We start from the raw sequence: 71943 nt of genomic DNA on the forward strand, positions 1-71943 counted from the left end.
AGCTCAAAGAACAACACAGACACAGCTGGACAAGATGGTAAAACCCTAAGCAGACTGTCAGGTACCCAGTCGCACTGAACAAAAATGCTTTAAAATTCCTTTTTATTGCATGTTCTCGGCAAAATATTGTAGTCCAGTGCGATGTATACTAGCTTTTACTTGTACCAATAATAAACTAGCCTGTAATAAGCATCACCTACATGCAGCTCTCTTGCTACTATAAAAACAGAGTCCTCTGATCTGGGATATTAACTAGAATAAGTGTTTTTACTACACAGCATTTTTACAACAGTAAGAGCATTACTTTTACTGTAGACTACAGCCAAACTGGACTACAGCCAAACTGGACTACAGCCAAACTGGAAATCATACACTTCTCCAACTGCACCCATTTAAGAAAATGTATCCCTATGAGAAAACACTGCTTATAACCATTAGGGTATTTAAAATCCAAGTGAAAGAATAACTGAAAGACCATTAAGACAAGCAGAAAGGACTTCATCATATATATTTCAATGAACACTAAACTAGCTTCAAACAGCTGACAAGCACCTATGTACAGCTGTGCTGTATTGTTAACATTCAGCAAATAAGTCATCAGCTGTCTGTAAGTTTGTCTGAAGAGTCAGAGATTGCAATATATAATAATGCAAAATAACAATTAAATGCCCAACCATACAGGTACCAAATAATAAGCCATTTTCCAGCATACAAGTCTAAAAAGAAGACCAAGGCTTTCACCACATGGAACCATTGTCTGTACCCATGCAGGTCTCCTCGGTCCCACGATTCAAGCGCTTCCCTCAGGTCCTGGGACTTCAACTCCCCAATGGCAGTCAGTACAGAGAACAGCTGGGTTAATCAGTAGAGATTACAGTTGGGTTAAGACCAGCTAAAGTGGAGTTGGTAAGAGAGTACACTTGGTTTTGTCAGAGCAGACTACAGCTGGAATAGTTCAAACTATGACTGGGTTAGTCAGGACATCATTTTACTGGGGCTATAACAACCATGCCATGCAATGACAGCAAGTGTACAGATGAATTTGGCTGTGCCAAAACTTTCCAGCCTACAGATTTTAAACACATTTGTAAGGTGTCTAACCAATCAAAAAATTCTCACTGAGCCAACTAAGTCTTGGCTCTGGCTCTCATGCCGTCTCCCCTTTGTTACTGAGGTACAGGAGGATTCGCTAAGCACTCAGATACTCACACAGTCAGTCTTCGGTCCTCACACTTTTATGAAACAGGTTTTAAAGGCACAAATGTCAGTTCCTGAGAGACACCACAACAATAGAAATACAGTGTTTCGTCTCGATGTCTTTAATTTCTGCAAAATAAAGAGCCAGTCGCATAACAGCAGTATTGACAAAGAGTTGATGTGGTTTCACTTTCAGACACGGTAGGGACATTTTCACTGTCAGTCGAGAGGTCATCATCCAGAAAAGAATGGTTGCTTACCAATCACCATTTCTTGTATTTGCTGTATTGGAGATCATTTTCGAAGGCCCTTGTAAACTGAAGTGAGGAAAAAGCCAGCCAAAAACTTAAATTCACCATCTGGTACACTTATGACACCCCCCCTATTGCTATCCACGTTTAGAAAGCCTTTTATTCCAAATGAGAAAATGAAAAGAAAAGTATATGCTTAAAAGACTGAACTCCAGTTCAGTTCACGATAAACATGAATGTCGGAATTTGACTGCTCCTGCCTACTTTTAGCGCTTATGGGTTTTTTTTTCCAGTGAAGACATTTTGAACAGATGGATATGATAAATACCACAAAACAAGCAGCAGAGAATGGAAGATGCAATAATGGATTTTTTTTTTCATTTACTGTAAGGTTGTCTGTCACTGAATCTGGCCCACTTGCAATGTGTCTGTAGAATGTTTACGGTGACGTTCAAATGGTTTCCTTATGCATATCTGTAATATTACAGTTTCCTCTGTGAATAACCTGTGCTCCTCTGTAAGTTTCAGATGTAACCCCAAACTTAGTGAAAGCTTTGGATTGGTGTCCTAACTTTGCCTAAACTAAAGCTTGGGCAGTTGAAGTACATTTAGCTGAGGAAACATTGCTCCAATCGCTGAACTGAATGACACAGGGAATGAGTTGGCAGGAAAATTCATTCTTTCATATATACACATTGAGACTACTTCATAAAAATTGATAATTCTTTGTTTTACGCTAATGATCAGGTATTAACTAGGAAATGAGATGGTAAAAAAATACAGTTATTAGGAAAGGAAGTACTAACTAATTTCCTGGTAAGGACATATTAAACCTACTAGGAAACTCGATGGCAACAACCCTAACCCTAACCATCTAATTTCTTAGTAGGTTTCTATGTACTTCCTTGATAATAATTTAGTACTTATTATACATTTTTAATGGGTACTTCCCAAATAACTATATTTTGTTGGCATTTGGGTTTCCTAAGAGGTTTCTATGGACTTACAAGGAAATTATTTAGTACTTCCTATCTGTTTTTTCTCTTTATTTGACACTTTCCTAATAACTGTATCTTATTACCATCTAATTCCATAGTTAATACCAGGTAATTAGTGGACTGTAAAATAAAGCTAAATATAATAAACCAGAAATGAGTAGAGACTGTCATTGGTCTCTGTATTCACTACAGCAACTGCGTCAGAACACAGAGTCAATTACAGAGAGTCAGCATGAGCATGGGCAGCTAAAGCACAGTACAGACCACACAGCTAAGGCACATTCAGTGATGAGGACAAACTCAGTAAAACACAGCTAGTAATCAGAACAGCTCATTGAGATTATACATGTTTTAGTCAGATACAGTCACTTTGTCTTCTGTCATGAAACTGTTGAATTACCACTGAAACATGGTTTGGTTCAATTAATGAATAATTTCGCAAATTCCAATTCCAGTGAAAGTCAAAAGGCTAGAAGAGGATGAATTAAAAAAAAAAAAAAAAAAAACAGTTCAAAAGCAGGGTTATATCTGTCATTTTATACCGAGTTTATACCGATTTCTCCAGATGTTTTATAAAATGAAATGTTCACTACAAAAGTAAGCACTGTACACAGAGATGTCACATTTTAATCTTTTACAAGGTTCCCATCTCAGATTCAGCAAACGCTCCTAACGCTACAAAACCATCATAAATAGCATGTGTAAAGATGATGTTCATGAGACTTAGCCTAATTGATGCCCCAGGTATACCATGTAGGGGTAAGCGTCCTGTTCCCATTTATCCAGAAGTTCTCAATCATCATCATCATCATTATCATTAATTTATTCGTATGTGTTCTTGTCAAAAACTGGAGGTGAGACTGGATGAAATCGGGGATAATCTTAAAGTTTGTTGTTCATGTCAGTATATTTGTATAATACAAGAGTGTTTTACATTTACATTTATCCATTCAGCAGATGATTTTATCCAAATTCCAAGACATGAAATATGAATATGTCTTGAAAACAGCTCACTGGATTTCATGCTGTCGACACATGTTCTTAAGTACCAGCATACATAGAACAACTTTCGCACGTCACCGTCGTTTTTCAAACTCGCCTCTGATAATCGTCAATACGGAAGTCGGCTGGAGCGTTAAATGTTCTAGCTTCATTTTCGAGTTTTCCAGTCTTCAAATATGTCTCCTACAATTTATTCTACCATATTTATCAGAAGGTTATACAAGGAGAATGTGTGCTTCAGAGGACTATTGAGCGAACTTACGCGGAACACTGAATAGCATGCGATGATAAAAATGGAGCCGCGCGAGTGTAAGTGTTGACTTAAAAGCATAATATTATAAAAGATCAGTGACGTCCGTAAACTCACGATGTATTTAAAGAACGACCTGCTCATTTAGTTAGAAGACTGCTAGTTTCAGTTGTAGTCAGTGTGGCCTTATTTGAATTATTAGGACGCCTAGCAACAAATTTCAGTTATTAACTTTCAGTTATTTTGAATATGTGTCAAATTACATCTCAAAGCCTGATAATGAGCCTTAAGGATCTGAATGTGCATGCTCAGGGTCCTGAGGTGGGTGCTTAGCTCAGAGGTTCCAGGTTCAAGACTGAGAACCACAACTGGCTGTAAACTCTACAACTACTCGTCATTCATAAGCTCTGATACAGCTATTTGACCTTATTGCATGAGAGACATGGTTAAAGAGAAAAAGGCTTTTCTGATCTCGGGGAGTTATATTCGCATGCTGTGACTTGGTGCCATGACACCAGTGAACTCCTTAAAATCATCACAGCATTATTGTCAGCATACATTAAAATAACATATTGTCAGAATCAAACCCTGGGGACTAGCTGATCAAACAGGAAGATAACTCACTTCCCTTCCTACCACTTCCTCCTCAGTTGCTCGCTTTGTGGATAAATACCGAGCAGAGCTTATCCAGAGGGTTACCGTGGTGATGCCCCTGGCAGATGAGCTGCTGTCACTGGGCATGCTCCATGAGGAGACGTACTCACAGATCAGTGCAGCCAGGACCAGTCAGGAGAAAATGAGGGAGCTCTTTACTGCACTGCACTCTGGAGGAGACAGAGTCAAATCTGCCTTTTACTGTACACTGAGAGACAACCAGCCACACCTGCTCCAAGACCTGGGTAAGAGAATAGAGGAACTCCAGTAGAGGGTTGACATTAGAGGCTCTGTTAAATGTAATTAAGGATTAAGGGTGAGTTTAAATCTTGTGATGTGGTTCCTATGAAGAGAAGTACTCTTTAGTCACAAGGACAAGTTTAATTACTGTTACCAGAATTGGAAATTTTCAAAATACCTGGTTATGAAATACCGACAGATTGATAATGTGATGACGTCTCTCATTACATATCTGTGAACTCTTGTTAGAGACGTGTAAAACCCTTTGAGACTACAAATAGTGATATTTGGCTCTAAATAAACTTGTACTAACTTGTATTATTGTTCAAATGCTTTTCAAGTTCTTTCATAAGCTGTTCTGTCTGTTAGTTACAAACCCAGAGAGTGTGGAGTGTCTCAGTATGTCCTGGTTTTGCTGAGCTGTCATGAGGGAAACGCTTTTTTTGTGTTTTGTCCGTTTGTTCATGTGTGTTTTTGTGTCCTGTTCCTCTCTTCTCCTCTAGAAGAGCAGAGAATTGGTGATCTGAGTATCAAGTCATCAGCTCTGACTGGAGGTCCTGTTGTAGCACCAGGGCATAAACACACATCAGGTACCAGCTGTGGTTCTTTTCTTCATCAATCCTTCACAGTCTGGTGAGAAAAAAAAAGCATTGAGCGACTCAATGTGTAGCAGAAAACACAGAAAAGAATAAAGCTTTTGGTCATCGATTTTGTAGTCTAGGCGAGCTTTTGTGTGCCTGTCTTGGAGAAGTGGACTCCTCCTTGGTTGGCGTCCATGGAGACCAGTCTTGTGCAGTGTCCACTGGAGTATCTGCCTTGAGATGTTGGTACCAGAATTGCTCAGATTGATCAGAATGGCGTTGGTGGTGATCCTTGGATTCTTCTTGGTCTTTTGCACTGTCACTCTGTCGCTTTTGGCTTCCCTTCCTCTGGGACTTGAAAACACTTGGATGTGGCTTTATAACATTGCATTTTCTCAAAATTTTGTGACAATTTCAAGGGTTATGCATACATTTGGGCATGGCATTTGTAGTAAAAAGGTAAAAAAAACATAAAAATAGTTAAAATTTATCATTAACATCTCTGACACAATGTCTTTTGTCACTTGTTTTTGTCATTTTGGAATAATTTTGGGCTTAACTATATAAATACTGTATTAGATAGATAGATAGATAGATAGATAGATAGATAGATAGATAGATTCGTGAAAACATTGATGGATAGATTATGTATTTATTTATTTATTTTCCATTTATATTTCTAGACCTGATCTTGGTCAGTCTGAAACAGAAGGAGATGATCTGCTCTGAATATGCATATGTGACAGAGTATAACTCCCTCCCTGGTGAACATGTGCTGCTGACTGACCGTTACACTGAGCTGCTGATCATTCAGAGACACAGAGAACAGAGTGAGAGAGAGAAAGAGATTCGCTCCAGAGGAGAGAAGTTCTTTCATATCAGAGACAATGAGGTATACACAAATGTCACTGTGGAGAAGTTCTTCAGTCCAGATGATCATGGACTCATTCCAAAAGCAGTTGTTCTCCAGGGAAATTCTGGAAATGGTAAATCCTTCACTGCTCTGAAGATTATGTTGGATTGGGCATCTGGAACAGTCTATAAAGATAACTTTGATTTTATTTTTCATCTGAGGTGTAAAGAATTTAGCCAAATTTTTTGGGAGAAGAGTCTGGTGGAGCTCCTGAGATACAGTCAGACTTTAACACCAGCACAGATCTCACAGATATTACAGCACTCACCAGAGAGAGTTCTCTTCCTCATAGACGGCTTTGATGAGCTCAAACTCTCACAAGACAACATGTCCAACCTGTCACTGCCCACTGATATCCAAACTCCAGCCTCACCTGTGTCCACTCTGAAAGCCCTGCTGAGTGGACGCCTGCTGTCTGAGTCCTTCCTGCTGGTCACCACCAGGTCTACAGCTACAGACACACTGAGCAAGCTGCTCAAAAAACAACCCCAGCGTTTCACAGAGATTATGGGCTTCTCGGAGAGGGGGGTGAAGGAGTACTTCCAGAGGTTCTTTAAAGATGATCAGCTCTTACAGACACAGGCATATGAGCATGTGAAGGCAAATGAAACCCTCTTCACTGCCTGCTTCATCCCTGTGATCTGCTGGATCATCTGCACAGTTTTCAGGGAGAGATACAAAGATGGTATAGAATTAACCAATGGTTTGGATACAACCACCTCCATATATGTTGACTTTGTGTCCACTCTGCTGGAGCACCACTGCCAGGGTTTGAGTCAGTCTGTCCCCAGCCTGCTGAGGAGTCTGGGCCAGCTGGCAGAGAGAGGGATGCTGGAACAGCAAGTCCTGTTTGATAAGAAGAGTGTGTCTGAGACAGTCTCAGATCCTGCTAACATTCCATTCCTGTGTAAATTTCTCTTTAGGAGGAAAATCCGCCAAGAGACAATGTTCAGTTTCATGCATCTCAGCTTTCAGGAGTTCTTCACTGCTCTTTACTATGTCCTAATGAGTGACGGAGAGTCTCAAATGAAAGTGACAGATTTGCTTCAACTTTTAAGGACATCAGGGTACGAAAACATTGAGAAACTGTCCCTCCTGCCAGTGATCCAGTTTATCTGTGGTCTTTCTAATAAAGACGTGAGCAGCTCTCTCATGGAGTCACAGAGTTTGTCTGTTTCTGTCACCATCCAAGACCAAATAAAGGAATGGATCCTTACCTTCCTTGAGGAAAGGGGCATGTCTTGGGTTTCGTCTATGAGGACATTCATCCTTCATTGTCTCTATGAGCTCCATGAAGAGGACTTTGTGAGGAAAGCTATGGAGAGCTGGGAAAATATTTATTTTTCCGGTACTCCCCTGAGGAGGACAGACTGTTGGGTGCTGCAGTACTGTCTACAGTTTTGTCCACACATCAGAAAACTCACTATGAAGCGCTGCAGTATCACACCAGAGAAACTGAAGATTCTTCAGTCTGCAGTGTGCAGGAGTGAGGCGTTAGTGTGAGTTCCTTTGTATAGCGTGAAGTGACCTTTCTTTAACACACCTGTTGAGAATTCACCTGTGGCTAGACTTAGAAGTTTACCAAACATAATTACATTGGACATTTTTTTACTTTGACAAAATGTGACCAATAATAGCATTCATCCTTACACTCTTTATGCGAACTTAATTGAGAATTCATAAATTGAAATTTTGTTTTCATTAGTTCAGGCAGTGATTGTTAAAGTTTTTCAAGGTTGGGGATAGAGAACCTGTCAGATGATGATGTAGGTGTTCTGGTCTCAGCTCTGGAAGAAGGAAAGGACCTCATATACCTGGGGTAACAACTATTTATATCATATAACATCACTAATATCAAACTTTACAACAGCGTTCAGTTATTTCATTTTAATTTCAGTTTTATCATGTTACTTTTGTGGTAGGCCAATCTCTTTGGCACTGATGATACAGTGTAAAATTAGTATATTTGACCCTGATTTGATGTTCAAAATGATCTGTATTAATGCATAAAGTTTACAGACATGACACTACAGCCCTGAGTGTCAGAGTTAGTGCAGTACTCTCAGAACTCTCTCTCTGTCTCTCTCTCTCTCTCTCTCTCTCTCTCTCTCTGTCCCTCCAGAACATAAATGTCTTGAACTGCTGATGGATATGTAGATCATGACATACGGTCATATTCACTACACTGAGTTCTGTCTGAAACACAACATAGTTCTGTGTGAGTGAGTGTGTGTTTAATGAGACTTTTTATTTGTTTATCTTCCACAGACTGTGGAACAGTGATCTGTCAGATCAGGGTGTGCAACGGATCCTGAACTCTCTCAACAAACAGAAGTCTGTGCAGGAACTTTACCTCAAAGTGAAAACCATCACTATTAACACTGCTGTTATGATCACAGAATTTATCCAGAATAAACTGAATATGGGGAAAATAAGGTAATGTCACAACCTGCACCGCCATTTTGGACTTTTAGTTTGCCATGTCTTTGTGCTCTTGTTCTGTGCCTGTCTCCGCCCCTCACCTGTTCCCGTTTGTCTGATTATTACCTTGTTAATTTCGCCCAATCCTGTTTTGCCCTGATTAGTTTTCCTTCTATTTAAGTCCTAGTGTTTGCCTTGTCTTTGTCTATCGTTGTTTGTGTATTTTGCACACTGTTACGCTGTACCTTTTTGTTATCGGTTTTTTGTTACTGTTTGCACTGTATTTTGGTCCTCATTTTAAGTAAAGCCTTCTGTTTTATCACCGTCAACCATCGTGCCTTGCACTTGGGTCCTGCACCACACCGCCAGCGTGACTGAACGATAGACCCAACAAGGACCCAGCAGACACTTCTGTCTCCCAGGCAGAGACGGCTCCAGCTCCTGACCTGGGTGCGGAGGGGCTCCCTCTCTCGGTAGGTTCTCCAGCCCCTAACCCGGGGGGGGGGGGGAATTTTTTGGGGGGGGGGCTCCCAGCCCTAGACCCAGGCACCACATGGACTGTGGTGCTGGGCCCAACCATCTCTAGGGCTGTGTCCGCTCCTGGGTCTCCTGTCTCTGCCACCCTGAATCCCCTTCAAGCAGTGACTCCGAAGGCTCCATGGAGGGTGCGCTGCCCAGCGCGAGGAATGCGCTGCCCGGCGCACCATGGAGGATGCGCTGCCCAGCGCGAGGAATGCGCTGCCCGGCGCACCATGGAGAGTGCGCTGCCCAGCGCGAGGAATGCGCTGCCCGGCGCACCATGGAGAGTGCGCTGCCCAGCGCGAGGAATGCGCTGCCCGGCGCACCATGGAGAGTGCGCTGCCCAGCGCGAGGAATGCGCTGCCCGGCGCACCATGGAGAGTGCGCTGCCCAGCGCGAGGAATGCGCTGCCCGGCGCACCATGGAGAGTGCGCTGCCCAGCGCGAGGAATGCGCTGCCCGGCGCACCATGGAGAGTGCGCTGCCCAGCGCGAGGAATGCGCTGCCCGGCGCACCCTGGAGGATGCGCTGTCCTGCCCTGTTCCCGAGGCCGCTTTCCCGGCCCAGGTCAGCTCCCATGCTGACGCCCTGTCCAGGTCAGCTCCCATGCTGACGCCCTGTCCAGGTCAGCTCCCATGCTGACGCCCTGTCCAGGTCAGCTCCCATGCTGACGCCCTGTCCTGGTCAGCTCCCATGCTGACGCCCTGTCCTGGTCAGCTCCCATGCTGACGCCCTGTCCTGGTCAGCTCCCATGCTGACGCCCTGTCCTGGTCAGCTCCCATGCTGACGCCCTGTCCTGTTCCCGAGGCCCTTTCCCTGAACCAGCTCAGCCCTCTAGCCGACGTCGAGGCTGTTTTGAAGAGTTTGCTCCGTTCCTGTTCCTCTGCCGGTTTGGAAAATTTGTTCCAGCCAACCCCTCACCTGCTCGGCCGCAGAGGGGGCCCGTCGGCTGCAGCACCTTCGGTCATCCCTCTGTGCGCCCCCCCACCCACCCGGTCTGTTCTGGACTTTTGTTTTTCTTTTGGGCCGTCTGGAGCCGCCCCTTAAGGGGGGGGCTCTGTCACAACCTGCACCGCCATTTTGGACTTTTAGTTTGCCATGTCTTTGTGATCTTGTTCTGTGCCTGTCTCCGCCCCTCACCTGTTCCCGTTTGTCTGATTATTACCTTGTTAATTTCGCCCAATCCTGTTTTGCCCTGATTAGTTTTCCTTCTATTTAAGTCCTAGTGTTTGCCTTGTCTTTGTCTATCGTTGTTTGTGTATTTTGCACACTGTTACGCTGTACCTTTTTGTTATCGGTTTTTTGTTACTGTTTGCACTGTATTTTGGTCCTCATTTTAAGTAAAGCCTTCTGTTTTATCACCGTCAACCATCGTGTCTTGCACTTGGGTCCTGCACCACACCACCAGCGTGACAGGTAAAAGTAATTTCAACCCAATAAAGGAAAACAAAATACACCTGAGTGTTTCGTCCTATAGTTCTGCCTGTTTTCTCAAAACTACAAAAAATGTAATTATGTCTCTTTACTGTTCTCCATTGCTTTGGTAGACAATGCTCATCTTTCTGAATCATATTTAGATGATTTAGTTCATTCCTCTGTATCAGTACATGATGTGTGTGTGTTCTCTGAGTGAATGCTGTTTCTGGTATGTCTGTGTAACTCTCTAAAAGCAGCACTATGATGGTCAATCAGATCTTTGGTCACATCATTCAGAAAACACATTTACAGTATCTGACTAACAACAGGGTTTATTACTGGCTGTATATGACATAGAGAAGAGCCTGGATATGGAGAGAGCTGTGTTTATTACTCATTACTGTTTATTTGACTCTGTGTTCATTTAATGACTGTGTTTAGTTGTCTCTGTGTTCATTACTGACTGTTTAATTAACTCTGTGTTCATTACTGACTGTGTTTGGTTGACTCTGTGTTCCTTACTGACTGTTTAATTAACTCCGTATTCATTACTGACTGTTTAATTAACTCTGTGTTCATTACTGACTGTTTAATTAACTCTGTGTTCATTACTGACTGTGTTTGGTTGTCTCTGTGTTCATTACTGACTGTTTAATTAACTCTGTGTTTATTACTGACTCTGTTTGGTTGTCTCTGTGTTCATTACTGACTGTTTAATTAACTCTGTGTTCAGTACTGACTCTGGTTGTCTCTGTGTTCATTACTGACTGTTTAATTAACTCTGTGTTCAGTACTGACTCTGGTTGTCTCTGTGTTCATTACTGACTGTTTAATTAACTCTGTGTTCAGTACTGACTGTGTTTCTTTGTCTCTGTGCTGACTGACAGTGTTGAGACGGAGGAGGACAGTGTTTTGAGTCTCTGCTCATCTCTCAGCGTGTCAGACAGGAACTTCAGAGCCAAAGTCCTCAGGTAAGAAACTATTTATGAACCACTCTTTCAGTGTCATTGTGGATTATAAGCATGTCTATATTTCAGTCATACCTGTATAACAACAGCACCACCAACAATATTATTATTGCTATTAATACTACACCACCAAACATTACACTAATATAATATAAAACATATTATAGCTATACATTGCATATAAGTTCTCTAATGCATACAGAAACATGCTAAGGATGATGTGATGCAAATACTGTATGATTTCATGTAGTAACGTAGCAGATGTGTAAATGTAACTGTGTCCCTGACTGGGTTTAGTAGCTGTGTAAATGTAACTGTGTCTCTCACTGGGTTTAGTAGCTGTGTAAATGTAACTGTGTCTCTGACTGGGTTTAGTAGATGTGTAAATGTAACTGTGTCTCTGACTGGGTTTAGTAGATGTGTAAATGTAACTGTGTCTCTGACTGGGTTTAGTAGATGTGTAAATGTAACTGTGACTCTGACTGGGTTTAGTAGATGTGTAAATGTAACTGTGACTCTGACTGGGTTTAGTAGATGTGTAAATGTAACTGTGTCCCTGACTGGGTTTAGCAGATGTGTAAATGTAACTGTGTCTCTGACTGGGTTTAGCAGATGTGTAAATGTAACTGTGTCCCTGACTGGGTTTAGTAGATGTGTAAATGTAACTGTGTCTCTGACTGGGTTTAGTAGATGTGTAAATGTAACTGTGTCTCTGACTGGGTTTAGTAGATGTGTAAATGTAACTGTGTCTCTGACTGGGTTTAGTAGATGTGTAAATGTAACTGTGTCTCTGACTGGGTTTAGTAGATGTGTAAATGTAACTGTGTCTCTGACTGGGTTTAGCAGATGTGTAAATGTAACTGTGTCTCTGACTGGGTTTAGTAGCTGTGTAAATGTAACTGTGTCTCTGACTGGGTTTAGTAGCTGTGTAAATGTAACTGTGTCTCTGACTGGGTTTAGTAGCTGTGTAAATGTAACTGTGTCTCTGACTGGGTTTAGTAGATGTGTAAATGTAACTGTGTCTCTGACTGGGTTTAGTAGATGTGTAAATGTAACTGTGTCTCTGACTGGGTTTAGTAGATGTGTAAATGTAACTGTGTCCCTGACTGGGTTTAGTAGATGTGTAAATGTAACTGTGTCTCTGACTGGGTTTAGTAGATGTGTAAATGTAACTGTGTCCCTGACTGGGTTTAGTAGATGTGTAAATGTAACTGTGTCTCTGACTGGGTTTAGTAGATGTGTAAATGTAACTGTGTCTCTGACTGGGTTTAGTAGATGTGTAAATGTAACTGTGTCTCTGACTGGGTTTAGTAGATGTGTAAATGTAACTGTGTCTCTGACTGGGTTTAGTAGATGTGTAAATGTAACTGTGTCTCTGACTGGGTTTAGTAGATGTGTAAATGTAACTGTGTCCCTGACTGGGTTTAGCAGATGTGTAAATGTAACTGTGTCTCTGACTGGGTTTAGTAGATGTGTAAATGTAACTGTGTCTCTGACTGGGTTTAGTAGATGTGTAAATGTAACTGTGTCTCTGACTGGGTTTAGCAGATGTGTAAATGTAACTGTGTCTCTGACTGGGTTTAGTAGATGTGTAAATGTAACTGTGTCTCTGACTGGGTTTAGTAGATGTGTAAATGTAACTGTGTCTCTGAATGGGTTTCAGGTTGGTTGTACGATATGAAAAATGGATATTTAGATCCTTCAGCCCACAGACAGAACAATCACTCCTGGGAATCAGTCTCCCCTGCCCACACACAGAGACATCCAACATCAACTGGAAAAGACTCTTCCAGATCATTTACAGAATAGAAGTATTGAGAAAATAGTATGTTCTCTGACATTCCACCGTTTTTACACACACACACACACACACACACACAATAGTGATAAATATTCTGTGTCTCTATCCACCCATACCTTTAACTTAGTCTGTGTTTGACTATTGTTCTCTGTATGTGTTTTTAAGTGTTTAAGTTATTTGTCTCAGTGAATGAATAATGTTTCCTACAGTTGTCAAGTCGTGGATGAGCAGTTGCATGATCTGCTGTGTTTTCTGAACTCTATGCCTGGTCTGAGGGAGGTGGATCTGAATGTGAACAGTCTGACTGAGAGCTGGGCTGTCAGGATCCTCTCTCTCATCCAGACCTGCGCCAGTCTACAGGACATCAGGTAAGAGAAACACCTGTCCATGACAGCAATTCCATACATTCATCTCTGCTCTGCTATAACTGCTCTTTGTCTTGTGAGTGTGTGTATGTAAGGGAGAAAGCCAATGTGTATAACCACCTTGAGTAATTTTTTGCTCATTATTTACTACTGACTGTGTTTAGTTGACTCTGTGCTCATTACTGACCGTGTTTAGTTGACTCTGTGGTCATTATTGACTGTGCACATTACTGACTGTGCTTCAGTTGACGCTGTGCTCATTACTGACTGTGTTTAGTTGACTCTGTGTTCATTACTGATTGTGTTTAGTTGACTCTGTGTACTTTACTGACTGTGTTTAGTTGACTGTGTACATTACTGACTGTGTTTAGCTGACTCTGTGTGCATTACTGACTGTGTTTAGTTGACTGTGTACATTACTGACTGTGTTTAGTTGACTCTGTGTTTATTTCTGACTGTGTTTAGTTGACTCTGTGTTTATTACTGACTGTGTTTAGTTGACTCTGTGTTCATTAGTGACTGTGTTTAGTTGACTGTGTTTATTACTGACTGTGTTTAGTTGACTCTGTGTACATTACTGACTGTGTTTAGTTGACTCTGTTTTCATTAGTGACTGTGTTTAGTTGACTGTCTGTTTATTACTGACTGTGTTTAGTTGACTCTGTGTTCATTAGTGACTGTGTTTAGTTGACTGTGTGTTTATTACTGACTGTGTTTAGTTGACTCTGTGTACATTACTGTGTTTAGTTGACTCTGTTTTCATTAGTGACTGTGTTTAGTTGACTGTGTGTTTATTACTGACTGTGTTTAGTTGACTCTGTGTACATTACTGTGTTTAGTTGACTCTGTGTTCATTATTGACTGTGTATAGTTGACTGTGTACATTACTGACTGTGTTTAGTTGACTCTGTGTTGATTACTGACTGTGTTTAGTTGACTGTGCGTTCATCACTGACTGTGTTTAGTTGACTGTGTGTTCATTACTGACTGTGTTTAGTTGACTCTGTGCTGTGATTGACAGTGTTACAGTAAAGGGGCAAAATGATGAGAATCTCTGCTCATTGCTCAGAGTGTCAGTCACAGATGGAGACTTCAGGTAACAGTCTCTTTAAGATCCACTCTCTCAGTGTCATTTAGGGTTAGAAATATGTTTTTGTTTTCAGTCTGTCTGTACAATTGATAATATAACCTCAATGAAATATAAGACACATGATAACTAGTGTGTATACATTGTTTTATGCACACAGGAACATGATGTAATGTCTATGTAGTGAAATTTGAAGTACCTCTGTAGATGTGTAAATGTAAATTCATGTCTTAGACTGGGTTTCAGGTTGTCTGTTAAAAATTACAGATGGAGGTTTGGATTCTTTGGGAGATCCAGACCACAGACTGAACCATCAGTCTCAGAAATCAGTCTCACCTGTCCACACTCAGAGACATCCAACATCAACTTGACAACATTCACCCAGATCATTTACGGAGTAAATATCTCCAGAGAAAAGTATGATCTCTGACATTGCACTGTTTATGGACACACGCACACACACACACAGACACACACACACACACATGCACTCACTTTTTCTAACAATAGTGTAATTGACAGAGTTAGTAAGTTAGAATTTGTACCCTGAGTTAATTACAAATTCTCTCTCTCTTCTCTTGTCTGTGTATCCCCTACTTTTCTGTATTTCTGTCTGAGTGTTTGTTTCAGTGATTAAATAATGTTTCATACAGGTCTCCAGAGTTGGGGTTGAATGACCGGCTGGATGCTCTACTGTCTTTCCTGAACTCTGTGTCTGGTCTGAAGAAAGTGGATCTGAGTGTGAACAGTCTGACTGAGAGCTGGGCTGCCAGGATCCTTTCCTTCATGCAGACTCAATCTCAATGCCCCAGTCTACAGGACATAAGGTAAGAGAAACACCTGTCCATGAAACCACATCTGTCTGGTTATTCATTTGAGTGTATCTTTTATGATCTTTGTTTAACATTTGGTCATGTAGGCAGAGTTTATTGCCTGGCTGTATTTGTGTCAGTGTGTCTGTTTGTTTTTTTATTTTAGTTTTAATGCTGGTAAAGTTTGTAAAGGTTTCTTTCTGGGGGAGGGAATCAGGTTACTGCAGCACTTTCAGATACGTCCAGACTGCACTCTGACTGTTGAGGGGTTTGTATCTGTAATTGTTTATCATTCTCTATATAAGGAATGGCCACTGAAACTATTTTATTTTTGTTTATTTTATTCTATTTTTTTTTTTCAAATATGGTCTGGTTATCTGCTCCACATGAAATGCAAAACAGATTTGTTAAACAGATTCAGTTTGTCCCAAAACCATTTAGTAAACAAATTAACAACTACACATCATAACAATCAATTTCTAAATTTCTTATATTGTATTTGGAAAAATTATTAACACAATTTAGGATTATTAAATAGTTTAAAAATCTTACTTGTTGTCCTCAATTACGTGCTACAGCAGAGCACAATAACAATTACAAACAGCTTTAAAAAAACAGCTTTCCCTTCACAACGTTTGGAAATATCTAAAATTAGTCTAATATTCAAATACTGATACTGCTGCTGACTGAGTTAGCTGAGTTGTGACAGACTAATGGAACCAGGCCTCTGTCTGTTTACCTGAAAACCAAATATCAGTTTTATGCAAATAGGAGATTGAGTACTGACTGCAAGTCAGATCTTATGAAGAGAATTAGGCCGAGTTTAATGTCTGGCTATAGAGACATGTACATAGAGATAGTAGTGATGACACTGACATTAATAAGGAGACATATACATAGAGATAGTAGTGATGACACTGACATATAATGTTAATGTCATATTACAGACATTAAAGCATAGAGGATTATAGTAATAGTATTGTATATAATATATACAGTGATATTTATTATTAAGTAAGTGAGATCTGTGTAGAGCAGAATGGTGATGTGTTCTGTGTCTCTGGTTCTTTATGTAGGTGGACATGCACTAAAACCTCAGACCAGTGCACTGAACTGTGGCATCCCAAAGACAGCTGCAACCTGGTAGTGAATCTTCAGTCGTGTGGAGAGAATTTTAAGTAAGAGAGAAGAGACTTAAATTCTTAAACGTGTGTATGTTGTGATTTCATTCAGTTTTGTAAACATGGGATCAGACAACCCCTGTCTGTTTTATTTTTATCATGTCAGCTCTTCCACAAATTCAGTCTTAAATCATTTACCATAACTGTTTTACCATCACATACCAGCTTCTTTCTAATTTTATTTCTTAAAATTTGAACATTACTTTTGTGTAATGCATTGAGGTTCTTTTGAACTGTGATGCCAAAGTGTGTTTTGATGACATCCTCATTTATATTGATCTCAGAGCAAAACACTCTTCTATTCTTATGAAACTTGTGGAGATGCACTTTCAGGGCGAGGCTTTATTTCTATTGTATCAGTTTGGCACATGGGAACAGAAAAGCAAACCAAGGGCAGGACAACTAACTTATAACAGATAATTAGATCAGATTCAACTTATTGTCATTGCACATAGTACAAGTACAAGCACAATAAAATGCAGTTTTACATCTGACCAGAAAGTACAAATAACAGAATAAGATGCTGATGAGGTAATATTTACAGGTGGGAGTATATGGGACATATGGTTAAAATAAACATGAAATATATACAGATAATAAAAAGTGGGTGCTGAGAAGGCAATATTTACAGGTAAGGTGTAAGGGATAAGGCACATATGAGATATATACAGATGGAGTGAAATGAATATTATATAAGAGAATAAGTACAGACAATTGTTTTGTTGTTGTTTGATAAATACATAAATAAATAATTAAAAAAAAAACAGGTGTGTGTGTTGAGGGGGGCAGTGAGACTCAGAGGTAGATAGTTAGATATTGAAATTAGGTGTGATGACTGTAATAAATTAGTACTAAAAGCAGTGTAAGGTCCCTGAGTGTGAGGGGGGAGTGGGCTAGCACTGTGGATAAAAGCCCATGAGCGTGAGGGGGGAGTGGGGGAGTGGGCCAGTGTTGGGTTTGAGAGTTCAGAGAGGTCAGCAAGGTGATGGTGTCATTGAAGAAACTGTTCCTGAGCCTGCTGGTGCAGGAGCTAAGGCACCTGTACCGCCTCCCTGATGGGAGGAGGGCAAACAGTCCATGGGCGAGGTGTGAGTGGTCCCCCCAGGGGGCGCTATACCACACCGTGATGCAGTTGGTCAGGATGCTCTTGATAGTACAGTGGTAGAAGTTCACTAGGATCTTAGGAGACAGGCAGAAAGTAAAGAAGTCACCTTTTTAACCAGTCTGGATGTCACTGCACCTTTTTAACCAGTCTGGATGTCACTGCACCTTTTTAACCAGTCTGGATGTCACTGCACCTTTTGTCAGTCTGGATTTCACTGCACTTTTTTAACCAGTCTGGATGTCACTGCACCTTTTTAACCAGTCTGGATGTCACTGCACCTTTTTAACCGGTCTGGATGTATTGAGGGACCAACAGAGACCCTCAGAGATGTGGACAGCGAGGAATTTGAAGCTGGAGACATGCTCCACCTCGCTCCTATTTATGTGAATGGGGGTGTGTCTGCCACCTTTGGTCTTCCGTAATCCACAATGAGCTCTTTGGTCTGCTGGGTGTTTAGGGCAAGGTTGTTGTCAGCGCACCATGCTGACATGTGCTGGACCTCCTCCCTGTAGGCTGATTCATCGTTGTCACTGATCAAGCCTACCACTGTGGTGTTGGAGCCATGTACAGGAATGCAGTCATGGTTGAAGAGGGAGTAGAGGAGTGGTCTGAGCACACAGCCCTGTGGAACGCCGGTGTTCACAGTCAGAGTGGAGGAGGTGAGGTTGTTTAACCTAACAGACTGGGGTCTGTTGGTCAGGAAGTCTAGTGTCCAGTCACAGAGGGAGGTGCTGATGCCAAGGTCACTAAGTTTAGTGATCAGATTGGAGGGGATGGCTGCGTTAAATGTGGAGCTGAAATCAATGAACAACATCCTAATGTAGGAATTGTTATTGTCCAGGTTGGTCAGGGCGGAGTGAAGAGCAGTGGATGTGGCATCCCCAACAGGTAAACTGGTGGGGATCTAGTGTGAGAGGTAGGCTGGACTTGAGGTGTGCCAGAACCAGTCTCTTGAAGCACTTGGTGATGATGGGGGGTGAGTGATACGTGGCAGAAATCGTTCAGGCTCACTGGAGCGGATTGTTTATGCACCGGCTCCGTGGTCGTGGTCTTGAGGTATGTCGGGACAACAGCCTGGGGATGCCATCGGGGTCAGCAACCTTGCATGCACTGACCCTGCTCAGTTCAGTTTGTATGGCAGAGGTGGAGAGACTAAGGGTCTGGTCGACTGGGGGGGGGGGTCTTTGATGGCTTGTTTTTTTATTGTCCCGGTCAAAACAAACATAGAAGGTGTTGAGCTCATCGGGAAGGGCGGCAGCATCGACCAGGGGGGTTGTGTTCACTCTTCTGTCATCGGTGATGGTCTTGATGCCTAGCCACATGCATCTGGGGTCGCAGTTGTGCTTGAAATGCTTCTGGATCGGCAGGTTGTGTTTTAGGTTGGTGCTCCTGATGCCCTTTTCAGGTTCGTCCTGGAGGAGCTGGGGGGCAGGACAAAACTCCCTTGGTGAGGGTAGATGTTGTATGACATCACTAACACCAGCCTAAAGTGATAACATTTAACATTCTTGATGTATGGTTAAAGCTTTCTCTCTCTTTGGATTTCAGGTTGTATTACGAAGGTGCCAGCAGGATTTTAATACCCTCAGTGTACTCTAGTCTACAGACTAAACCATCACTCTCAAAAATCACTCTGATCTGTCTACACTCAGAGATATCCAACATCGACTGGGCCAGATTCTCCCAGATCATTTACGGAATACTGCCTTACAGACAAGAGTATGTTCTTTGAAATTTGTCCTGAGCATGAATGCATAAGCGCACACACACAAACACACACGCTTTCTCTCTCAACCTAAATGTTTAACTCTCTGTAGGTGAGATTGATGAGGTGGCAGTAGTTAGTTCATTGTTCACTGTTTAGAATTTCAGGGCACCCATCCTGACAGTCAACTCAAACGAGACAATACTGAGGTTGTAAGTTCTTAGGAGTTTGTAGAGTTGATATGAGAGAAACAATATAACAAGTCAAAGGTTTTGAATGAATTCTAATTGTATATTCAGAAACAGTAAATGACAAGCATGGAAATAACAGATGAAAGAAAAACAGATAAAATTGGATTCTCCGAAACAGAGTAAATGTAACAGCACAACTAAGACAGAAGAATCACAACATAAAATGATGACAGTAAACTGCAGAATGTTGAAGGAGGCTGATGCTTTGTTTGCACTTTAATGTTGGAATGATTCTGTTTTTGATCCTTTTTTAACCAGAGTGTAACATCTGCTACAGTGTCTGTTTCTTTGTTATTATGGGCCCAGTGATAACCTGTGGGTTCTGCTCTAAGAATCACGTGTGTGAAGCAAGTCCAAGCGATAAGATCATTTTTTGCACTCCTAACATTTGTTGTTTTCTTGGGTCTTTGTAATTCTCTGTGGAGCTTCCTTGGTGCTTGGATAGGTTGCTGTAATTTGTTAATACATCTTTAGAATGGCACGCTTATGCAGTGGTAGCAGTCCCTTTTCATTCACTGGCTGTTTAAATCTTCTCCCAGTCACTGAAGTTGGAGCTGACATCTCTATCACAACTGAAAGTGTTTACAGAGATGTGTGGTTCTACTTGATGAGCTCATTTTGGGTCTTGCACTTTAGATTCCTGCACCATGACTGGCTGTAAGGTTTGCATCATCATGATTCGAGGTGCGACTCTTTACGGTATACAGCAAAATTCTCTGAGTTGATTTTTCGGTGTTAAACAAAAGTGTTAAATATAGAGTTGAATTGACACTGTAAAAACATGATTTAACACTAAAGGAATCAATCGCTAAAGAGAGTTGGTGTCATTGAGAAGTGTTGGAGATTCAACTCATACTACAGAGTTGCGAAACCAGTGTAGCAAGTAGATAACACTTTCTGGTGTTAAGTATAGTTTGAGGTGGCTTGTGGGATGTGTAGTTTGAGGTGTCTTGTGGGATGTGTAGTTTGAGGTGGCTTGTGGGATGTATAGTTTGAGGTGGCTTGTGTGATTTATAGTTTGAGGTGTCTTGTGGGATGTGTAGTTTGAGGTGTCTTGTGGGATATGTAGTTTGAGGTGGCTTGTGGGATGTATAGTTTGAGGTGGCTCGTGAGACGTATAGTTTAAGGTGCCTTGTGGGATGTGTAGTTTGAGGTAACCATAATTCTAAACTGTGTTTTAGATTGGCATGTGCAATCTTTAAGTGAGCTATTGAGAAGCATGGAGAATTCTCTCTATATTACTATTCCCATAGTTGGCATGGCTGAGTTCAGGGCTCGAACCCTCGTCATGTTATTCTGGGACAAGTGCTCTAACTGTTCAGCCACTGCACAGACATGATCATTATTCTTGTAGTAGTAGTAGTAGTAGTAGTAGTAGCAGTAGTAGTAGTAGTTTGTTGGATTTTGTGGTTTGTCGTGGGTTTTGTTGTGATGTATTCACAGAGTTCCACTTTGTGAATTATGTTGCAGTCATATTTGGAGACTTGTGCCTAGCCCCAACAGGGTGCTGTCTGTATGCATGTACCTACAAACAGGGCTCTCCTACCCTTAAAGGCAATGACACATTCAAACTGCAGGTCACTTATTGGATAGTTAGGGTCACACTATTTTTTCTGAATTTAGTTTTAAATGTTTGTTTCAGTTATCAAAAAGTTTTTCCCCACAGTTCCACAGAGTTTGATGAGCAGTTGGATGGTCTGCTGTCTTTCCTGCACTCTGTGCCTGGTCTGAAGGAGGTCCATATGACTGTGTGGAGACTGACTGAAAGCTACGCTGCCAGAATCCTCTCCCTCATCCAGACCTGCCCCAGTCTACAAGACATCAGGTAAGAGAAACACCTGTCCATGAAACCACTTCTCTCCGGTTATTTGTGTGAGTCTGTTTTTGGTAATCAAACACTTGGTCATACTGAATGAGTGTATTTTCTGGATGTACTCATGTCTAGAGTGCTCATTAACAGTTTGTCTGTTTTCTGTATTTTAGTTTTAAAGCTGTTGAATATGAGGAAGGTTTATTGCTGGAGGAGGGAATCAGGTTACTGCAGCACTCTCAGATACGTCCAGACTGCACTCTGACTGTTGAGGGGTTTGTATCTGTACATTTTTATAACTGTCCATGTCATGTGAAATGACTTTCCTTTTTGAGTATTCTCTCTCTCTTTCTCTCTTTTTTTATCCAGTTTTCCAAACACTTCACATGAAAAACAATACACAAAGGCTGAACATTTACTGTTGGTCCCAAAACTATCCAGTGCATACATTAAGTATTTCATATTTTAACCCTCATTATCTCAGTTCCTTACGTTTTAATCGGTATAAATAAAAAATGAAATTTAGGATCCATTACTAAACAAGAACAGAAAAAAGTCTTGTTTTTGTGTCCTAAAGAGAACCACAGTAAAGCCCTATAACAAGTAGAATGTGTCTTTAAAAAAACCCCCCTCACAACATTTGACTGAACCAGTTGGTTTGTGATTGTGACTACTTTAACAAAGCACAGTTAACACTGGACATTAGTGTCTTCAGCTTTGTCAACTTCATCACCATTAAACCACATGTGACATCATCAGTACCAGCAGCCTCCCCTCATTAAAGACCCTCAACAATCCATCATCACATGGCCAGAGTCTGAGTCATAAAATCTTACAAAACAACCCTACTTTAAATGGACATGAACATTTACTTTTTTGGTGGGTGTAATTCATATTTTAAGGTATAAATTCTGCTTTGCCAAAAAATCGCCAATCATATACTGACCTCATGTCAGATAGCCAGTTATCCAAATACCTGTGTACATTCCCATGTCTTTATGGAGAGCTGTAAAATGGAGTTTTATGAAGAGCAGAGAGATAATGTGTTCTGTGTGTCTGGTTCTTTATGAAGGTTGAGATGCACTAAACCCACTGACCAGTGCACTAAACTGAAGCACAGGAAACTCACCTGTAACCAGAGAGTGAAGCTACAGTTCTGTAGGGACCAGTATCAAGCACTGGATGTAAACCAAGACCAGAGGCCTCACCCTTTTTATCCAGTCTAAGACTATTTATGACCAGATGACTACTGAAGACCAGTCTGTCTGAGATCTGGACCAGACAAAACTCCTTAAACCCCAGACCAGCAAGAGGTTACAGTTTATCTAAAACTCAAATACAACATGCTCTGGTCTTATGTGATCAAGTGTGGTGTAAATACAATGAATAAATTGTTAAATGTAATTACAATTAAATTAACCGAAATATTTTGTTAATTCAAATTAACTGACGATTTCAATTACAATTAAATTGTTACAGTTCATTTTATGTAATCTCCTTAATGAAGTTTGTTGCATTATCCTCTTTAGTTGGATTGTTGTCTGGAGTTAAAGTTTTATTAAAGTTTTGGAACTTTATCCACAGCAGCCCTGTTTGGGCAGGTCTCAGTGGAACTAACCTGGTTACAACAGAGACATTAATCAATTAATAAACATGACACGGTCATGCTGAACTCAGGCCAGATCTCCCAGTGATCCGCTGTATTCTATGTGTGTGTGTGTGTGTGCTGAGTTACATCATTTCCACGTTAATCGTGTATAATCTGTCATACTGTCCCACTGAATCTTCATCTAACTCATATACACATTGTATATTGATGTATACATTGTGTAAAGCACTTGGCCAGATTACCACACTGGGCTCTTGGAAAGTATTCCAACCCCTTCACTTTTTCACGCGTTTTTGTTTTAAAGATTTATTAAGACTCCAAATGTGACTATGCTGGATGTCTGTGTCTATAGAACATAAGCAGTTTGTTTAAGATGAGAGATCAGATAGAGACCAAGTGACAACAGTAACTATCTTGTGGTGTTTACTGTGAGAATGTGCAGCAGGGTCAACAACACACCTGCAGATAAAGAGTGATAATTTCTCTGACAGGTAAAGGTGTAGTGAAAGACAGAGAGTGGTAATTTCTCTGACAGGTAAAGATATAGTGAAAGACAGAGAGTGGTAATTTCTCTGACAGGTAAAGGTGTAGTGAAAGACAGAGAGTGGTAATTTCTCTGACAGGTAAAGGTGTAGTGAAAGTGAATGAGTGGTAATTTCTCTGACAGGTAAAGGTGTAGTGAAAGTGAATGAGTGGTAATTTCTCTGACAGGTAAAGCTGTAGTGAAAGTGAATGAGTGGTAATTTCTCTGACAGGTAAAGGTGTAGTGAAAGTGAATGAGTGGTAATTTCTCTGACAGGTAAATGTGTAGTGAAAGTGAATGAAGACCGGAGCTCTGGCTAGGGAATGTCATTTTGTTTATTGTTCTCTCCTAGGTTCACAGGGTGGATTTAGTTAACAGGGTGGATTTAGTTAACAGGGTGGATTTACAGTTCTCTATAAACAGTACTGACTCTGAAGCAGGTAAAGTGGGGAGACAGAGGAGAGTGTGATGGTGTCATGGAGAGAGTGAATAATGGAGAGATTTAAGAGCAGAGATTAAAGGCAGTAAATCCCTTAGAATCAAGAGCCTTTACCAGAACACTAATACAAAGTCAAACTAATACAAACCAGTCTCTGGATCAGTCCACTCCACAAACACATCTCTACTGAGACACAGGTTCAGATCCAGTTTCATACTGAATCATTAAGTGTTTCTCAGATTTGATCTGTGGATAACATTAAACCTCCATTTTACAGACAGCTCAACTTTTCTGTCATTTCACTTTGTCTATTAAATGACATTTATTTGGCGTGTAAGATGTGACATAAAACTGAATGAATCATAGAGTAAACATATAGATGTAATAGAACAACCTCAGTGTGTTGTCATGGTAATGTAAGACCACACTGGACAGATTCTTGTGTTTGTAAACACTGACACAGGAGCAGTGGCTGAAGAAAGTCTCTACTGGGGAACATTGTAGTGCATCTGAGGATTAAGATCCCAGGACAACTGGAACACTGTGTCACACTTTATTATGCTCTGAATATTAAACAAGACAAAATATTACTATTGTTGGTGTTGTTATGATGATAATAATAATAATAATAATAATAATAATAATAACGTAACTCTGATTAATGTATTTTATCATGTCATGAGTCTGAACTGCAATAAGTAATTTCACGCTGCTGACACATCTGTGCCACGTGATTCAGGTGTGCCAAGCTACTTTTGCGCTATACCTCAACAAGGCTGTTGTACATACGGAAGTCGACGAGATTCGATTGTGTCAATATTCTTGGGGTTTAATCTTAAAATGTATACTGTAAAACGTAATAAAGTAATACGTGAGTTGTAAGATTGCATTTTTGTACATTATAGCCACTTGACCGTCGAATGGATTTGTGAGAGAAATGGAACGTAACCGTAAGTTTGAATTTAAAAACACAAATACAAATTCAATAAGTGACACATACGAATCATGAAGTAGTATTAAAATGAGTTTGTTTGGGTTTTTTTCAGTTTTGGTCAGTATTATTTTACAACAGATCTTTGAGCCCTAGAAAGGCTCTGGCTCTGAGGAGGCTGCTATTTCAATTATTAAGAAAAATTTAACTGACCTCGGTCAAGCAGCGTTGCATTTGTTCGTAAAGTTTGTTACTTAAAATCAAAGCTGCAGGCGAAATAACTTGCTATGCTGAGTAGTTATACAGACGGAATTGTGGTGAAGCTCAGAGAGTCAGTATCTTCGCTATAGTATATTAAACATTCAATAAATCTATGTGATCGTATGTATATGATACACTGCGTCCTTTGCCACCGTTAACACTGTAATATTACTCACCTTTTACATTCTAACATTACTCACCTTGACCTGCTCCACTCAGTGAGATGAATGGTTTAAGTTATTGCTGGTCCTGTGGGGGTTTTTTCAATAAGTGGTTATAAGGGACTGAACGAAAACACCATATATAGAGGTGTCTGTTGACCGAAATGGAGCTGTGCTGTCTTTGCCTTCAAGGGAGCTCCAGTCCCTCTTACAGTATTGTCATATGTGTTCTGAACTGTGTCGAGTCGGTCCCGGCCGTGTGTACGTTCAAAACAGAACGCGACTACGGACCTCTGCAGTGTTACAGTCAGAATACATAGATTTGACAGGTTATCTCACTGAGGCCACACTCATCTAATTACTGGTAAATTAATGACCAAACAGGATGATAACTTGTGTGCCCTGTGAAGGAGCTTGCGGAGCTCTCTCACCTCAGGGGTACTTTCTAAATGAATAAAATCATGATGTTTCATTCCAAATTAAAGTAACACAAAATCAACCCAACCCAAACTTGTAAATAATTCTGTAAGAGAGCCTTTGCGGAAAGATGAATCTACACATCAGTTCTCATGTTTCTGTGTTCTGCTGCAGGGGCTTCATCTAATGTAACTCAGTCATAAAGCACAAGCCAGACTAAACACAGCAGATAGGAAATAAACCCTTAACATCATTGTACTTATGCAGATGACTGCTACAAGGGGAAAAAAACCTCAACAGATACCTAATATTTTCCATCCTGATATTTTCCATCCTGATCATATTCATTTATATTTATGACATTTATGAGGCCCTGTGGTACATGTTTCAGTCTGACAGATTTAGCTCACAGCTTTATGTGAGATTCAGTGGTATCACAGCCTCAACCCTCAGTCCTGGCTCTTTAACCTATGCATACACTGTCAGAATAATATGTTTATTCATAGTGCCAGTAAATGTTATTATTTCTATCACAGCAAAGGTTTAATTATAGATGAGATAGACCGATTTGGTTCTCTGGATGAGGAGAGAATATGACAGACTGATGGGTCACTCTCTTATGTCACCAGCGATGGCCTGAATATTCTATCTAACAAACCACATAACGAGGGAAAGATCATCACAGGCCCACTCGGCTTTGATCTCTGGGACACACTTTGGGCAGCCCTGAAATAGCCACTCATCTGTTCTTCAGTTACATCAAAAATCACATCTCATCAGTTTAATTAAAGTTGGTTAGCAGTATGAACTGATCTTAGAACAGCTGAATAAATTCTCTTTACAGCGTCAGTTTGAAATTGATGAGAAAACTGTTTGGTCTTTTATTCCTCCATTTCTGGATCTAGTTGAGATTGAATAAGTTGTAATAAAAGTTTCAGTGGCACTTTGTTCAAAGTTGTAACTTATTCAAAAATCAAACACCATCATGTTATTTGGGAAAGAACAACTCACTCCTCAGTAGGGCTGTCTCTTTAAACAAAATTTCCCACTCAACGTTCATATTCAAAAATGAATATTCATTCAGATATATCTGAATATTTGCTATGATTATGGTAATTTGCTTTAACCCTTACTTTATTCTGGTATTCACTGTACGTTTGAAATGCTTAGTGATTTAACATTAATTAACTTTGTCATTCTATTCAAACAGAATGTGTAGATTTGATTATGAGATTAACTCAAAACGCCTGTCAGTCTCAACATATACCCTCTTTACTATTAAACAATATTCTTATTAGTAGCTCTGATGGTGATGTGTGTCAGATATAAGGAGCTGATGTCCTGTGAGTGAATGCATATGACAGAGTGTAACTCTGTCACGGTGAAGACCTGCTCCTGCAGTCCACACCCTTATGACCACTCTAATCTGTTCCCTCAGGTCTGCTTTGGCACCATTATTCATAAAACAGCAATAATCATCAATGGTTATATTAACAAAAGAGGCCAATTCTGTGTCCTTTTGGAACAAATACAGTGCATGCTAATATTTTAACAGGTGTAATCAGTATTTCATAATTTGACTTAATGTGTCTCACAATGCCTTGTGATGGACTGGCAACCTGTCCAGGGTGTTTCCCCGCCTTTCGCCCCTTGAACGCTGGGATAGGCCCCAGCACCCCCCTCCCCACCCCCCACCCCAAGCCTAATTAGGTTAAGTGGCTTTGAAAATGAGTGATAGAATGAATGTATGTCTAGCAATGTCTTTGCGAACTCCTGTTCAAATCCTTATAATGTTTCTTTAATTACAGAGTGAGTGTATGTGAGCTGGATCTTAGGTGAGAGTATTAGACTATCTCACAATGTCCTGGCTTTGCTGACCCATTAGAAAATGCTTTGTGAGTATATCATCTGTTCATTCATCTTTCTTTCTGTCTTCTCTTTCTTTTCTCTCCTCCAGAGGAGCAGAGTGTTGGTTGTCACTCTGCTGAGGGTTTGAGTGTCAGTGCGTCAGCTCAGACTGGAGGTCACATCACAGCACCAGTTCTCTCACACACAACAGTTACTGGAAATATTACAGTTATAACTAATGTTTCTGGTGAGGATGGTGTTTTTTCTCTCTCCTTTTCTCATAGCAGGAAAATCATGACAGATTTGAAATTAAATTTTACCTTCTTTGAAAATTAATGATCTGCTAATTGATATAGTGTCATTATTTTAGACCATGACAATAACCTCAGAAGTAGATGTTATATTAAACAAGTATTACTGCATTTCTACAGGAAGCAGTAACCCCCCAGACACCCACACACAGAGCCCAGGTAAGGCCCACACTCAGTTCAAGGTGACAAACTAACAGTGCGTCTTTGTGAATGAACAGTTATAAAACTAAATGGCTCTGGTTGAGAGGAGAAACTGTTATGAGTGTGACTGGTGGGTTTATAAGCACTGACTGTGATGGTCTGTGAACCTGTAGCCAGGTGTCAGTTAAAGGCCATGGTGCAGGTAAGACTCTCTCCCTCAGCCTCAAAGCACCTGCTGCAGATTGTGCTAGAATTTCATCCCTTTAGCCAACTTGCTACTGCTCCATATGACACATACACACATTCAAAGTTTTGACAAAACGTTTGCTACCAACTCTTAAATAACAGTTACTCTTCGGTAAAATGAGAGATGCTCAATTAACAAACTAAGGGTCGCCTGATACGGTTCTTTGAGAGGCGATAAAGATGCTGACTGTTAAGTAATCAAGAAGACCGATACTTAGGGCCGATATTTATTGATGGCACACATAACACTTTTATTGTCAAAATGTACATGTGGAGTAATACAAACTACGACACAAAGCTTCCTTATAATATAGTATAATATTCCTTCCTTATAATATAGTATAATATTCCTATTCTGATTAGCGGCCAGAATGATAAATGCTCAACTGCTATAATATATTGAATGTCTGAATTACATTTACAGTTAAATCAGCGATGCTGACAGTATGCAATTTAACGCTAGTGTATTCTCAATTATTTATTTTATATATATATATATATATATATATGTGTGTGTGTGTGTGTGTGTGTGTGCATTTCAGTGTTAAATGGAAATGAATGGTCAGATTTTATTGAGCAGAACAGAATATATTTGTACCAGGTATATGTTGTTGATAACTGCAAAACCAACTTATTTTTTGTAGACCTGACCTCAGTGAGCATCAAGTATAAGGAGTTGGTCAGATGTGTGTATGCGTATGTGACAGAGTATAACTCCCTCCCTGGTGAAAATGTGCTGCTGGCTGACCGCTACACTGAGCTGCTGATCATTCAGAGACACAGAGAACAGAGTGAAAGAGAGACAGAGATTCGCTCCAGAGGAGAGCAGTTCTTCAGTGCAAGAGACAGTGAAAAGTACAGCAGCATCACTGTGGACCAGTTTTTCTGTCCAGATGATCATGGACTCATTCCAAAAGCAGTTGTTCTCCAGGGAAACTCTGGAAATGGCAAATCCTTCACTGCTCTGAAGATTATGTTAGACTGGGCATCTGGTAAATTCTATGCAGACAATTTTGATTTTATTTTTCACCTGAAGTGTAAAGAGATGAACCAAATTTCTGGAGAGAAGAGTCTGGTGGAGCTCCTGAGATACAGTCAGAGTTTAACACCAGCACAGATCTCACAGATATTACAGCACTCACCAGAGAGAGTTCTCTTCCTCATAGACGGCTTTGATGAACTCAAACTCTCACAAGACAACATGTCCAACCTGTCACTGCCCACTGATATCCAAACTCCAGCCTCACCTGTGTCCACTCTGAAAGCCCTGATGAGTGGACACCTGCTGTCTGAGTCCTTCCTGCTGGTCACCACCAGGTCTACAGCCACAGACACACTGAGCAAGCTGCTCAAAAAACAACCCCAGCGTTTCACAGAGATTATGGGCTTCTCTGAGAGGGGGGTGGAGGAGTTCTTCCAGAGGTTCTTTAAAGATGATCAGCTCTTACAGACACAGGCATATGAGCATGTGAAGGCAAATGAAACCCTCTTCACTGCCTGCTTCATTCCTGTGATCTGCTGGATCATCTGCACAGTTTTCAGGGAGAGACACAAAGATGGTATAGTATTAAAAAATGAATCAGAATCAACCACCTCCATATATGTTGACTTTGTGTCCACTCTGCTGGATCACCACTGCCAGGGTTTGAGTCAGTCTGTCCCCAGCCTGCTGAGGAGTCTGGGCCAGCTGGCAGAGAGAGGGATGGTGGAACAGCAAGTCCTGTTTGATAAGAAAAGTGTATCTGAAATCGTCTCAGATCCTGTTAACATTCCATTCCTGTGCAAATTTCTCTTTAAGAGAAAAATCCGCCAAGAGACAATGTTCAGTTTCATGCATCTCAGCTTTCAGGAGTTCTTCACTGCTCTTTACTATGTACTAATGAGTGAAGAGGAGTCCCAGAAGGCAGTCAGAAATCTTCTTCAATCTTTAGACGGAGCACAGCATGAACTGAAGAAAAATGCTAAACTGCACCTCCTGCCAGTGATCCAGTTTCTCTGTGGTCTGTCTAATAAGGAAGTGAGCAACTCTCTCACAGAGGCAAACAACCTCCCTGTTTCTCCAACTATAAAAGCACTGTTGAAGAAATGGATCCTGCCTTTCGATAGAAGTAGGAACCAGCCTGCTTGGTTGAATTGTGCCCAACCGTGTCCCGGACCCAACTTCAGTGAGCACAGGGGGATTTTCATTCTCCACTGTCTCTATGAGCTCCATGATGAGGACTTTGTGAGGAAAGCTATGGAGAGCTGGGGAAACATTAATCTTTCTTGTATTCCCCTGAAGAGGACAGACTGTTGGGTGCTGCAGTACTGTCTACAATTCTGTCCTCACATCAGGAGACTCTTTCTCAAACGCTGTGGTCTGACACCAGAGAAACTGAAGATTCTTCAGCCTGCAGTGTGCAGGAGTGAGATGTTAGAGTGAGTACCTCTGTACAGAGCGACATGTCTTTCATACACCTCTAGAGAGCTCCCACCTGACAAGACTGAGTACTTCACCACACATAATTATATTTTTCACATGGACAACCATCTTTACGCTCTGTACATAAACAATTTTTAGTTTTTAGGGATTTGGAATTTAATGAAGAATTCATGAATTGAGATTTTGAATCTATGGGTTCTTGCAGTGATCCCTGACATTTTGATTCTGAAGGTTAGAGGTGGAGGACCTGTCAGATGATGATGTTGGTGTTTTGGTCTCAGCTCTAGGACATGGAAAGGACCTAAGGCAACTGAAGTAATCATTTTTTATATAGTCCTAACATATCAGAAATATCAACCCATCACGCTACAACCATTAGCCCCACAGCTATCTATCTATCTATCTATCTATCTATCTATCTATCTATCTATCTATCTAGCTAGCTAGCTAGCTAGCTAGCTAGCTAGCAATACTTACTCTGTGTGTGTGTGTGTGTGTGTGTGTGTGGATGGATGGGTGTGTGTGTGTGTGTGTGTGTATTGAGTCCTTTTATTTGTTTAATTCCCGTAGACTCGTAAACAGCGTCCTGTCAGATCACAGTGTGCAGCAGGTCCTCAGTTCTCTCAACAAACAAAGGTCATTAGGTTTTGTTTCTCTCACGGTGAAGATCATCACTACCAGCACTGCTGTCATGATCACAGAGTTTTTCCGGGATAAAACAATAATGAAGAAAATGAGGTAACAGTCATTTCACCCCATAAAGGACAAGGAATGACACCTGAGTGTTTCCTCCTGTAGTTCTGTTCTTCTACTCAAAATGTGTCTCTTAATTGCTCTTCACTGCTTTGGTAGATGATACTAATCTTTCTGAATCATATTAAGATGATTTAGTTCATTCCTCTGTATAAGCATGTGCTGTGTGTGTTCTCTGAATGAATGTTGTGTCTGGTATGTCTGTCTAACTCTCTAAAAGCAGCACTATGATGGTCAATCAGCTGCTTGGTCAGATCATTCAGAAAACACATTTACAGTATCTGACTAACAACAGGATTTATTAATGACTGTATATGACATAGAGAAGAGCCTGGATATGGAGAGAGATGTGTTCATTACTGACTGTGTTTGGTTGACTCTGTGTTCATTCGTGACTGTGTTTAGCTGACTCTGTGTTCATTATTGACTGTGTTTAGTTGACTCTGTGTTCACTACTGACTGTGTTTAGTTGACTCTGTGTTCATTACTGACTGTGTTTAGTTGACTCTGTGGTCATTCGTGACTGTGTTTAGTTGACACTGTGTTCATTATTAACTGTGTTTAGTTGACTCTGTGTTCATTACTGACTGTGTTTAGTTGACTCTGTGCTGATTACTGACTGTGTTTAGTTAACTCTGTGTTCATTACTGACTGTGTTTAGCTGACTCTGTGCTGATTACTGACTGTGTTTAGCTGACTCTGTGCTGATTACTGACTGTGTTTGGTTGACTCTGTGCTCTGATTGACAGTGTTAAGGGGTGTGTGTGTGTGTTGTTAGTTGTGGTTAGTTGACTCTGTGCTGATTACTGACTGTGTTTGGTCGACTCTGTGCTCTGATTGACTGTGTTTAGTTGACTCTGTGTACATTACTGACTGTGTTTAAATTACTCTGTGTTCATTCATGACTGTGTTTAGTTGACTCTATGTTCATTACTGACTGTGTTTAAATGACTCTGTGTTCATTCATGACTGTGTTTAGTTGACACTGTGTTCATTATTAACTGTGTTTAGTTGACTCTGTGTTCATTACTGACTGTGTTTAGTTAACTCTGTGTTCATTACTGACTGTGTTTAGCTGACTCTGTGCTGATTACTGACTGTGTTTGGTTGACTCTGTGCTCTGATTGACAGTGTTATGGTGAAGAACAGTATTGAGAGTCTCTGCTCGTCTCTCAGAGTGTCAGTCACACAAGGAGACTTTTGGTAAGAAAATCTTTATGAACCACTCTCTCAGTGTCATTCTAGGTTATAAACAGTATAAATTATATATGACACTCTGGGTTATAAACATCAACTATCCATCCATCCATCCATCCATCCATTTTCTGCCACTTATCCGGGACCGGGTCGCGGTGGCTGCAGGCTGAGGAGGGTAGCCCAGACATCCCTTTCCCCGGCTACATCCACCAGCTCCTCCTGGGGGATCCCAAGGCGTTCGCAGGCCAGCCGAGATATATAATTCTCCCAACGTGTCCTGGGTCTGCCTCGGGGTCTCCTCCCAGTTGATTGTGCCCAGAACACCTCCACAGGGAGGCGCCCAGGAGGCATCCTGACTAGGTGCCCAAACCACCTCAACTGGCCCCTTTCAATGTGGAGGAGCAGTGGCTCTACTCCAAGCTCCTCCCGGGTGTCTGAGCTCCTCACCTTATCCCTAAGGCTGCGCCCAGCCACCCTGCGGAGGAAGATCATTTCCCCCGCTTGAATCCGTGATCTCATTCTTTCGGTCACTACCCAGGGCTCATGACCATAGGTGAGGGTTGGAACAAAGATCGACTGGTAAATTGAGAGCCTTGCCTTCTGACTCAGCTCCTTCTTCACCACGACGGTCCGGTACAATGACCGCCGCTGCCCCGATCCGCCTGTCGATCTCCCGCTCCATTTTAGCCTCACTCGTGAACAAGACCCTGAGATACTTGAACTCTTCCACTTGAGGCAGAGACTCAGTCCCAAATCAGAGGGGGCAAGCCACCTTTTTCCGGCATAGGACTATGGCCACGGACTTGGAGGTGTTGATCCTCATCCCAACCGCTTCACACTTGGCTGCAAACCGCCCCAGTGCATGCTGGAGGTCACAATTTGATGAGGCCAACAGAACCATATCATCTGCAAAAAGCAGAGATGCAATCCTGAGGCCACCATACTGGACACCTTCCTCACCCTGACTGCGCCTTGAAATCCTGTCCATGAAAATCAAGAACAAGATTGGAGACAGGGTACAGCCCTGACGGAGTCCAACACTCACTGGGAACGAGTTTGACTTCGTGCCAAGAATACAGACACAGCTCTCACTACGGTTATACAGGGACCGAATGGCGCACAGCAGCAAACCTGGCACCCCATACTCCCGCAGTACCCCCCACAGGACACCCCGGGGGACACGATCGTAAGCCTTCTTCAGGTCCACAAAACACATGTAGACTGGATTGGCAAACTCCCATGATCCCTCCAGTATCTGTGCAAGGGTGAACAGCTGGTCCGCTGTTCCACGGCCAGGATGGAATCCACATTGTTCCTCCCGGATCCGAGGTTCGACAATCGGCCGCAGTCTCCTTTCCAGTACCCTGCAGTAGGCTTTCCCAGGGAGGCTGAGCAGTGTGATACCCCAATAATAGGAGCACACTCTCTGGTCCCCCTGGGGACCACCACCCCCGTCTGCCACTCCACAGGCACTGTCCCTGACTCCCACGCAACATTGAAGAGGCTTGTCAGCCATGACAACCCAACAACATCCAAAGCCTTCAGCATTTCAGGGCAGATCTCATCCACTCCTTGCGCCTTGCCACTGCGGAGTTTTAAACATTAAACATTAATTAACTAATTATTCTCTAATATACTATAAAACACATGATAACTGTATAGTGTATATAAATTCTCTAATGCACACAAGAACATGCTGAGGATGATGTAGTGTCTATGTTGTGAGATTTCATTAAGTAATTCTGTAGATGTGTAAATGTAACTGTGTGTGTCTGACTGGGTTTCAGCTTGTCTTTAGGAGAAGCCGCATGGAATTCCTCAGAGATCTCCAGCCCACAGACTGAGCCATCACTCTCAGGAATCAGTCTCACCTGTCCGCACTCCCAGATATCCAACATCAACTGGAACAGATTCATCCAGATCATTTACAAAATAAAATTATCCAATGAAAAGTATGCTCCATATAACACCATTTTTGTCTCTTCAGCACCGACTCTTTCTAAGCTTTACCTACTGAGTCTGACTTTTATTAATATTTTTCATTTGAGTGTATGTTTCAGGTATTAAATAGTGCCCCCCCCCCTCCTATATACAGTTGTCCAGAGTTTGACGTGCAGTTCAATGCTCTGCTGTCTTTCCTGAACTCTGTGCCTGGTCTGAAGGAGGTGGATCTGACTGTGAACAGACTGACTGAGAGCTGGGCTGCCAGGATCCTCTCCCTCATCCAGACCTGCCCCAGTCTACAGGACATCAGGTTAGAGAAACACCTGCCCATACATGTATCTTTGTCCTTTTAAAATTTCTGTTTCTTTCTCTCTGTTTGTGTGTGTGTGTTTGTGTGTGTTGTGAGTTGTGGTTAGTTGACTTTGTGTATATTAATGATTCGGTGCTCTGATTTACAGTGTTAAGGTGTGTGTGTGTGTGTGTGTGTGTGTGTGTGTGTTGTTATTTGGCTTTGTGTTCATTACTTATTCTGTGCTCTGATTGACAGTGTTAAGGGGTGTGTGTGTGTGTAAGTGTGTTGTTAGTTGTGGTTAGTTGACTCTGTGATCATTACTGACTGTGTTTGGTTGACTCTGTGCTCTGATTGACAGTGTTGAGGTGAATAAGAACAGTGTTGAGAATCTCTGCTCGTCTCTCAGAGTGTCAGTCACAAATGGAGACTTCAGGTAACAAACTCTTTATGAACCACTCTCTGTGTCATTTCAATTATAAAACTTTCAGTCACACCTGTATTATTATTACCATTATAACCGCCAGAAAAGGCTCTACCTAAACTAGGGAGATACGGAAATATAAGGGGTCTTTGATGTTGATACCACCATATACACAACAGGATCGGGGTGTAAGATGATCTTGTATTTCCCAGATGTGAGTGGAAGACAAATAAAACTAAAAACAAAAAACAAGAAATAATACAATTTACAAAATATGCAGCATACAATAAAACAATGTCCGAATGATTCATGAAATGTCCATCGCGAGACCCAGGTAGTGAAAGTCAGCGAGATTAGCCTGTTATTCAGAGATCTCCAACACATGAAGCAGAAAGACATGGCCTCACCAAACTGGAGGAGGAATCAGTCGATGGGATGATGAAGATGGATGGATGACTAGTAGAACAGAGGATGTCTGTAGTTATGATTCCAATCAGACAAAGGGAGGTAGGCCTCTCGGCTGAGCCCAAGCAGGCAATTCATCCATTATTTTAAAAAGTCCTCTATGTGTTGAACAGTAAACACAAGTTTATCAACACAGCTCTTATCCTCCGGGTCATTCAGGTTTTCTTCTCACAAACAGCCCCTTTCAGCCACACCCAAGCTCACCTGTCCCCCTTATCTGTCTTCTTCTTTTGTGCCTTATTGCACTAGATGGAAGGCTACTCCCACCTAGTGGCCGAAAGAAGTACTACTCTCCCCACGTGCAACACACACATACACACATACATCTCACACATTTTTATAGCACACATGTGCATGTAGTACAAGATAACCAATCATACCCTAATACAATAGAAAATACATGATAACTACATAGTGTATATCAATTCTCTAATGTACACAGGAACTTGCTTAGGATGATGTAATGTCTATGCTGTGAGATTTCATGAAGTAATTTAGTAGATAGCAAAACTGTGTGTCTCTGACTGGGTTTCAGGTTGGATATGAAATATGACAGATGGCAAGATGGATTCTCAGAGAGCTCCAGCCCACAGGCTTTGCTGTCACCATTAAGAATCAGTTTCACCTGCCCACACTCAGAGATATCCAACATCAGCTGGGCAAGATTCACCCAGATATTTTATGAAATGAAATGGTCACTGCAAATGTAATCACTCTGGACAGAGTTGTCACCTTTTTTGTCATTTTAACTGTTAGATATTTTACCAAAAGAGTACTCTCCACTACACTGCTCTTTACTGCACTGCATATATATTATAAGTGTGTCTGTGTGTTAATGACTGTTTCTTGCAGTTGTCCAGAGTTTGATGAGCAGTTCGATGCTCTGCTGTCTTTCCTGAACTCTGTGTCTGGTCTGAAGGAGGTGGATCTGTATGTGAACGGACTGACTGAGAGCTGGGCTGCCAGGATCCTCTCTCTCATCCAGACCTGCCCCAGTCTACAGGACATCAGGTTAGAGAAACACCTGTCCACAAAAGTACTTCTCTCTTGTTATTTGTGAGTCGATGATTGGTAATGTTAATCAAACATTTGGTCATGTGGATTAACTTTATTGTCTGGGTGTATTTGAGTGCTAACTATCAGTTTGCCTGTTTTTTACATTTTAGCATTAAAGTGGGTCTTCTTGGAGATGCTTTATTACTGGAGGAGAGAATCAGGTTACTGCAGCACTCTCAGAAACGTCCAGACTGCACTCTGACTGTTGAGGGGTATGCAAATGTAAATGTTTATAGTTCTCTGAATTGGGAATGGCCTTTCCAGTTACTCCACATGAACAATAAAATACAAGTGTTGTACATGCACAGTTGGTCCCAAAACCATCGAGTGCACAGATGAGCCATTATACATTATAACACTCATTATCTCAGTTATTTATATTTTAGTCAGTAATTTACAATTTACAATTTAGTTATTTGGCAGACGCTTTTTTCCAAAGCGACTTACAATTGGTGCATCAGTCGGATTTCTAATACCTTCAACAGAGATCATAATAAGACTGAGCGTCAAATTGCCCTTTCGCATTGCGCCCCTGGAATACTTTTACAAACAGAAATACAAGACAAAGGTTTTTTTTTGTTTTTTTTTTTTTTCTCTAGGGAAGGGAGGTTAGGCATTGGGGGAAGGGAGGTTAGGCATTGGGGGACAGGTGTGTTCTAAAGAGGTGGGTTTTCAGTTTCCTGCGGAAGATGGTAAGAGACTCCGCAGTCTTGACTGCATGGGGGAGGTCGTTCCACCACCTCGGGGCAATGGCAGAGAAGAGGCGTGGTCGGGAGGAGCGGCTGCCGGGTTCCCGGAGTGAGGGGACCGTCAGTTGTCCGGAGGACGTGGAGCGGAGGGTCCTAGTTGGGGTGTAAGGCGTTATAAGAGACTGAAGGTATGATGGGGCAGAGCCTCTTGTGGCCTGGTAGGCCAGCACCAGTGTCTTGAACTGGATGCGGGCTGCTACCGGAAGCCAGTGGAGTGCAGTAAGCAGCGGAGTGACATGAGAGTGCTTAGGGAGGTTGAATACCAGGCGTGCAGCGGCGTTCTGCACGAGCTGGAGCGGCCTGATGGCGCAGGCCGGCAAGCCAGCCAGTAGAACGTTGCAGTAGTCCAGGCGGGAGATGACAAGCGCTTGGACTAGGAGCTGGGTTGCCTGTTGCGTGAGGAAAGGGCGGAATGGTAAAAGTAATAATGGTAAATGCAATTTAGGATCCTTTACTAAAAAAAGAGAAAAACAAAACAAAACAAAACAAAATCTTAACAGAGCACAATAACAATTACAATGTGTCTTTAAATATTTGCTCCTTCACAAAGTTTACAAATATCTAAACTAAGTCTGACATTGAAATGTGGACATGGTGGTTGAGTCAGCTCGTTGATTTGTGATAGACCAATTAAACAAGGCACAGTTAACACTGGACCTGAGTATCTTCAGCTTTGTCAACTTGACCACCATCAAACCACGTTGCATCACACATTACATTTCCACGTTACAGCTCTCCTCACTTTCCTTCATTGGCTCCCAATCCATGCAAGGGCAGATTTTAAGGTCCTCCTATTAACATCTAAAATTCTGCATGGGCTTGTGCCGGCCTACCTATCTTAATTAATTACAACCTATAACTTAAACAACATGTATATTTTATTATTATTACGTGATTAGCTACGTCCCATTATTCCTCGAAGACCCTCAGCGGTCCATCATAATATGCTGTAAGATGGCGCCGCCAGTGACGGACGCCTGTACTCGCGCTCTTGTGACTTCGTGCGAATACTATGTCTTGTGCCTTTTTTTTGCCTAACCTACTTCACACACAATACTCACAAACTTTACTGGCTTTACGAGGATTTTCACTGGCCCCCAGAACTGGCCCCAGGTCAGGCTGGCCCCCGGAGCTCCTCAGGGGTCAGGAGAACAATAGCCTGCTTCCCCCCCGGGCGGTGGAGAAAACACCGGGGGGGGGGCGCCGGCGTGCGCAACAAGATGCAGGCCCGGGCACACAGGACACCACTTCCCAGCATCCTGTTAACTAACGTCCAATCCCCGGAAAACAAACTGGACGACCTTAGGGCCAAGATCAGGTTCCAGCAGGACCTCAGAGAATGTAATGACCTCTGCCTCCCAGAGACGTGGCTCACCCCCTACGGTGCGGGACCCCCCCGTACAGCTGCCAGGGTTCTCTGTACACCACAAGGACAGGACAGAGGACTCAGGGAAAACCAGAGGCAGCGGAGTGGACGTTATGGTGAATGGGAGATGGTGCGGCAAGGGGAACGTTAATGTTATATTATCGACATAGAGGATGATTTGGTTAAGATTTGGTTATTATTTTTGTCTCTGTGTTTATGGAGAGCTGGAGATGGATGTGAGGTTTGTGAAGAGCAGAGTGATGATGTTTTCTGTGTCTCTGATTTTTTATGAAGGTGGAGATGCACTAAACCCACTGACCAGTGTACAGCACCGAGACAGTGGAGACAAGACTGCAACCACAGAGTGAAGCTTCTGTTCTGTGGGGACCAGCATCAAGCCCTAGATCTCCACTGAGATCAGGGTCTTCAGCCACTGGATCTGGTCTAAAAGGGTTTACTTTCACATGAATACTAAGACCAGTCTATCTGAGATCTGGTCCAGAAAAAAAAAATCCTTAAATCCCAGACCAGCAAGAAGGTGATAATTGATCTCAAATTCATAAATAACATTCTCTGGTCTAATATTATGACTAGAGACATAAATATGTATAAACATGATGCTGTAATACTGAATTAAGGCCAGATCTCCCAATGATCCTCATACAGTAACAGTGTGTGAATACTGAGGGTTTCACTAATAAACCTACAGCACAAAGCTCTCCAGAGAGTTTCTCCTCCCTCAGGTCTAGTCATGTGCTTTGTAACTGATGTGATCTTAAATGTCTATCAGATATGTATTCTGTCTAATGTGTGTAGTTATTCTTTTCATGGAGTGTGTTTACTAACATTATGACATAGAGTGTGGTACATTCTCTATTCTGTTGTTTATGCAGTCGACCTAAAGGTCATATTTCATTCCTTTCTGTGTCTGTATTGTTAGTGTTCTAACATAAATGAACTGCAGTAGAGTACAGTTCTGTGTCTGTATTGTTAGTGTTCTCACATAAATGAACTGCAGTAGAGTACAGTTCTGTGTCTGTATTGTTAGTGTTCTCACATAAATGAACTGCAGTAGAGTACAGTTCTGTGTCTGTATTGTTAGTGTTCTAACATAAATGAACTGCAGTAGAGTACAGTTCTGTGTCTGTATTGTTAGTGTTCTCACATAAATGAACTGCAGTAGAGTACAGTTCTGTGTCTGTATTGTTAGTGTTCTCACATAAATGAACTGCAGTAGAGTACAGTTCTGTGTCTGTATTGTTAGTGCTCTCACATAAATGAACTGCAGTAGAGTACAGTTCTGTGTCTGTATTGTTAGTGTTCTCACATAAATGAACTGCAGTAGAGTACAGTTCTGTGTCTGTATTGTTAGTGTTCTCACATAAATGAACTGCAGTAGAGTACAGTTCTGTGTCTGTATTGTTAGTGTTCTCACATAAATGAACTGCAGTAGAGTACAGTTCTGTGTCTGTATTGTTAGTGTTCTCACATAAATGAACTGCAGTAGAGTACAGTTCTGTGTCTGTATTGTTAGTGTTCTCACATAAATGAACTGCAGTAGAGTACAGTTCTGTGTTGTGTTCCCGCCCCCTAATGTGCATAGTATGGGCAGGGCCCTGGGTTCTTTTCAACCTTCATATCATTTCTATTTCACTCAAATACTCTTAATGGTGATTATCTTGGGCCTGCTCAGTGTATCTGGACATATAATATTCTGGTTTGCTTGTACGACTTAATATTTCATCTCAAAGAGAGAACTTTGACACAAGAATAAAGGTACTAGATTAAATTCTTACCACCAACACAAACCTCCCTTTATGTGAAGGATGAACACAAAACCACACTGATCTCAGACTTGGAAATAATAATTCCCAACTATTCACTGGAACAGTATTAAAACCAAATAGAATTCACTGCTCTGTTATGTCTCTTCTCCTCACCAGTTTTACACACAATCTTAACTTTTTCTTTCTTTATTTCTTTTTTTTTTTAAATATTTTCTAACAAACATTCTGAAATGTTATATGACATAACGTGCTTCAACATACAGTGCACACAGACACTCACACACACACACACACACACACACACGCGCGCACGCGCGCGCGCACACACACACACGCACAGACACACACACAATACACACCCACACACACACACGCACAGACACACACTCAATACACACACACACACATACATACACACACACACACACACACACACACACACACGCACACACACACACACACACACACACACACAAGTTTGTGTTTTTGCTCATGCATTTGCTCATACTAACCTATCCCTAACCCTAACCCTAACCCTAACCTTAACCAAAGAAATGTTTTGACAGCTTTTATTTCATCAGTAACAACAATAGTTTAGAAAAATATTGTTTTCCTAGTGAGGACCAGCATTTTGGTCCCCACCAGGCACTTTTTTCAGATTATGCCATTTTACTGGGAACTTACCAGTCCCCAAAAAGATACAAATACATGGGGCATACACACAAGTTGTTGATGGGCATCTTTAACTCCTCACTTTCCCAGGCGATTGTGCCAACATGCCTTAAGACTGCTGCTATTACCCCTGTCCCAAAGAGCTCAGCAGTGCCATGCCTGAATGACCATCATCTGGTAGCACTCACGCCGATAATCATGAAGTGCTTAGAACAGCTGGTCATGGCACACGTGAAGAGGACCATCGGCGTCACGGTAGACCCCCACCAGTACACACACACACACAGAACTGTTCCACTGCAGATGCCATCTCATCCACGGTTCACCTGGCCCTCACTCACTCGCAGAGCAGGGACTCCTATGTCAGACTGCTCTTCCTGGACTGCGGTACTGCCTTTAACACCATCATCCCACAAATCCTGATAGATAAACTGGTACTGCTTGGGCTGAGCGTATCTTTATGCAACTGGGCACTGGACTTTTTAACAAATAGGCCCCAGTCCATCAGAATCCATAACATCTCATCCTCCCCCATCATCCCCAGCACTGGTCCCCTCCAGGGATGCCTACTGAGGCCCCGACTGCACACACTGCCGACCTACGACTGGTCGGCCAAGCAATCATACGGCGAAGTTTGCAGATGACACGGCAGCAGTGGGACTCATCAGTCAGTGACGAGTCTGAGTACAGGCAGGAAGTGGAAAGACTGGAGCCCTGTGGCAACGCTAACAACCTCTCCATCAGTGTGAAGAAAACAGAAGGAGGTAATTATGGACTTTAGGAAGACCAGCAACCACCCCCCCTCCCCTCTACGCTGGAGGAGCAGCCGTTGAGGTGGTCTCCTGCTTCAAATACCTGGGGGAGCACATCTCCGATGACCTCACCTGGAGCACCAACAAAGCCAGGACAGTGAAGAGGGCCCATCGACGCCTCTACTCCTTGAGGAGGCTGAAGCGCACTGGCCTTGGCACCTCAGTCCTCACTGCCTTCTACAGGTGTGTGGTGGAGAGCATCCTCACTGCCTTCTACAGGTGTGTGGTGGAGAGCATCCTCACTGCCTTCTACAGGTGTGTGGTGGAGAGCACCCTCACTGCCCTCTACAGGTGTGTGGTGGAGAGCATCCTCACTGCCTTCTACAGGTGTGTGGTGGAGAGCATCCTCACTGCCTTCTACAGGTGTGTGGTGGAGAGCACCCTCACTGCCCTCTACAGGTGTGTGGTGGAGAGCATCCTCACTGCCTTCTACAGGTGTGTGGTGGAGAGCATCCTCACTGCCTTCTACAGGTGTGTGGTGGAGAGCATCCTCACTGCCTTCTACAGGTGTGTGGTGGAGAGCACCCTCACTGCCTTCTACAGGTGTGTGGTGGAGAGCACCCTCACTGCCTTCTACAGGTGTGTGGTGGAGAGCACCCTCACTGCCTTCTACAGGTGTGTGGTGGAGAGCATCCTCACTGCCTTCTACAGGTGTGTGGTGGAGAGCATCCTCACTGCCTTCTACAGGTGTGTGGTGGAGAGCACCCTCACTGCCTGCATCATCGTGTGGTACGGCATCTGCTCTGCTGCAGACAGACAGGCTCTGCTGCAGACAGACAGGCACTGCAGCCAGACAGGCACTGCAGCAGGTGGTAAAGACTGCACAGAGGATCACTGGTAGCAGTCTACCCACCATCAGTGACACCAGCAGGTGCAGGAAAAAGGCCTCGTGTATCATGACTCACCCTGCTAACAGACTGTTCACCCCCCTCCCCTCAGACAGGAGGTTACGCAGCATCGAGGCCAGAACCACCAGGCTGAGGAGCAGCCTCGTCCCAGATGCTGTGAGACTGATAAACTCTGCAACTCACTGATCATTGCTAACGTTATTATAATATAGCTGCTGCTATTATTATTATTATTATTATTATTATTATTATTATTATTTAAGACTGAAAAGACAGAAAATTCTGCAGCCTGTAAAGTACATTGTTGCCCTCACTGTACAGCTATTGCTGCTCTCATTGGACAATTTTGCTGCTATGACTACTGTCGTCTCATATCAGGGCATGCAGCGCTTTCGTACCCACTTTGCCACCTCGGTTATCGTTTAGATTTTTATAGTCTGTTCCTACCTCACTCTGCTCACTTCATATTCACTTTATGCTTATATTTATTTATTACCTATTTTTATTTTTTAATGATGTACCTACTTTTACTCTCTGTTTTTATTTATAATGGTGTTTTATTGTGTGCTTTCGTCTTGTTTTTTATCATTTATTACCTGAACCGGGAGCTGAGTACCTAATTTTGTTCCTTTTCATGCTCAACATGTTCTGGAATGACAATAAAAACATCCACATCCTTATCCTTATCCTTATCCTTAGCCTTTTCCTTATAGCTGAAGGGTGCCACCTTGTGGATGAAGAGGTGTGAAGCACCAGGATGGGACAATATTCCTGTGTAGTTTTACCTCGAGTTCTGGAAGGAGCCTTGGTAGTTCATGTTAGTTATGAAAGATATGAAATAAATGATAAACAGGTGTTCACTTTTGGAAGATAACCTGTCCCAAACAAATGTACAGTTTCCCCAATTCTCATTTAAATGTTCTGTGCTGCATGAAAAGCCTTTTTTTTATATCGATTTTTTAAAAATTCTTATATCCTTATATTTATTATATCCTTCCCTTGACTGGAGCTCTTCAGATACCCTTGTATTTATTTATTTATTTATTTATTTATTTATTGGACTTGCTTTGGTCTGCATGAAAAGGCCTTGTTTGGAAAAGTAGAAAGTTGTTACAGAGGTCGCAAGAGATTATGATTATTAAGATTATTAAGATTATTAAGAAAAAGCATTCTATATTCTGTGCACTCCTGACAGTAGAATAAGCCACTACAAACCTACATAAAGGTCCAGTCATGCAAAAAAAAAGAAAAGAAAAGAAGAAGAAAAATACCTTGATATACCATGAAACCTCCAGCATCTTAAAAAATACAGTGATACAAATTTTTGATCACTAGTATTAAGTATTAATATTCACAGTGAACCACTGACCAGAATTTCCCTATACCATTGGCACGACATACTTGATATGACACTTGATAAAAAATCTCCTTGTTGTCCATACAACTGGACAAACAAAGACTGACTTTGTGTCCTTAATGACCTGGAGAAGCAGGCTGGGGACCGACAGGTCGCCGGTTGGATCCCCTGGACTGGCAGGGAGTGGGCGAACAGCGCTGCAGTTGCGTGGTTGCCCACTGCTCCGTGTGTGTGTGTGCTCACTGCCACGTAGTGTTTGTGTGTGTCCACTACTCCAGATGGGTTAAATGCAGAGGTCAAATTTTCCCATTGTGTGGACTAATAAAGGATCAAACTTAAAACTCTGTTAGTGACACTCCAGTCTGTTACCCCTCTGACCCTCTGCTGCAGTTCCTCTCTTCTCTTACCCAGGTCTTAGAGCAGGTGTGGCTGGTTTTCCACAGCAAAATAAAAGGCTGTTTTTCCTCTGTCTCCTCCTGAGTGCAGTAAATGCAGCATTACAGTAGAGGCTTTTGATACATGGAGAGAACTGACAAAAAGATAGATAGATAGATAGATAGATAGATAGATAGATAGATAGATAGATAGATAGATAGATAGATAGATAGATAGATAGATAGACAGACAGCCAGAGAGACAGACAGATAGACCGACAGACTGACAGACAGACAGACAGACAGACAAATAGATCGATAGATAGATAGACAGACAGACAGACAGACATATAGATAGATAGATAGATAGATAGATAGATAGATAGATAGATAGATAGATAGATAGATAGATAGATAGACCAGAAAAGCATGGTTTTATTTGTACTTTAATGTTTTTGCCAAAATTGTAAGCTACAGTCAGCTGATGTACTGCTGAAGTTTTTCTCGCCTGAATGAAAGTGTTGCATAAAGTGTGTTCAGTCCCCTCTGGCCATTTTCAGACCCACAGCCAAAAACACTCCCCTGCTTTCTCTGAAGTCACGTGTGAAAATGTACTGACATGAAACTATGATACTCAGCTCGTTGGCTTCTACGGCACATACCACAACAGATATAATAAGATATAACATATAACTCCCTCTCCCTCCCTCTGTCTTTCTCTTTCTCTTTCTCTCTTTGCTTAATGAAGAAATCAATTTGGTATTCATGTCCCTTTTACATGATTTATCCATCTTCTGGGATTATATGAAACCTATGCTGACACATGCAGGACTAGTCAGGATATTAGAGGAAATGTAATCATCAACAGGCAAGTTCCAGAAACTACATATAAATCCTGGTCTTAGAAATGGAGTGAAGGAAGGCCGGTTATCTGTATATAAAATCAATTTTATTGCATTAATCTGTAGAGCAGTTTATGAAGGATTGCAAACACAGAAGGAGATAAAACATATGAAATAATGACCCCCTACAATAATTTTGAGTTACATTGAAATAATTCATTTTGTAATGATTATGTTTTTCAGAATCAGAATAAGAGTCCCCCCCTCATGAAGTGCCTCCATAAAGTGTTGGTCTATATCACCATTAAAAACTAAGGAAATTGCAAAAGAAAAGAAAAAAAAATACCCTGAAAAAAAAAAACCCTGAATTCTTTGGTATATATGTTGAATGTTATGCTTTTGGGAAGAGAAGTTAACCCAGTCAATCAGAAGAGTAGCTGGAAATGTATCAGGTGATCATCCCCATGGGAAAACTAGGGTCTTGGTAAGAGTGAATCGAGGCTCAGGCATCTGCTTTCTCCCTGGGAAGACTCCTTGGCTTATGTTCCTGTTTACACGGGTCAGAATGGTCAAGATGTTCTCTCTCCTGCCAACAGAACAAATGCATTTTATTTTCAAACTGTTTAAATTTATATCAGTAACTTCAGAGTTATCAAGAAACAGGAATGTACACTTTTATTCTGATGCAAAAACTGTTCACATGTAACAGTGGATAGTGAAGTTTAAGTGCTGAGCTGGATTTCAGTCAGTGTGCCAGTATTCTCATTTTGTCAACTCATTAACCCCACCCTGTCAATAACCTAGGGCAGCTAGTTTCAAGCTGTTTACAGAGCTCTTGGATGTAAAGGGACCCTTTTTGCCTTTGCCGGAAGGATACACAGTCCTCTACTGTTGCCATGCCAATCGGGAAATCATCCTCAAGTGAGATTTTCCTGCATGCAGAGTCTAGGGCATCCTCCTGGATTTCATCATCAGTATACCCGTCCGTCTGTACAGGTGTGTCCTGCTGGTGCTTTTTGCCCTGGCAGGCTTGGATGAAGAAGATTTTGGGCTTCTGTTTCAAGCTGTTACAGCAGGCAAAGGGCTGGGTGAGATCACGGATTTGGACATCCTCCCCATCTGTGCCCAGGATGCTGCCCTTTTCACCATGGGAGAGGACGCAGCAAACAAACGCATCATATGCAGAATGGTTCTTCTCAGCAAACTCTTTCACTACCCTCAGGATCTCTGACCTAGACAGGTCCTTCTTTTCCCTCACCAGAAAACGCATCCTGGTAAAGACTCTGGTGAGAGCCTCTAAAACAGGGGTGGGCAAAACCAGTCCTGGAGGGCCATGGTCCTGTTATTTTTCTGGTTGACCAACTAAATAAAGTCTCTGATTGGCTGAAGAGCATGCACACCTGTTTTCAAAGGGAAAATCAACAGGTAGCTAAGAGGTGAAAACAAAAACCGGCAGGACACCGGCCCTCCAGGACTGGATTTGCCCACCCCTGCTCTAAAAGGTGAGATGAGTTTCACAACAAATATTATGAGAGTATTATTACTGTTCTGCTTTTTATTTGTGCGTGTGTGTGTGTGTGTGTGTGTGTGCGCATGTGCCTTTGCAATATTTGTTTGTCAGGAAAAAAAAAAAGATTAGTACATGATTTTGTTTATCAGCCAATCAGTGCCATTCTACCCAAAGCATTTTTACACAAGGATCATGTTAAAGGCACGTCAGATATATCTTTAACTTATTTCTTTTTCCAAAAGCATCCATATTGCCTACCCTAAAAGGCAGTGTAAAAATTAAACTGAAATAGTGTGCTTCTCCCATCAACTCTGGCAATATTTGTTGCATTTTTGGCAACTTTTACAATTTTAACAGTTTATTTTGATGAAATTCCTCCAACCTTCTGTGTCCCTTCATGATTTCTGAGGGAACTTCTTGACTGAAAGTCATAGTTGTTGATGATCAGGCAGAGCCCACAAGGTCTTCTGGTCAGAGCGTAAAACTCCTGCTGAACAGACAAACTGTCACAGCCTGCACCTCATCTTTGGACTTTTAGTTTGAAATGTCTTGTGCTCCTGTTCCGTGTGTGTTTCCACCCCTCACCTGATCCCGTTTGTTCCATTAGTAACCTCGTTTTCCCCTTGTTAATTTGTACCAATCATGTTTGCCCTGTTTAGTTTTCCTCTTGTATTTAAGCCCTTGTGTTTCCCCTGTCTTGTCTATCGTTGTTTGTGTTTGTATACACTCATTCAGCTGCACCTTTTTGTTACTGGGTTTTTTGTTCCTGTTTGCACCTGTTTATTGATCAGCATTTTGTAAGTAAAGTCCTTCTTTTTTGTCACCACCATCACTGTGTCTTGTGTTTGGGTCCTGCACCACTGCATGCCTGACAGAATGATAGACCACAGCGTGGACCCAGCAGACACTTCTGTCTCCACGGCAGAGACGTCTCCAGCTCTTGACCTGGGTGCGGCGGGGCTCCCTCTCTCTGCAGGTTTTTGGGGGGCGGCTCCCAGCCCTAGATCCAGGCACCACAAGGACTGTGGTGCTGGGTCCAACCATCTCTGGGGCTGTGTCCGCTCTTGGGTCTCGGGGTCCTCTTCCTGTCTCTGGCTCCCTGAATCCCCAAGAAGCACCTTCATCCAAAAGAGTGGCTCTTGAAGGCGCCATGGAGGCTGTGCTACCCAGCTCCCTAGCTGACGTCCTGTACTGTTCCCGAGACCGCTTCCCCGGCCCCACTCAGCTCCCTAGCCGACGTCTCGCCTGCTTGGAGAGTCTGCTCCGTTCCCGTTCCCTGTGCCTGTTTGGAAAGTCCGCTCCAGTGTCTGTTCCAACCAACCCCCCACCTGCTTGGCCACAGAGCGGACCCGTTTGCAACAGCACCATTGGTCTGCCCTGCCACTGGGTCATCCCTCTGTGCACCCCCCCCCTACCCTCCTGGTCTGTTCTGGACTTTGTTTTGTTTTGGGGGACGTCTGGGAGCCGTCCCTTAAGGGGGGGGGGGGGGGGGGTCTGTCACAGCCTGCACCTCATCTTTGGACTTTTAGTTTGAAATGTCTTGTGCTCCTGTTCTGTGTGTTTCCACCCCTCACCTGATCCTGTTTGTTCCGTTTATTAACCTCGTTTTCCCCTTAATTTGTACCATCATGTTTGCCCTGTTTAGTTCTCCTTTTGTATTTAAGCCCCTGTGTTTTTTGACCTGTCCTCCGTTTATCGTTGTTTTGTATGCACTGTTCGGCTGCACATTTTTGTTCCTGTTTTTATCAACATTTTGTAAGTAAAGTGCTCCTTTGTCACCACCATCATTGTCTTGTGCCTGGGTCCTGCATCACTGCACGCCTGACAAACTTTTCACATAGATTTCATTGACAACCTCTTCAACTTCTTTTGCACTTGTACAGTCTTTTCTACATGACAAGACTGGGTATGAATGGCAGTAAGTGTTCATGGTTTTGTGGACAGACATCAGATTTACTTACTTCTTGTGGCTCCTCTCTTGCAGGCTCTTATCTAAGCGAGGACCCTGTCATCCAAGGGAAGAGAGATGAAGAAAACATGAACGCATACAGAAATCTGAGCTCAGTGTGCGCTGACTGGTTACATTCATAACTTCAAAAACTGCTTAGCTGGCTATGACTGCGGTGGTAACACCTACTTGTGTAATAAGTTTTCAAAATCTTCAAGACCCTAAAGTCATGGTAATAACAACACTTGAGGTAAATGTGTTTTTTTTAAGAGAACTGAGCCCTCTACTTAGCAGGGTTCTGTAAGAGTGCCTCTGCAGGGCTGAGAGTTCCTATAGTTCAGTATTTGCTAGATACACTCACAGAAGATTGTTTGGTTTTTGTTTTTTTTACATGCACCTATGGTTGGCAGATGTGTTGGACGTTAATGAGTTAAATAATTAATCTTTTAAAAAATAGAGGTTACCGTCCTCAAGTAGATTTTCAAATACAATATAAAAAAGAGCTAAATGGAGAGGTTAACAGAATTTTACTGGATGGATCCTCTGATCCATAGAAGTAGACCTTGAGCGTTTCCAGCTGCCGCGTTCCTCTGAGAGGTGAAGTTTTTTAAACTTTAAATCTTGACATTTAACCATCTATACTTCAGAACACTGTGTTCTAGATAATACTAAATGTAAATAAATATAGCCAGAGAACTGTCTAAGCTGAGTAAACCAAACATGAATTACTATCAGGCCACGAACTGCCATTTTAAAAGCTTTTTACTCAAGTTGAAATGGCCCATTCCTCGTATCATAACATAACCCTTCTGGTAATCTGAGCTGGTGAGGATATGCATTTAAATATTCTGATAAATGAGAAAATTCAACTGTCGTGACAAGAGAGGGCACCAGTTTTCTTGATAACACAGGTGACAACATGCAGTTCGAGGCCACAAAATAAATTACAACTACAAACAAGGCTCTGCCCAGTGGAGAACATTTAAATTGCCAGTACAGTCAGGATGGGTTGACTGAAATGTTACATACCTATCTCTTTGACAACATGGGGCTCATGTTTTTGTAATGCCCTGTACAAAGCACACTTTGCTGTTGTAGTCTTCATGGCTTTATAGAGCTCTCTCATTTGACTTTGGGTGGTGCCTGCTGCGATGATCCGGTCATATGCTTCTTCGCCAATAACACTCTCTGATTGCAACTCGTCCGCTATTGGCTCCACAATGCTGACCTTGCTGATCATCTCTGCCCTGTTATCCATCACAAACTGAGCTTCTCAGGAGAAAAGAGGGAAACACTGAAATGAATGATCTGTGGTAAAGTGACAATAAAATGAATGCTGTTTTTATTTTCGTTTTATAATGTTCTTTTGATCATTTTGATTAGTCTGCAGAAGATGGATCAGAACAATGCAGAACAGACTGTGTGCATGCTGTAATGTTGAATGAAAGACTGGGGCAGGCAGATATTATTTAAGAGTTGAATGCAGAGCTTTAAAATTAAACGCAACATGGAGCATGGGGGATGATTGCCACCAGCTCTGACTGCATGTATATGTTCTTCCAGAAGTCTACCAGTCATCCCAGGAACTGGAGCACAAAACTATAAGTCTTACTGCTATTCGTATTAACTATGAGTATTATTATTAGTATGGGACTATTAGTTCTGACTAGTCCTTAAACACATCTCATTACATTACACATGTAACAAAAATAGTCTAAGAGGAGTTAAAGTTCATGGTTTAGTTTCTGGCAAAAGCAGGAGTGTCACCACCTTTCACAGTCTCCAGAATGTAGTGCAAATTTACTCATACTTTTGTACAATGAACAAATGAGAATATAACAGTTGATGGAGACTGAGATAAGTGAGCAGTAGTTTTACATGCATAAGGCTTATGGGTTGTCCCATCTGAAACCAGACAGACTGTAAAGCAGGTGTGTGATAATCGGTCAGTTTTGCTACTGCAGGGGCATTCCATTGAACCATAAAAGCGGGAACAGAAGTGACGACTCGAGCTACTTGGTTGATGGAGAAAAGAAAAGAACTCAGAATTCCGAGTTATAAAGTCAGAATTGCGAGTAATAAAGTCGGAATTGCGACAAATAAACTCACAGTTTTGAGAAATAATGTCGGAATTGCGAGAAAAGGGTCAGAACTGTGAGAAAACAAGTCAGAATTGCGAGGAAAAAAGTCGGAATTTCGAGATATAAAGTGGGAATAGCGAGGGGAAAAAGTCGGAATGAAGAGGAAAAGGGTCAGAATTGCGAGCAATAAAGTCGGAATTGTGAGAAATAAATTCAGAATTGTGAGGAAATAAAGTAGGAATTCCAAGAAATAACGTCAGAATTGTGAGAAATAAAGTCGGAATTCCGAGAAATAAAGTCGCGATCAATCAATTTTTTATTGTGGCGGAAACGGGTCTCTTTAGAAATGCGAAATTGGCTGGTCTTCTTTCTATTTCGCAGAAAACGAAAGCTCTTAGAAAACGAAACTTTTTTACGTCTTCTGTGCTTGACAGGAGGACGAGGAAATTGCGGTTACGTGAATAAACTTCGTTGGTCTACTGTAGTCCATTGAATTGCAAACCTTCTGACATCTCGGTCGGCTGGAGTTTAAAGAGAGAAACTCTAAGTTGTATCCTACGTGACACAAAACATCTTGGCATTTTGAAATGATATAAACTTGTTTCATCACGACAAGATTACACCGCGAAGCGTGAGCATAGGGAATGCTGCGCCGAGCGCATAATGTGTAACCTTCTAAAGTCATACGATCTATTGGATACAGATGTGTTAAATGTGCTGCACATTTAATGAGAAAATTTATAAGTAAAAGAATCCGACTCAGTGGTGCGCTCCTTCTTCGTAACTTTTCCACTGGCTAAAACATTTACAACTCCCGATGTCACCCCCTTAACAGTCCGGGTACAACACATGAATTGCTACAAGGTGAAACTTACCGTTTCGCGCATCCATTATCCATTATGTCATTTATTTCTATTTTATTTTATTCTTTATTTCCATTTTTATCTTTATTATTGTAATTGCCTGATTTTATTCGTCTCAAATCTTGAAATGTTTAATCCCTGTAAAGCACTTTGTAATTTTGCTTGGAAAAGTTCTATATCAGTAAAGACGTTACCATTATTATTACAATTATTATTATTATTCACCGAAGTCTGTTTTTAACTTTGAACTTAGCTTTTTGGGTAGCTTTCTAGCTGGTCTGGTTAGCTGGCTGTGAGGATGATAGCTAAGGCTAATTAATATATCGACCAAAGTAACAGCTAGATGTGATTGAATTTATGGGCAACACTGTCGCATACACAGCAAAACGCGTAAAACGCCAGACCAAGATAACTCTACCCCAACAGTCTTTCAGCTACTTGGTAGAACAGATCAGTGTGCTCCAAAATGATATATGATTTACTAATGTATTCACAGGAATCAGTTGCATGGCGGGATGTCGGTGGAGAAACTCCGCGGGAAGATTGCTTAGATAAACAAAGAGCTGGCCCAGGGACTATATGGTAACGTTAATTACTAGCTCCTGTCAATGTTTTGTTTATTCTGTTTGGCACACACTTGAATATACCAGGGCTGACGCTAACATACAATACACTTGTTTGTCTTGATAACACTAAGAACAAGTATAAGGTTACATTCCCACTTCTTTTTCTCAACAGTCTGTGCACCCCCCCCCCCCCCCCCCCCCCCCCCCCCCCAATCTATTCTTGGCAATGATCCGAGAGCCATTTCCTTACATTTTGATGTACAACAAGCTGTAGTCATTACATGTTTGGATATCAATAAACAAGTCATGTCCTCCTAATGTTGTTGTTTCTTTTTGTATTGCAGGCAGGGGAAGAAGTAACATGAAGGCTGTCAAAGCCCAAGGTGGCATATAATTAATTATAAATAAAATGTTATAATTTAGTATGTTGTTGTTTGCTGTTTTCTCTTATTAAACAAATGACCACAATGATAGACTGCTGTTCATATAGGCCTACATGAAGAACTGGTAGTAGTTTGTATCATCAAATTAAGGGATCAGTGGGGAACACATGAGAATCCTTTCTTGATTCTCATTCATTCTGAACACTAACTAAACCCCTTAATCTCACCCTTGAAATGCCTTACTTTTGACTTAAAATTATTTGAATACAATTTAAGCACTCTTATGTAGAACACCATCCCTTAATTAATCAAAATTGCGGGCTGATATAACGATGTTTCAAGGACCATAAAATAGCCTTAAATCACCCATTAATTAATCAAAGGGGCAAATCTGAAAAAGGTAAAAATTCAGTAGTTTTACTCAATAATCGGCCGAGAATCGTGCACATTTCTACTTAAAAATGACTTAAATCTCATACAAGGAAATTAAGGTCAAAGGCATTTTAAGGCGCGAAATTAAAGGGTGTGGTTACCTAGTTGACATAGCGTATACGAAGTGCGTCTTAATAAAACAAAGCTATGTAAATCAACTATCAAACCAGTTGGGATAGCCTACCAATTGTGTGGCCTACCAATGACCACCGTTTTACTGGACCGCCGATCTTCAGGAAAAGGTTCTCAAGCCACCATGTCCCAAAGCGGTCAGAGAAATAATCAGTTCTACGTCATATTTTACAGTTCTAACGTTCTAACAGCTGCAATGCCCAATCAGCTGCTCTACTTTCCATTTCCCAGAAAACGAAAGCTCTTTTTACGCGCTCTCTGCTTGACAGTTGCACGAGGACAAGGAAATTGCAGACCAGTGAACAGACTTCGTGCCACATAAGTCCTTTGTAGTGCGAACCTTTTGACATCTCGATCGTCTGGAGTTTAAAGAGAGAAATTCCTACTTGTTTACTACATGAGACAAAGCATCTCGACATTTTGAAATTAGATACACCTGTTTCATCTTGGCAAGATTATGGCGCGAAGTATGAGCATACGGATTGTTGCACCGCACACACAACGTGTAACCGACTCAAATCTCGCTAAAGGCAGCTAAAGTCATACAGTCTATTGCATATTGGTGAAACTTACCGTTTAGGTCATCCATTATCTCTTAAGTGTCACACTTTGCGTCAGTCTTGAATGAATAGATGAACTGTTACTGTCTACACAACACGCGCCGGATGCACACTCAAAAATATGCGTACCTGAAAAACGCCGCGATTTGAAATTCAACCCCTGACCAATCAAGGGACGGCTGGATAAAAGAAAACATGAACGCATGCAGAAATCTGAGCTCAGTGTGCGCTGACTGGTTGCATTCATAACTTCAAAAACTCTTTAGTTGGCTATGCCTGCAGTGGTAACACCTATTTGTGTAATAAGCTTTCAAAGTCTTCAAGACCCTAAAGTCATAACACTTATGAGCTAAATGTGGTTTTTAAGAGAACTGAGCCTTCTACTTAGAGTTCAGTGAGAGTGCCTCTGCAGGGCTGAGAATTCCTACAGAAATGTAGTAGTTGGAGTTCGGAGTGACATCATCAAAATGAAATCTTGATGTAAAAATAACTACACTGTACGGTAGCTATCACTGTATGACTGACATTTTAAGTCTCATATTCTCCAACTCAAGGGGTGTAACTAACAGGTGTATGACATACTAAAATATTGCAAGAGAAATGTTTTGTTACAAGGAGGAAGTACAACAGTCTAATGCAAATTTTAACAGACTATCAGAACTGAGTTTGTCTTTGTAGTTTATCTTGCTGTATGCTGTTAGTGTCTTTGTTCTCCTGTGAATAATAATTTACCTGCAGCACTGGACAGAATCACCTTACACCTCATACTACACCTTTAATGGAGTCTCTGACCTCAACCCTCTGACCCTCTACGGGAGTTCCTCTATTCTCTTACCCAGTTCTCGGAACAGGTTTGGCTCAACTTTTTTCAGTGCACCGTAAAAGGCAAATTTGACTCCGTCTCCTCCAGAGTGCAGTGCAGTAAAGAGCTCCCTCATTTTCTCCTGACTGGTCCTGGCTGCACTGATCTGTGAGTACGCCTCCTTATGGAGCTTGCCCTGTGACAGCAGCTCATCTGCTATGGGCATCACCATGGTAACCCTCTGGATAAACTCCGCCCTGCGTTCATCTACGAAGCGAGGAACTGAGGACAAAACAAGGGGTAGAGCATGTAATTTGTACTCCTACTTGATCATCTAGCCAATACCTCTCATATTCATGTTCTGACTTTAGTAATGCAGCGATTTCAGAGGCTTTTTTTCTGGTGTACTGATAAGAGCCAGTACACGAGAATGATCACTTCCCTGAGATCCAAAAATGTCTCATATCCATAACTTCATCGGTAGTGAGGAACAAGCCAAACACCTGGGTCTCAGCTTGGAAGTGATGAGCTGTTGTGGGGTTTAAAGCCATCTCTGACACTGAGCATTGAACCTGAATCTCTGAGAAATCAGATCAACTTCAGTGTCATGAAACTGCACATTTAGCTCCTTGAGGCTGATTAGTGTGCTCTGAAGTACAAACAGTAGTTACTAGATATAAGGGCAGAAAAACAACACACCAAAAAGGACTTGCTTGGATTAAAAATGAAAATCCAATTATCATGAAGCTTCCAGGCCAGGGGTGGTAATTAACGAAGGAAAAGGTCTTTGTTTAAGCACCTTTTGGATCTCTACTCTGACTGAGTACCGACAACATGAGATACTTTCACTTTCTACCTGATTAGGTCTACAAAGAAACGATCTCATTTTTAGTCCCATACATTGTTGACAACGTCTTACTTGTTTCATTTGGCACCGTCAATCATCATTTGTTTTCTTTTGTTTTGTTATTACGTGTAGGAATAACACTGCTTGCAGAGTAGTTCAAGTATAGCTGCGGTAGGAATGGAACGTGAATTACATCAGCATTTGATTTACTTTTTGGTCTAGTATTTTTGGAAACTTGAATACATTGAAAGCGTGATACTTTAGGACTCCAAGTCAAGGTCTTTTTTTTCTAATTGGGCGACTTGCGCTCTCACTAGAGTTTATCTTTTGTGGCTGTATCTTTTACTTTAACTCAAGTATAACATCTCAATACTTTTAGCACTCCAGGGCGAGACACTGTCGCTTTTGCCGATATAAAAAAAGCCTTGATTTTGCCTAGTTGTCACTTGTTTTAACGAAATCAGTTGAGTTTATGCAAATAATTCAGCTATGCTAAGAGCTTCAAATTATTTTGATAGCCTGTCTGCAAATAATGCTGTTTCTCTTAAATACAGGACCAAAAATGCGACTAGCAGTTAGCTCACTTTTAAATGTATTATAAATTCAGTGTAACGCTCCAATGTGAAAACTTACTGTCTTCCGGCTCCATTTATTTAACTGGGTTTCCTCTTCACTCCTTCGACTAAATCAGAACGCTAACTTTGTAAAGTACACCAATTCGTGGTATTCCTCTGCAATTAATGTCTTAGCACCCAGTTTAAAACGAATATTTCGAAACAACAAAATTTTTGTGCCCACGCGAAATTTCTGTATCACACCTGCTGCAAGTGAAATCGAAAGATAGTGTAAGAGCCATATATTGTTATTGTTATTTGTTTATATTGTTTTGTTTGAATTAGGCCATTTTTTGTGCTGCCTGTAAATTGTGGAGTCGGGATTAGTGCAAACGGTGGATTGTGATTGGTTGATTGTGGATCCTCTGGTGCGCATGTGTGGGATCAGGTTGGTAAGAAAGTTTGGACGCCGCTTCAAAGTGAATGCTTTTCTTAGACATGTGCGCACATTATAGCAAACAGCTTTTTGACCGCTTTTCTGTAAATTACAACGACTTTGATTGATGAAACTGAAAATAAACGACGCCGACATTCACCGGGACTTGGTTGTGTGTTGCATGCTTCAAGGCTCTGGTGAATGATAAAAGTTACAAGTGGATACGGATGCGAGTCAGAATTACCCTTTGTGCCCACGTGAAAGAAGTGGTTTAATTATAACGAACACAAAACGAAATTTTGCCACTATAGATAGCTTTAGGGTGGGGTGAACATAACGGTTTGGGACGACCTGTTTCCCCTGCCACCAAAGGAACCGGAACACCAACACTCATATGCCAAGTATTGCGAGTGGGCTTTTTTTTATTATTAATTATTATTACAGTAAATTAAATATGATAGACCTCAGGGATGAGCTAGGCCAAAATAATAAACAAAACATGTCCAGCCAAGGGAAAAGGAAACAACCTAACCAATATAAAAGAAAATAAAGAGAAATACAAACAGACGTCCCTACGGGCCCGTCTCAACTGGGGAGCCAGGGTGGGCCTGGCCCACCCCATCACAGGGTTGGCCCACCCACCTACCCAGGTTGGAGAGTTCTCATCACAAGGATATATTTTATTTTATTTTATTTTATTTTATTTTATTTTATTTTATTTTATTTTTAATTTATTTGAAAATGTATCTTTCTTGTGCCCATAAGCTTACCCCTCCCCCCACCCCAAAAAAAATCTTGCTCTCAGTACGAATCTACCAATCACCGTTCATGCGAACAGCAACGAACACCCAATCAGTGCAGAGACATGTGTAACTGACATTTTTATGTGACATTATAGTCTGTCAGTGGCAGAAGTGCACCTTTCGATGGTCATGTAAGTACATCTACCAAGATTTAAATTTAAAGAATTTTTAAAGAATTATTAATAAACTGAAAATACTATAAGCAACCAGTTTCCATTTCGTTTGTCGAACCGGTTTTGGTTCTTTTATCGTCTTTTTGGTTATTTAGCAATTGCCTGATCGCAGCGGTGATCCATCTGTATTGTCGATGATTTGAACAAACCATTTTTAAAACTTATCCACGGCGAGTAATCGGAGCTAGGCAGAGATGTTTCTCTGCTACGTTGCCAAATGGGAAGTGTTAAATTGTAGATAAATGTAAATGTTAAGTATTGTATTTTAAGGAAAATTATCGTACGCGAGTAATAACCAAGACAGAGAACAAATAGGCGTAAATGTGTCATCTCAGGAAACACGTATTTATTGAGACGAACGACTTTTACAAATGCGATAATTATCACACATCTGCCAACGCTCAGACTAGCTTTGTTGATTGCTATTTAAGCCACAATGGAAATAGGACGCTGTCCGTGTTTTATTAAGTACACCATTTCACTCGTTGGCGTGCAAGGGGAAGGTTAGGGTCAAAGCAGCAGGGAGACCAGTTCAAAAATTGAGATTACCAAACCAAATGGCAAGGTCAGTGTGTTCAACACCACATAGTATGAGAAATTCATTTTTATAGTATATGGTCATGTAAAGGACAAAACCCAACTGTCATTCTTACTAGCCACCCAGGCAATGCACTGTTCTGTGGTCAGACCACCTCTTGAAAATATAAGAGCAGCTGCCACAGCATAACATTGCTAACTATATCCCAAAAACACACCAGCTGGAATGGTAGCAAGCTTTTATCAGTGCTTATTGTGCTGTTGTTGTGCTTTGCATGTCTTTTAGGTACTTGTTTTAGACCAAAACTCTTTACAGCTGCCTAAAATGCTAATGGGTTTTACATGCCCGCATATGCCTTCACCAACACCCCAACACCACCACCAAACTTCACCAAGCGCACCTTCCTTGCTCCCCTACTTTTAACAACCACCAGCCGCCACTGGTATATAAGTGTGTGTGTGTGTGTATATATATATATATACACACACACACACTGTATACACAGCCTCAAAAGCACTCTGCCTGCGCAGCTAACAAAGGACTTATGTCAGAAACATTCTGTTTCCTCTGAACATATATTTATATAATTTGCCCCCCACAAAATCTCACTGGCCCACCCTGTTACCGAGAGCTGGAGCCAGGCCTGCTTCCCTACCTCCGTAACTAACATAAACAATAGAAAACAGAAATAAAATGAAACGGCACCCACCCCCTACAAGCAAAGACTATATGTATTGTGTGAACATTTCTACAACCATTAGCATTAAACGTTGTTTCAATGTTTTTTCAATGTTGAAACAACAACTGACATTATTGCAACCACGTTTCAATGTTGAAGGTCGGTCATGTGCCAGCTGGGTAAGTAAAGAGAAACAACAGTCCATCATCTCTTTAATACATGGAGGTCAGTCAGTCCAGAAAATGTCAAGAACTTTGAATGTATCGTCAACTGCAGCCACAAAAACCATTAAATGCTATGATGAAACTGGCTCTCATGAGGTCCACCCCAGGAAGGGAAGACTGAGAGCTACCTCTGCTGCAGAGGATAAGTTCATTAGAGTTACCAGCCTCAGAAATCACCAGTTAACAGCACCTCAGATTAGAGCCTACATGAATGCTTCACAGAGTTCAAGTAGCAGACACATCTCAACATCAACTGTTCGGAGGAGACTGCATGAATCAGGACATCATGGTCGCATTGCTGCAAAGAAACTACCACTGAGGGAGACCAATAAGGAGAAGCCATTGGCTTGGATTGGGCCAAGAAACATGTGGAATGGACATTAGACCAGTGGAAATCTGCACTTTGGTCTGACGAGTCCAAATCTGAGTCCAGTTTTTGGTTCCAACCACCGTGTCTTTGTGAGACACAGAGAAGGTGAACGGATGGTATCTGCATGTGTGGTTCCCACCGTGAGGCATAGAGGAAGGGGTGTGATGGTGTGGGGGTGCTTGGCTGGTGACACGGTTAGCGATTCATTCAAAATTCAAGGTGCACTTAACCAGCATGGCTACCACAGCATTTTGCTGTGACATGCCATCCCATCTGGTTTGTGCTTAATGGGACTATCATTTGTTTTTCAACAGGATCGTCCAAAAACCTTTCCAGAACTAACAGAGTCAGCAAATCCGTACTTTTCTAACATTATAAATTAATAATACTTAAATAAATGAAATTCTATTAAAAAAAAACTATATGAAATACAATAATAAAATACTGTGGTTGATCTGAAAGCCAACATCAGGGATTTAAACTTGATGGGGGCAGATACAGGGAGCCAGAGAAGGGAGATGAAGGGGGGAGTGACATGTGACTGTGTTGACTGATCGAAGAACAGATGTGCAGCAGCATTTTGAGTCATCTGGAGGCCTTTGGTAGTGCAAGTCTGTAGACGTGCCAGTAGAGGGTTGTCCAGCTTTGAGATTACAAGGGCCCGGACAAGGAATTGGGCTGCACACTATCACAGATATGGTCTGATTTTCCTGATGTTGGCATAGAAAGAATCTTAAGGATTGGGAGATTGGTGCAATGTGGTCAGCTGATCATCTCCCATCACCCCTAAGTTTCGGGCATACTTTGACAGTAGCAGTGAGGATGAGCCTAGCTGAACGGAGCTGTTATGAGGGACTGGCTGGGACGACCAGGAGTTTAGTTTGGACGTTGTGTTCCTGCATCCAGGCTGCAATGCCAGTGAGGCCTGCAGAGATGATTGTCTAGATAGCGGTATCTTCTGAGGGCAAGGATACATACAGATGGGTGCCTTCAGCAGGAGAAGCTGTGCTGCTGGGTGACAGTGAGGTGGCATACAGTGAAATGAGAACAGGTCCAAGCACCAATCCTTGAGGCACCCCAGTTGTCGCAAGGTGTGTTTTGGATACCAAACCTCTCCACCAAACCCTGTGGTATCACTCTGAAAGGTACAACTCAAACCATCTGAGCACCTTACCCATGATGCTAAGGTCAGGGAGAGCAGGAAGGAGGATCTAGTGATTAACAGTGGCTAAGGCTGCAGACAGGTCCAATGGGGATTGATGACTTGGAGCCTCCCCTTGCTACAAGGGATACAGATTACTCTCTGTCAGAAAATTATTAATTTGGTTAAAAATGGCCAGTTTGAAAGTTTTATATAGAACCGAGAGGAGAGTGACAGCTCTTTACTTCTTTACATGTGATGAATGGAGTGTTGGTTTCTTGAGGAGTGGAACGACTCAAATCTGCTATAACGGCTCGAAATGCTATTCTGTTACTTTAGTGAAGTTTATCCAGATGTTTTTGTGAAAAACGTTTTCAAACACAGTAGTAACAATCTTTAACGTATGTGGAGGAGCTAAAACATAGGCTATGGGTTCTAAAACTAATAACTGCACATTTTCAACTAACAGCTTGTTAGTAATGATGATTTAACATATTCTATACGAAATATAAATCTTCTTTCTCACATATCCTGTCATCAAAATTTCAGTCTTCCTGCCTGACAGCTATGCATACTAATGGCAGTTCTCATTTCTTAGGTAATCAAATAAAAACCAAAATCCTTGAAATACTTTTTAACCCAGATTTCATAATCCAGCAGTTTGTTTGGATGTCACAGAAATGACAGTGATACCAGAGGACAGGCATGTGAAATGTGAAATAGTTTATAGCAGGATAAAGTAAACATTTCACTCTTTTTGAAATTGTTTACAAAAACAGGTTGGGTTTTTGTTTGAGCAAAAGAGCACAACTCGTACAAAATGCACTTTAGACAATATATAAGAAATACATAATACATAAGAAAAAAGCATAACAATATACAATAAAACATTACAAGGAAATAAAAAGTTATTTTACACCAGGTCTGCAATGGATACATTTACCTAAACCGTACTTGTATACATACACATTCATAGATGAAATTTCTCTCTGTGTCCCAGCAATTATCGGCTCAGTAGCTGCATCTTAATCTGAAGTTAGAAAATACATTTGATCCATTGTCTCTTCAATGAGACTTTTTAGTGTTTTAACTGTTCCTTTGAATGTAAAACCTAACTGTAAACTCTGACTTCTATTTTCTGAATGCGTTTTTCCTAATGTATGGTCCTGTCGAGTGTTGTGCTACATATGGTCCTATAACAAGTGGTAACAAGGATTTCTGTCTGTGTAAATGCATATACAATCTAAATTATTCAGGTATTTACATACTGTCTCATGAATTTATAAAAACACTGTATTAATGACATTACGAGAGAACAAACAAAATACCCAGATAGTAAAGTTGTGGTTGTCAGTATTCATGCAATTTTTCAGTAAAAATCATATCTTCATAAGATATCTTCATAAGATATAGCAGTAGCTAGACATGGGTTTCATTTAAACTGTTGAATTTTGGGAATGTTTACATTGACGAATGTCACCGATTCGAAGTGCACTGTATGCTAGCATTCACTATGTTATCAAAAAATTTAAAATGTGTCTAAAACTTCCATGTGTGGAACTGAATCTGTTTTTGTTATTGCTGTTTGTTTGTATAAGAACCCACTATGTAAGTATAAGAACCCACTATAAAATATAAAAATATAATGATAGACATGTACATTCTATTGTGACTCTCTCACTAGTCCAGCACAGTGAGAGACTCTCCATGGAACTGAAGTTTAACAATGCGGTTACAGTCTTTTGGACTCCACCTCTCGTCTTCTGTGCACTGGTCAGTGTCTTTAGAGCATCTCATCCTTTATAAAGAGTCAGAGACACAGAACACATTGTCAGTCTGCTCTTCACAAACTTCACCTTCATCTACAGCTCTCCATAGAGACAGAGATCACTTCCTAATATGTCTAACATAATAACCTTTTCTTGTAAATTAAAACAAACAAAATGACCCCAAAATGACCAATATCAGAATTAACTAGTTACATAAATAGGTATGCTTCTATGTTTCTAATAAATAGATCTGAAAAAAAGCTTCATCTAAACTGTGTAATTTTCTGACAATTATCACCTGATAACCCTTCACACATAGTAGGAATCATATTTCAGTATAATCTAGTGCATCTAGGAAGATAAGAGGATATACCATTGTGTACCATTGTGAATGTACAGATAAGACAAACTGCTGTGATTCAGCAGACGTCAAACTATATGTTGTATAGAACCCACTCTACAACTTCTCTCTAGGTTTTATAGTTCAAAGTTTTATATCTTATACTTAATAAATAAACAAGGAAGAACATAACAACAACTAAATATTTACAGATACAAACCCTTCAACAGTCAGAGTGCAGTCTGGACGTTTCTGAGAGTGCTGCAGTAACCTGATTCCCTCCTCCAGCAAAAAACCATCCAGTTCAGAACCAGCTTTAAAACTAATACAGTGACACACTGTCAGACACATCAGCAGAGACATTTAACAAGCGTAACAGCTGGTCTTAATAGGTAAAGTAATAGGTAAAGAAAAATTGACTATGAGAAGCAAAGTGAGTAGAGCAAAACCACACAGCAGAGAGGTGTGATACTCTCACCTGTCCAACCCAAGCTCACTCCCTACAGGTTTGTATGTAACTAGTTCTACTATGCTTTTTAAAAACTGACGAGTAAATACTCTACTGTCCCACTTTGCACAGCTGAAGTGAAAGAGAAGATGAGAACAGAACCGTGGCAACGCACAGATCAGGAGAAGCATGATTTAGATCTTCTCCCCACAGCCTGGACCAGAGCGTACCGGATGAAAGTTTTGGACCAGTGGAATGGTGGGAGAAACTCGTGCTCACAGAGTTTAAAATTACACTAACTTAAACATATAACCTAATTATGAAAAGCTCAGACAGCCTGCTTATTTCCTAATGACATTTTATTCTGATCACCGTTGATCAGATTTTCTTTACAATACTTCGGGTGTTTACATGCAGGTAATTCATCCTGAGTCTGCTATGAGCCAGTGAAGTACTGTTGCTTAATGATTATATTATTTTGTGTACTTACACTGTAAAGTAACTGAAACATTTAACTTCATAATGAGACAGAAGTGATTTTAGGTCAGGCCTTGCACTTACCTGATGTGTTGCAGACTGCTGCAGGTCTGGATGAGGGAGAGGATCCTGACAGCCCAGCTCTCAGTCAGACTGTTCACATTCAGATCCACCACCTTCAGACCAGTCACAGAGTTCAGGAAAGACAGCAGAGCATCAAACTGCTCATCCAGGTCCGCAGAACTGTAGGAAATGCATGTAACTAAATCAAATAGATACAAACACACATGCGTGCACACACACATTTTTGCAATGTAACATTTCAGTGTAAATTGTTTACTTTTCTAAGTCTTTAATTTTGGAAAATATCCACAGAAATCTGGTCCAGTTGATGGTGATCATCTGTGAGTGTGGACAGGTGAAACTCAGTTCTGATAATGTTGGCTCAGTCTGTAGATTGCAGTCCTTAACAGAAAACCTGCGATAATCAGTAACAGAAATATTCATATATTTACAAGTAATTTAAAATATCGGACAATAGCACGTTACTGTGTGCACCAGAGAATTTATACAGTGTACATTAAGTGTGATGCTAGGAACAATGTGGTTACATGTTACTATAGTGTTAAACACCCTAAACAGTGATAAACTATTTTTAACCAGTTTTATGCACATAGAGTGGTTCATTGAAGAGTTCCTTACGTGAAATCTCCTTCTGTGTTTGATACACTGAGAGATGAGAAGAGACTCCTCAGATTGCTCTCCTCACACACCTTAACCCTGCCAGTCAGAGCACAGAGTCAATTAAAACACAGTCAGTAATTAACACGCAGTCAATTAAAACACAGTCAGTAATTAACACAGTCAGTTAAAACATAGTCAGTAACCACCACAGAGTCAATTAAAACATAGACAGTAATCACCACAGTCAATTAAAACACAGTCAGTAATTAAAACAGAGTCAGTTAAAACATAGACAGTAATTAAAACAGAGTCAGTTAAAATACAGTGCTGAGTCAATAGACAGCACAGTCAGTAAAGCACACAGAGTAAACAAATGCACAGTCAGTAAAGAAAACAGAGTCAATTACAGCACAGTCAGAGATGAACACAGATATTATCTAAATACAGTCATAGATTCAACTAAATAAAGTCAGTACCCCCTTGATGTGTGGAGGAATGTGTAGACACACACTCACTCACACACACACACACACACACACACACACACACACACACACACACTAACATCAGTAAAAACATCAGTCATGACAGGTGTTTCTTTTACCTGATGTCCTGTAGACTCGTGCAGGACTGGATGAGTGAGATGATCCTGGAAGCCCAGCTCTCAGTCAGTCTTATGACATTCAGTTTCACCCTTTTCAAGCCAGGTATAGAATCCACAACGGAAAGCAGAGCATTCGTTTGCTCATCAAATTCTGCACATCTAAAAAAAGAAACAATAGTTCGTAAATAATTATCTAAAGAAGTACACACACAAACAAGGGTTTCCACAGATTATTCCTACTGTTCTTATTGAGAACAGAAACATTAGCTTTGTGGTCTAATTAAATCCATCAGACCATTGAGAATGATAACTGTGGGGGTTTTTTGTTTGTTTGTTTGTTTGTTTTGTTTAGCTTTGTTTTTTGCTGTGACCTTGCTGGTTAATTGGGGGTGTTCACATACGACTGTCACCATATTCCATCAGGGCAGTCTCTGAGTCCTAAACTTCAGCTCAGACTCACCACATGACAGTTTGACAAATGAGCTGCAAATCTATGAAAAATACTATGTACATTCATACTGTATACATATAGCTACATATATGCTATATACATTGAGACACGTGTAATATAATAACTACAGTCTGCTTATGTATTTAATAATCTCCTCATGGCTACAGGAACAAATTACTCTGTTTTGATTGACAACTCAGGGAGATCTAGTCTGCTCCCTCTAGCTACAGATTCAAGTGTCAACATCATTAGGAAGGGAACGGAGGAAGGGCCAGGCAGAAGGGATGCTGTTTGCATCAGTGTTTGCATATGCCTTTAATTTGTCTGCCCACTGTGTCTGTGTATATATACTCCTGTGTCTGTGTATATATACTCCTGTGTTTGTGTATATATATCCCTGTGTTTGTGTATATATATATATACTCCTGTGTCTGTGTATATATACTCCTGTGTCTGTGTATGTATACTCCTGTGTTTGTGTATATATACTCCTGTGTCTGTGTATATATACTCCTGTGTTTGTGTATATATATCCCTGTGTTGGTGTATATATACTCCTGTGTTTGTGTATATATACTCCTGTGTCTGTGTATATATACTCCTGTGTTTGTGTATACATTCTCCTGTGTCTGTGTATATATACTCCTGTGTCTGTGTATATATACTCCTGTGTCTGTGTATATATACTCTGTGTCTGTGTATATATACTCCTGTGTCTGTGTATATATACTCCTGTGTTTGTGTATATATATCCCTGTGTTTGTGTATATATATATATATATACTCCTGTGTCTGTGTATATATACTCCTGTGTTTGTGTATATATACTCCTGTGTCTGTGTATATATACTCCTGTGTTTGTGTATATATATCCCTGTGTTTGTGTATATATACTCCTGTGTCTGTATATATATATATATATATATATATACTCCAGTGTTTGTGTATATATACTCCTGTGTTTGTGTATATATACTCCTGTGTCTGTGTGTGTATACTCCTGTGTTTGTGTCTATATACTCCTGTGTTTGTATATATATATATATATATATATATATATATATATATATATATATATATACTCCTGTGTTTCTGTATGTATACTCCTGTGTTTGTATATATATACCCCTGTGTTTGCCTGTGTTTGTGTATATATACTCTTGTGTCTGTGTATGTATACTCCTGTGTCTGTGTATATATACTCCTGTGTTTTTTAATATATACATTCCTGTGTTTGTATATATATACCCCTGTGTTTGCCTGTGTTTCTGTATGTATACTCCTGTGTTTGTATATATATACCCCTGTGTTTGCCTGTGTCTGTGTATATATACTCCTGTGTCTGTGTATATATACTCCTGTGTCTGTGTATATATACTCCTGTGTTTTTTAATATATACATTCCTGTGTTTGTATATATATACCCCTGTGTTTGCCTGTGTTTGTGTATGTATACATGCCTATGTTTGTGTATAGATACTCCTGTGTTTGCCTGAGTTTGGTGTAAAGTCTACTCAGTACCTGCCCTGAGTTTCTGAGCTGTGTTTTGTCATCCAGTCTCCTGCCTTCTGTTTTTACCAGCTTCTGTGTTTTGTTACCAAGTCTGCCTGGCCTGATTATATCTGTCTGCTGTCGTTTGAACCCTGGGCTGTCTTGGAGTTCTGCTTATTTGTGTGTTCGTAAACCTCCCCTAAAGCCCAGCGCATGCACTCTGACCCTCTTTGACCTTGTGACACCACCCTCCTCTGCCATGAGGTGTACCAGTGATGGGGAAAGGACAAGCTAGGGATTTGGCCATGGTTAAACTGGGAGAAAAAGACAACACAGGGGCAAAAAGTGTAAATGGGAGGGGAAAAAAAGAAATGGAATGGAAGAAAGTTCTGAATCGTCATCACATATTTAATGGAGACCTTCACCCAAAAAACAGTAGGGAAACTCAGTAGGGAAATGAAAGCTGGCATGTAACCTGTATTGCTGTAAAAATGGCTTGAAATGAAAGATCATCTTATTAACTGGGCATTCTGTATACCAGTTAAGGTTTATGTTCAGAAACAGATTTTAAAAAATTCCTATATTTCTGTTATTATTGCTGCCTAAAAAATGTATTTTGTGCGCATATGTCTTTATTGTCTTATTCCTGTTCGGTTCTTAAAACCAACATTTCCAAGCCCATTGACATAATGCAGACATAATTAGCCGAATGTAGAGTCTGTGAGGGCAGAGCTTTGTGTGTCTGTGAGGGAAGGTGGTTACCTGACAGGTCGTAGACTGGGGTGGGTCTGGATGAAAGAGAGGATCCTGGCGGCCCAGCTCTCAGTCAAGATATTCAGTTTAAGCTCCACCTTCTTCAGACCAGGCACAGTGTGCAGGAAGTTCAGCAGAGCTTCTACCTGTTCATCAAACTCTGGGCTGCTGTAACAGAAAGCACTCCCATCAACTCAATACAGACTGATATTTTAGTACTTAACACAATTTCATAACGTTACTAAAGCAAACTACAGAACAAACTGTTGACTCAGATAAACAGCACAGACTGCGTGTACACAGACAGCAGTATTTTCAGAACCCATTAACATTGTCAGAATTCATTCACTCTCCAGCATCAGCCAGTCTGGTTCGTTTCAACCTAAGAGACTGTAAAATGCTATATTTCTGTGAATAACATGCATAACGATTCAGTTCTTTACTTTTCTGTTAAGTCTTTCGTTTTGTGAAATATCAGGAGAAATTTTGTCCAGTTCACGTTGGATATCTCTGAATGTGCACAGGTGAGAGTGATTTTTGAGAGTGGTGATTCAGTCTGTGGGCTGGAGATCTCTGAGAATCTATCTTTCCATCTGTCATCTTTAACAGACAACCTGAAACCCAGACAGAGACACACATAGTTATCTTTACACATGTACACAATGACCTCATGAAATCTTACAGCACAGACATTACATAATCCTTAGCATGTTCCTGAGCACAACAGAGAATGAACATGGAGTATCAATTCTGCTATTGTTCACATCGTGTGGAAGAAGCCAGGGTTATATATTACCAACACAAGAAATGTTTCATATAAAAATAAATTCATGACCAAAAACAACATTTATAAAGTGGTTCATAAAGAGTTCCTTACGTGAAGTTTCCATCTGTGATTGACACACTGAGAGATGAACAAAGACTCTCCTCAGCACTGCCCTCATTCACCTCAACACTACAAACCAAGAACAAAAGGTTTCCATTAAACACTCACTCTCTCACACACACACACACGCCTAGACTCTCCTCAGCACTGCCCTCATTCACCTCAACACTACCAACCAAGAACAAAAGGTTTCCATTAAACACTCACTCTCTCACACACACACACATGCCTAGACTCTCCTCAGCACTGCCCTCATTCACCTCAACACTACCAACCAAGAACAAAAGGTTTCCATTAAACACTCACTCTCTCACACACACATAGCATGAGTCGTGAGAGGACAGCGGTGGACGTCCAGAGAGCTCTTTTCTCTTACCTGATGTGCTGGAGACTGGAGCACGTGGGCATGAGTGAAAAGATCATGGTTGACCAGCTCCTTGTCAGTTTCCTCACCTTCAGATGCACCTTTCTCAGACCAGACACGGAGCACAGGAAAAAAAGCAGAGCATCCAACTGCTCATCCGTCTCTGGACTCCTGCCAAAACGAAACCCCATGTGATGAACAAAAACAGACACACACACACACACACACACATACACAGATACACACATACAGATACTGAATTACAAAAGAAATAAGGAATTGATTGTTGGTTATTTTAGTGAAGTACTTCATTCTGTAGAATATGTGTAGGAATCCTGTCCAGTTGATGCTTGGCATCTTTGAATATGGGCAGGTGAAACTGATTTCTGAGAGCGATGGTTCGGTCTGTGGATTGGAGCTCTCCAAAGACATATCCAACCAACTGAAGTGCTGGACAGAGAACCTGAAACCCAGCCAGACATACACTGTCACATTTACACATCTACAGAACTATTGAACGAAATCTCACTGCATAGACATTACATAATCCTTAATTCTTTATTTGTTTGTTTGTTTGTTTGTTTGTTTGTTTGATTGATTATTTAACAATTTACTGTAGTGCTCTCTGAAGTCACCCCTAATAACAGCTTGAGTTACTAGGTAAAAGTAAGTTTAGAAACAGTGAGTGTTCCAATATTGTCAGCACTACTATTATAATACCGTAAAGTCTCAAATAGTGGCCAGGGCTTTTATTTACCTCAACTGAAGAAAGAACCAGGACTTTATTTGAGACAGGCTATTATTAGAGATAGGCCATTATTTACAAAATGTCCTTTTTGAGTAGTGTATTTTGTAATATTGTAGTAATGTTTGATTTCTAATTTATCCCATAAGGATATGTGGGTATACCTACTACTTGAATATAGCCTACATGCTGTATATAGCTTATAGCCTATATTACTCACTATATTTACGTCAATTACAGTTGATTATTCTGTGGTATATTTGTATTATTGTTAATCAAGGAGGATAAATGGGAACAGGCTGAAGTAATGACAGGTTTAAAGATAAAAGTTGTTCCTCTGTTTCCAGTTCACAGGCCAACTCGTCTCAGCTACACCATCTAAAGTCAGGTTTTTCATTTTATTTACAGTAATACATGGGAGAGTAGCTCTGTCTCTCAAATACTGTCAAAATCTCTGAAAAGCATGTCATAGCTAAGGTTAAAACTGGTCCCAACATAATATAGTCATATTGCCCTTCCCCAAGTATGCAAAATTCATAACAGAGCATCAAGAGATGGTAACAGTTTTTAGATTATCTTTGAATTAGATCTAGTTAACACATAATAATAATCCTGGTGCTGCTTCTGACAAAAAAAAAAACTTTGGTAGGTGGCGGGAAAAATCCAGTCCAAAATTAATTAATTAGAAGTGTGACTAAGCGTTACTAAGTGTCATTAAGAGTTACTAAGCACTAACTGACAGGGTGACCGAGTGTTTGCACAAGCCATGTTCATATCAGAGAAAAGATAGATATGTTATGTTATAAGGGCATGAAAGAGACACATAAATGTTTTAGACATGTCTGTAACTGAAACTAAGAGTGAAGTGAATTAAAAGTTTCTTACTCAAATTCTTTACTTGTGACTGATACTCGGAGACATGAGCAGAGACCCTCCTGATCACTGTCCAGGTGTCCAAAAACTCTGCCATGAGAGAACAGGGTCAACTACAGCACACAGTCAGCAATGAACACAGAGTCAATTACAGGACTGCCAGTAATGAACACAGTAAACTAAACACAGTCAGCAATGGACACAGTAAACTAAACACAGTCAGCAATGGGCACAGAGTCAACTACAGCACAGTTAATAATGAACACAGAGTCAACTACAGCACTGTCAGTGATGAACACAGTCACATAACACAGTCAGTAATGAACACAGAGTCAGTTACCGCACAGTCAATATTGAACACAGTCAACTAAACACAGTCAGTAATGAACACAGAGTCAGTTATAGCACAGTCAACTAAACACAGTCAGTAATGAACACAGTAAACTACAGCACCGTCACCAATGAACACAGTCATATAACACAATCAGTAATGAACATAGTCAGCTAAAATCAGTTAGTAATCAACACAGAGTCAGCTAAATATAGTCAGTAATTAACACAAAGTCAATTAAAGTACATTCACTAATTAACACAGAGTTGATAAAAGCACAGAAGTGGAAACAGGAGAATGAACTGATTTAATTATGTTTTGAGAAAAGAAAATGCAAAGATTTTTTTCTATTTCCGAGTGAAATAACTCCTACCTTATGTCCCCTTTACCGTTTTGGTTCAGGAGGAACTCTCTGAGCATGAAGGCAGTGTATGTGGTGACGGTCCTCACTGTGATGGAACAATAACCCACAGCCGTCTGTTTACTGAGAGCATTAAGAACCTGTTGCACACTCTGATCTGACAGAGCACTGTAGTCAAGGCTTTGGAAGAGAAATAAGTAGAGAGGAAGAAGTCAGAGGACACAGACATAATTTAGTCATGAACAATGACATTCACACTCTCTCTCTCTCTCTCTCTCTCTCTCTCTCCCCTCTCTCTCTCATTCTCTCCCTCTTTCTATCTATGTATTGTACACATATATGCAGAGCACATTCCAGTCATACAATCAACGTAGAGAACGATTTCTTAATGTAACATTTTCAAATGTGGGCTTTGCTCAAAGAAGTGGACTTTTAAAAAAAAATACACACACACACACACACACGCGTGTGTATGTATATATATATATATATATATATATATATTTTTTTTTTTTTTTTTAATTTCATCTCAATTAAACACCAGTACCCATTAC

The 71943-nt window shown here is 41.1% G+C and overlaps 4 protein-coding genes across 4 annotated transcripts in view; 2 read left to right on the forward strand and 2 right to left on the reverse strand.

The window, feature by feature from the left end:
- The first annotated feature begins 3741 nt into the window (after positions 1-3741).
- LOC115811286 (NACHT, LRR and PYD domains-containing protein 3-like) lies at positions 3742-16656 on the forward strand. Its single transcript, XM_030773434.1, has 9 exons — positions 3742-3757; positions 4349-4597; positions 5096-5182; positions 5857-7585; positions 7822-7905; positions 8355-8522; positions 11329-11412; positions 15316-15489; positions 16551-16656. Exons 1-9 carry the CDS (start codon positions 3742-3744, stop codon positions 16654-16656), a joined length of 2697 nt encoding a protein of 898 aa, XP_030629294.1.
- A 3707-nt stretch (positions 16657-20363) lies between these two features.
- On the forward strand, positions 20364-37240 carry LOC115811287 (NACHT, LRR and PYD domains-containing protein 3-like). The gene is made up of 14 exons (XM_030773436.1): positions 20364-20400; positions 21391-21541; positions 21700-21801; positions 22599-22684; positions 29058-30540; positions 30589-30831; positions 31067-31150; positions 31406-31573; positions 32720-32791; positions 34573-34737; positions 34881-35039; positions 35380-35454; positions 36760-36918; positions 37228-37240. Exons 1-14 carry the CDS (start codon positions 20364-20366, stop codon positions 37238-37240), a joined length of 2997 nt encoding a protein of 998 aa, XP_030629296.1.
- Positions 37241-46226: 8986 nt separating this feature from the next.
- LOC115811288 (caspase-8-like) lies at positions 46227-48432 on the reverse strand. Its single transcript, XM_030773437.1, has 4 exons — positions 48226-48432; positions 47663-47767; positions 46571-47064; positions 46227-46356 (listed from the first exon to the last, which is right to left on the reverse strand). The coding sequence occupies exons 1-4, from the start codon at positions 48430-48432 to the stop codon at positions 46227-46229; spliced, it is 936 nt and encodes a 311-aa protein (XP_030629297.1).
- Positions 48433-62492: 14060 nt separating this feature from the next.
- Positions 62493-71943, reverse strand: part of LOC115811290 (NACHT, LRR and PYD domains-containing protein 3-like) — a 17262-nt gene continuing 7811 nt past the window's right edge. The window contains exons 5-11 of the mRNA XM_030773439.1: positions 71402-71569; positions 69092-69250; positions 67839-67997; positions 67302-67390; positions 65135-65285; positions 63142-63243; positions 62493-62610 (exon numbers count right to left, since the gene is read on the reverse strand). Of these exons, the coding sequence (XP_030629299.1) occupies positions 62493-62610; positions 63142-63243; positions 65135-65285; positions 67302-67390; positions 67839-67997; positions 69092-69250; positions 71402-71569 (946 nt within the window). The remainder of the gene's footprint in view (positions 62611-63141; positions 63244-65134; positions 65286-67301; positions 67391-67838; positions 67998-69091; positions 69251-71401; positions 71570-71943) is intronic.

The sequence above is a fragment of the Chanos chanos genome, chromosome 5 (assembly GCF_902362185.1).
Source record: "Chanos chanos chromosome 5, fChaCha1.1, whole genome shotgun sequence".
In the NCBI taxonomy this organism is placed as follows: domain Eukaryota; kingdom Metazoa; phylum Chordata; class Actinopteri; order Gonorynchiformes; family Chanidae; genus Chanos; species Chanos chanos.

What these genes read in the sequence shown, in the direction of transcription:
- LOC115811287 (XM_030773436.1), top strand. Translation starts at nt 20,364, where the DNA reads ATGACTGGCTGTAAGGTTTGCATCATCATGATTCGAG. An exon ending in GAGAGTGAAGCTACAGTTCT is followed by an intron (nt 22,685 to 29,057) that starts GTAGGGACCAGT and finishes TATTTTTTGTAG; the next exon opens with ACCTGACCTCAGTGAGCATC. An exon ending in ATAAAATTATCCAATGAAAA is followed by an intron (nt 34,738 to 34,880) that starts GTATGCTCCATA and finishes TCCTATATACAG; the next exon opens with TTGTCCAGAGTTTGACGTGC.
- LOC115811288 (XM_030773437.1), bottom strand. Translation starts at nt 48,432, where the DNA reads ATGGCGCCTTCAAGAGCCACTCTTTTGGATGAAGGTGCTTCTTGGGGA. An exon ending in ATCATGAAGGGACACAGAAG is followed by an intron (nt 47,065 to 47,662) that starts GTTGGAGGAATT and finishes CCTGTTTTAGAG; the next exon opens with GCTCTCACCAGAGTCTTTAC. An exon ending in CTTGAAACTAGCTGCCCTAG is followed by an intron (nt 46,357 to 46,570) that starts GTTATTGACAGG and finishes TTCTGTTGGCAG; the next exon opens with GAGAGAGAACATCTTGACCA.
- LOC115811286 (XM_030773434.1), top strand. An exon ending in AAGGACCTCATATACCTGGG is followed by an intron (nt 7,906 to 8,354) that starts GTAACAACTATT and finishes TATCTTCCACAG; the next exon opens with ACTGTGGAACAGTGATCTGT. An exon ending in CCCAGTCTACAGGACATAAG is followed by an intron (nt 15,490 to 16,550) that starts GTAAGAGAAACA and finishes TTCTTTATGTAG; the next exon opens with GTGGACATGCACTAAAACCT.